General features: G+C 44.0%; 2 protein-coding genes across 4 annotated transcripts; both read right to left on the reverse strand.

The window, feature by feature from the left end:
• Window positions 1-37,973: 37,973 nt before the first annotated feature.
• LOC121997897 (metal transporter Nramp5-like) lies at window positions 37,974-42,685 on the reverse strand. Of its 2 annotated transcripts, XM_042552564.1 has the most exons (14): window positions 42,525-42,685; window positions 42,133-42,294; window positions 41,869-41,947; window positions 41,750-41,790; window positions 41,592-41,670; window positions 41,401-41,505; window positions 41,219-41,328; window positions 40,957-41,138; window positions 40,814-40,883; window positions 40,553-40,726; window positions 40,314-40,421; window positions 40,075-40,206; window positions 39,857-39,952; window positions 37,974-39,781 (listed from the first exon to the last, which is right to left on the reverse strand). In XM_042552564.1, exons 2-14 carry the CDS (start codon window positions 42,277-42,279, stop codon window positions 39,449-39,451), a joined length of 1,656 nt encoding a protein of 551 aa, XP_042408498.1. In that variant the 5' UTR covers window positions 42,280-42,294; window positions 42,525-42,685; the 3' UTR covers window positions 37,974-39,448. The 2 variants fall into 2 exon arrangements, with proteins under 2 accessions (XP_042408498.1, XP_042408499.1); XM_042552565.1 differs by having other exon boundaries at window positions 37,978-39,781; window positions 40,317-40,421; window positions 42,133-42,683.
• A 1,497-nt stretch (window positions 42,686-44,182) lies between these two features.
• LOC121997896 (inactive protein kinase SELMODRAFT_444075-like) lies at window positions 44,183-47,848 on the reverse strand. Of its 2 annotated transcripts, XM_042552563.1 has the most exons (11): window positions 47,287-47,848; window positions 47,067-47,188; window positions 46,875-46,981; window positions 46,095-46,763; window positions 45,771-46,019; window positions 45,511-45,677; window positions 45,349-45,428; window positions 45,126-45,273; window positions 44,808-44,957; window positions 44,417-44,647; window positions 44,183-44,333 (listed from the first exon to the last, which is right to left on the reverse strand). In XM_042552563.1, the coding sequence occupies exons 1-10, from the start codon at window positions 47,593-47,595 to the stop codon at window positions 44,420-44,422; spliced, it is 2,229 nt and encodes a 742-aa protein (XP_042408497.1). In that variant the 5' UTR covers window positions 47,596-47,848; the 3' UTR covers window positions 44,183-44,333; window positions 44,417-44,419. The 2 variants fall into 2 exon arrangements, with proteins under 2 accessions (XP_042408497.1, XP_042408496.1); XM_042552562.1 differs by having other exon boundaries at window positions 44,183-44,647.
• Window positions 47,849-71,669: the final 23,821 nt, after the last annotated feature.

The following is a 71,669-nucleotide window of genomic DNA, read 5'->3' on the forward strand; positions in this document are numbered from 1 at the left end:
TTAAAGATTAGAAAATTTGAAAATCTACTAATTTTTCATAAGATTTTTTTTAAAAGAAAAGTTTTTACAAAAATAACTTTAAGGAAAATTCAAAATTATTTTTCAAAATAAAAACAAGAAATATTTTGAAAATAGCTAGGTTTTTAAGATAACTTTTGAAAACATTTGAAAACCTTTTTTTTTAAATATCTTTTAAAATAATATTTCAAAAAAACTTAAATAGTCATCAAACTGATTTACAAAGTTATCATTTAAAAATACTAAGGGTGATAAAGTTGAAGTGTTTATAAATTTTACAATTTTGAAAATGCTAGTAGTAAAAAAATGAAGTAATTTTAAAAATAATTTTTAAGTTATTGATCCTCCCCCTGAATCTGACATTATTTCAAAATAGACAACTAAAAAATATCCTTAACTGTCTAACCATTAGTTATTTACTAACTATCAGAAAATAGCAGTTTTCACTTGGTTAGTCAGGTTAGTTAATTTATCCAGTTAGTGTTTAACTTATTAGAGTGTATACTGAAAATCTAGTTTTTTGTAAACATTTATATTGAAATAAGAATCACATTTGGTCAAATCTCTACATTTATGCTAAGTGTAGTTGTTCAATTAATTTATATTGTAGATAACATGGTGTGTGGTGTCACACACAGAAGATCATGTTATCAGTTCCTTATAAGTTATAAATAGTAGCTCACGACTAAGATGGATAGGAGCAAACCATTGGAATAGTCGTAGTGTAATTTAGTATTAGTTTATTTTGACTATAAAATTACACTAGTACACTCTAAGTGTATTAAGCAAGATCATTTGAGGTAGTTTCTTTTTATACTGACTATATAAAAGAGCAATACCTCTGTTATTATGGAAGTGTATACTCTTAATCATGATATAATAACAAGCACATATATTTAATACTTATTTCTTTAATTTATCAAAGGGTGTGATTTAGCTCGTTAAATCAATAGACCCGATAAGTTGGGAAATGATATTATTTATATGGTGTGTTGTTGATTATAGAATGAAACTGTGTCCTAGTGATCTAGGTTGATGATGTCCCCTTGAGGAGCTCATAAGGATTGTCATGTAAACCCTGACATGATGATAAGGTTGAGTGATACTACTCTTAGAGCTAGATATTAATTAAGTGAGTTGTCAGTAACTCATTTAATTAGTAAGCATTCAATATCTTAAGCACAAGGAGACTAACACACTCATGATAAGAATGAGCTCATATAATAATATGAGATTGGTGCGGTAGTGTAATAATAACTCTTTAGTAGAATGAGATATTATTGATGAACTTGAGTTGGGTGTTCGGGGAGAACACGGGAAGCTCAAGTTCATCAGGAGACCAAAACCAATTCCTCCTCTCAGTCCCTGTCGTAGCCTCTTATTTATAAAGTCTTATATCCACCTAAACCCAACTTCTTACCCACCTTAAGGTGGTCGGCCAAGCCTAGCTTGGAGCCCAAGCTAGGGCCGGCCAAACCAAGGTTAGATGGGTTCAAGTTGTGGTCGGCCCTAGCTTGGAGCCCAAGCAAGGGTGGTCGACCACATTCACATTGAAAGAGAGTTTTAAAATTATAAATCTTTCCTTTCTACAAAGGATTAAGAGAAAGGTTTGATATCTTTCCTTATTTATAGTTAAAAGGAAGATTTAAATTTTTTGATAAATTTTAAATTTTTCCTTATGTGGAAGCCATGGCTTTAAAAGAGAGTTTTAAAATTATAAATCTTTCCTTTTATAGCTTTCTACAAAAGATTAAGAGAAAGGTTTGATATCTTTCCTTATTTGTAGTTTAAAGGAAGATTTTAAATTTTGATAAAACTTTCTTTTTTGTAACCATCCACATATTTTAAAAGAGAGATTTTAATTTATAAAACTTTCCTTTTATAACCAACCATGAAGGGATTTAAAGAAAGAAATTTTTTTAATTAAAATTTCTTACCGGAAATAAATATGAAAGTTTTAATTTTGTGTTTAAAACTTTCCTTATTTGGAGGACTTGTAGGGGTCAGCCATAAGATGGATTAAAAGAAAATTTTAATTAAATTTTCCTTATTAGCCATAGGCAAGGAAAATAAGGAAGTTTTAATTATGTTTAAACCTTTCCTTATTTGCCAAGACTAAGGAATATAAAAGAGATGGTAGAGATGTCTCACCTCATAACAACACATCTATTATTCCTCTCTTCTCTTCCTTGGTGGTGGTCGGCCCTCATCCTTGCTTCCTCTTCTCCTTTTCTTCTTCTTTGGTGGTCGGCGGTATCAACTCTTGGGGAGATTTTGGTGGCCGGATTTAGCTTGGAGAAGAAGTAGAGAAAGGAGACTTTGTTTCTTAGCATCCCTTGGAGCTTGGTTGGTGGCCGAAGTTCTTCATCTCTAGGAGATTGTCGGTGGCTGAAACTTGCAAGAAGAAGAAGGAGGCTTGGGTGGATTCTCATCTTGGTAGGTCGTTGCCCACAAGACGTCCGAGATAAGAAGAGAAATACGACAGAAGATCGTGAGGTCTATAAACTACAAAAAAGGTATAACTAGTTGTCTTGTTCCACATCATACTAGTTTTCTTTGTATGGATTTTGAAATGCCAAACACAAGAGGCTAACAATTCTAGGTTTTGAATTTATGATTTGATTTTGTGTTTCTTTTATTTTTCGATCTTATGATTCGATTGTTCTTAATGGTTAAACCTAGGGTTACTATAAGGAGATTAAATATTGAATTTTGTTGAAAGGCTTTGTCTAGGAAGTGGTGGATGATCTCATACCCAAGAAGGTTTAGTGTCTCGCCATGTTTAACCTGGAAGCCGATCTCTGAAATAAATATTTAATCAAATTTGTAACATATGTGGATTTGGATTAATAATGTTAAGCATCGTTTGCGATTCAAGTCTAAACCTCTAAGAATAGATAAGTTGAATTTAGAATCAATAATGTTAAGTTTTGTTTGTGATTCCAAATTTAATTTCTAAAGAACACAATAGGTTGTTAGGAATGGTTCGGGACTTGTACAAAGTTTTTGTACAGGGGAACCAGTACGATATTCCGAGTAGCAACCAACAATTGGTATCCGAGATAGGATTTACCTCTGTGTGTTTGGTTTTTAGTTTAATTATGCAAATGTCATACATATTTTAGGCAGGATAATAGTAGGATGTGAAAATAGATTTAACTCTGTGGTTGCAGACATCCTAGATCCAACTATTATGACCCTAATGTGATTGTGTGTGATTGGACCCTCGGGCATATCGAGGGCATTTTATGTATGTGCATGATTGTATGTATTAAATACAGCAGGAGCTGTATTAGTTTTAGGATTTTACGTTATTGTTCGATCTAGACTCTATGTACATTCCTTTGTGGAATATAGGATCGATATATATAAAATTCTATTTTTGTCGTGGATCGTATCCTTACAAGGTGTGGTACTATTTGAGGACTAGAGGCACAGCAAAAAAAGGAGCAAGATAGATGCGACAACAAGACCCGATGGCGGTGGCTAAAAATGGCAGCAATTAGGGTTAGCAGCACACGGAGGATAGTGATGGAAGAGGCCATAATAGTTGAAAAATTACTTTTCCATATTTATTGCTTTTTATTTGTTGTGATGTGTGTGTGCATGTGATGTGTGCTTGCATGTTAAAATTTCTCACCTTAAATAACTAAGTGGAAGAGGAATTTAAATAAATTCCACGGTCTTCATTACTGGTTTGTAAGTGATGCAAATAAACTTGCGTGTTGGCTCTGAGTGCCTTCCTCCACAACGGATGAGTTTGTTTGCAGATCACTAGATCAAACTTCCTAAATAGATGATTATAGGGAATTATTTAGGAGCATGTGATCTTCTCCAACTGAAGGGACACAATCTTATTTAATGGACTAAGTATCAAGTAATGGTACACACTTAGGCATATTTAATAGTATCCTCCTCAACGAAGTCACTGCTATTATTTGTGTGACCGAAGAAAAATCAACTATTAATTTGTCATAAAGCTAGGTGAAACTCACTCTTACAAATGTTTGAATTTGTATACGTCCACACTAACGTGGCATACATAATTAACGGTGTTTGAGGAAATTTTATTTGTCATAAAGTAAGGATGACAAGATAATAAAATTAATAGGTAAGACCCTCCTCTTACAAATGTTTGAATTTGTATACGTCCACACTAACGTGACATACATAATTCATGGTGTTTGAGGTAATTTAAGATTGACAAGATAATTAATGGGTAAGACCCTCCTCTTACAAATGTTTAAATTTGTATACGTCCACACTAACGTGACATGCAAAATTCATGATGTTTTGAGGTGTTGGTAAATTTAAAAATATTATTTGAGGAATCAATATTATTCTAAATTTAGAGTCTTGACCAAAAGTTTATTTTGTGATTCTTAGGATGACTTTCAACCCACTGGCTATTATTCTGAAAGAGAACAAACTTACTGGTCCCAACCACATAGATTGGAAAAAAAACTTGGATATTGTCCTAACTGCTGAAGGCTATAAGTTTGTACTAATAGAGGTCTGCCCTAATGTGCCTAATAGTGATTCTAGTGAAGAGGAGATTGAGTATCATAGGAAATGGGTCAAGGCAGATGAGATGACGCGGAGTTACATTTGGCTTTTATATCAAATGTGCTGCAACATTAGCATCAGACCATGCCTACTGGCCATGACATGATGTACAATCTCAAAGAACTCTTTGGACACTAGAATCGGGCTGATAGGCAAGACTGTATGATCTCTAGGTACTTGACTAAAATCATGAATGAAGAAGCCGAAAGGCAAGTGCTTCATTTGCAAGCAGTCTGGACATTTGTAGGCGGACTGTCCTCGTAGGAAGAGAACAATATAGGTATATCTTATTCTCTAGTAGTTGGAACATGTTTAGTGGTGTTATCTACCGGTACCTGACGTGTAGATATGAGAACCACTGATCATGTCTGCAAATCATTGTAGGGGTTCCAAGAAATCTGACAACTATACGAAAGAGAAATCACTGTTTACATGGGTAATGCTACAGAAGTAGCAGCTGTTGCAGTGGAAGATGTTTATAGTGTTGGTGCAACCTTAGGTCAAGGTTGACCTGGGTGACCCGACTCGAGTTAACCTGACTCGAGGTATATTTTGATGTTTGACAAGAATGGAGAAGTTATATTTTGATGTTTGACAAGAATAGGAACTTGGGGGATTGTGGGTGCAACCTTTGGTCAAGGTTGACCTAGTTGACCCAACTTGAGTTGACCTGATTCGGGAAAAGTCCAAGTATGGAGACTTGGCACGGAAAAGTCCAAGCAGGGAGCTTGGCACGGGAAAAGTCCAAGTATGGAGACTTGGCACGGAAAGGTCCAAGCAGGGAGCTTGGCACGGGAAAAGTCCAAGTATGGAGACTTGGCACGGAAAAGTCCAAGCAGGGAGCTTGGCACGGGAAAAGTCTAAGCAGGGAGCTGGGCACGGGGAAAAGTCCAAGTATGGAAGCTTGGCATGGGAGGTCGGAGAGGGCTCGGTAGCTCGTTCTCTGGACTGGATGGAGTCGGAGAGGGCTCGGTAGCTCGTTCTCCGGACTAGGTCAGAGAGGGCTCGGTAGCTCGTTCTCGGGACTAGGTCAGAGAGGGCTCGGTAGCTCGTTCTCTGGACCAGACATGGAAGTCGGAGAGAGCTCGGTAGCTCGTTCTCGGGACTAGGTCAGAGAGGGCTCGGTAGCTCGTTCTCTCGACCAGACGTGGAAGTCGGAGAGGGCTCGGTAGCTCGTTCTCCGGACTAGGTCAGAGAGGGCTCGGTAGCTCGTTCTCTGAACCTGACGTGGAAGTCGGAGAGGGCTCGGTAGCTCGTTCTCCGGACTAGGTCAGAGAGGGCTCGGTAGCTCGTTCTCTGTACTGGACGTGGAAGTCGGAGAGAGCTCGGTAGCTCGTTCTCCGGACTAGGTTAGAGAGGGCTCGGTAGCTCGTTCTCTAGATCAGGAAGGCTTTAGGGTTTAAGGCTGGGAAATTGGATCGGTCTGCTGACCGATCCAGTGATACTATGGGTATCTGGATCGATCTGCTGACCGATCCAGTGATACACTTATTCTCACTGTGGGTCATCTGATCGGTCTGGTGACCGATCAGTAACCAAACAGATTGGGAGAAGGAATAGGTGGGATCAGTCTGTGGACCGATCCACCTATGGCCTGATCAGTCCACAGACCGATCAGGGCTCGGCAACCAACTCTCTGTGAGAGTTGGGATCGGTCTGGGGACCGATCAGCCTAGGGCCTGATCGGTCCCCTGACCGATTAGATCCGACCTGGATCGATCAGGGTGGAGCCTGATCGGTCCAGGTCTAGCCGTTGAGTCACAACGGCTAGATTTCTGTGTGTCTATGTCTTCTTCTTCACAGGTTCATATAAAACAAGAGGTGGAGGGCCTCTACATAGTGGGTGAACTTTTTCTTCCTCCTTGCGATCTGAGCTTTACTGAGCTCTCCATTACTGAAGCTTCGTGTGAGCTTCCCTCGGCTGTCTCCAACTGATCAGTTGCTGCTGTGGTTGGCATCCGTGAAGTTGCTGCTTCATCAACAGTCGACGAGTAGGCAAGCAAACTAGTGTTTTTACATTCATATTGTTCTTAGCTTCTTGCTGTATTTCTTGTACTCTGATCTTGCTGTTGCAAGAGAAATTGTGGCGAGGTTTCTCCACCCAGAAGGAGTTTTCATTAGCCGGTTTTCTGGGGTCTCATCCACCGACGGATTGATAGGATTTGTCCACCTTACGGACACGCCGAGGAGTAGGAGTATCATCTCCGAACCTCGTTATATCGTCATGTTTGAGGTTTGATCTTCTCCATTTTCGTTTCTACTTTTTATTTCCGCTGCACTAACTCAAATTGTAGGAAGAAATGAGAATTTGGGGTCGGCTATTTACACCCCCCCCCTCTTTAGCCGCGATCCGAAGATCCTAACAAGTGGTATCAGAGCGAGGTCACTCTTCGTCGGATTAACACCCGGGGGAGCACGAGCTAGAGAATGGATCAACTTGGAGAAGACGTCACGATTCCACCCTTCTACGATCGCGACGACTTCGCGTATTGGAAGGTAAGAATGAAGTATTTTCTTATGACTAACCTAGTAAATTGGAATTGTGTACAAGTAGGTTTTATTCCTCCGGTGGATAAAGAAGGAGAACCTCTCGAGAAGAAGTGGACGAAGGAACAAATCCACCAATCCATAATCAACGACGAGGTAACGAAAATCCTTGAATTTTCATTACCTAATGATATCTTGTGTAAGATAGGTGGATACAACGATGCCAAGGAGTTGTGGAACAACTTGGCTAAGTTCCATGAGGAAAGCTCCAATTCAAGTCATGAAGAGGAGTCAAGTGAGCCAAGTAGCTCACATCATGGAGGTATGGAATTAGAAGTTGAGGGCTACTCAACATCTAAGGAAGAAGAGGAGGAGAGTTCTTCTTCAAAACTGGAGCAAGGAGAAGAAGCCTCTACCTCCGGAAGGGATGAAGGAGAGAGCTTATATCCATCCTCAACCCTAGGTAACTCAAGCAACTTAATTTCAAGTAAATTACATATTATGTGCTTTGAGTGTAGGGAATATGGGCATTACAAAAGTAAATATCCAAAGAGGATTAGGAAGACTCCACCGGCACCAAAAGTCAAGGAAGCCGGAGTCCCGATACGCAAGGGCAAGGAGCACGTGGTGTGTTTCCAATGCAAGCAAAGGGGACATTATAGGAGTCAATGTCCAAGGGGGAGGCAACCTCACAAGGACAAGAGACCAAGCACATCTATGGGGGGAGCTAAGGCAAACCCTAAGGTATCCTTTAAGGCACATTCTTGCAATTCTAATAAGACACATGCTAGTAGTTTTATTGCAATTGTCAATAATGATAAGCATGATAACCATAGAAACCGATACATGTGCTTAGGTGCCAAACATGTTAGCCTAGATAAGGACAATACTAGAAATGCCAACCCTAGAATTAACTCATCTAAGGTTAAGGAAAACCTAGATAGGAATCCCAAAACAACTAGACATATGCCTAGGAATACCTCAAAGAAAAATGACAAATTAAAGCTTGAGGTATTAAAGAAGGAAAATCAAGTCTTGAGGTCAAGACTTGACACTTTAGAAAAGGCTCTTAAGAATTTGGAGAAGTCAACTCTAGGGTCTAAGGGTCAAAAATCAAAGCCTAAGGATATGAGAGGTTTGGGTCACAAACCTAAGTCTCAAGTGGTCAAGCCCGCTTATCATAATGTTCCATTCGATTATGGAACAAGACCTAAGGCTAAGAAGAACATCACCAAGGTCACAAGGGGAGTCACCCCTAGAGTTGATCTTGATGAGTCCCAAATGACCAAGGCTTTAAAGCCTAGGAGGGTCATTAGGAGGGTTGCTAGGGAAGTCATCCCTAGTGAATATTTAGTGAACCCAATGAGCTCAAATAGGTATTGGGTTCCTAGGAGCGTGATTCCTTCACGCTAGATGGTTTAGGGTGTGCCAACCTTAATTGGATAGGTAGTTAACCTACTCATGGCAAAACGTGGCATTTTAGGAATTTTCAAGGTGTAATCAAGCCTTGAAAATGAAATTAAAAATTATTCCTAAGGTGATTAGGATGTGCCAACCACATTTGAGGAGTTTTCTAGGGTCAATCTAATTGGCACATAGTGATCTAAAAATCTTTAGTATATGATTTTAGGTCTATTACACTTAGGAATATAGAATTTATGGTAAAATGATCAAAATTATCAAAAATGGCAACTAAGGCTAGAATTAGGTATTTTCTATACCTTTATATGTTATTTGCCATACATTGTTTGCCATATGTCATGCCATGACATCATATTTAACTTATTATCATTTGAAATGTCATGATAATATTTAGGTTAGTTATATATCATGCCTTATTTAAGTTTCATACTTGATGACATGACATCATGACATTGGCACATGTTTCCACTTATGATATTATTTTATGTCATGTCATCATCTCTTGCATTTATGATCAATTAATTTGATTTAAGGATAGAAACACAATTTGATATGGAGATCAAATTGTTGTTTAGAAAATGTATGAGAACTTAGCTTAAGATGACCTAAACCCATATCTCAAATCAAAATTGACTTGGATGTGTTTGATACACCTTAGATGTGTGTGAGATATTAGGATTATGAGTTAGGATCAAGGTGCATAGTTCTTCTACCTAGATGAGCCTAATTCGAATTTGAAGATCATAGGGAAAACTTGTGTACAAGTCATGTACATTTAGCCCTAAGATTGTGGTCCTAAATTGAATGGTTTAAGATCATTTCAAAATTGATTTGAAAAACCTTGATGAAGCTTTTCTAGTGATAGCATTCATCATTGAGCAAGTTGATACAAAGATGGATTAACCTTGAGCTATTTCAAAGTCTTTCGAACTTTGTATCAAGATTAAAAAATGGGAGTTATTTTCATAGGAAACTATTTTTCCATGATAATATATGTTATGAGGAATGTATCCTCAAAATTTTACAATTTTTGAAATTTTCTGTAATTTTTTAGAGGTTTCTGAATTTCGAGAGAAAAATCAGAAATTCTTATCAGAGAATTATGGACCGATCAGAGAAGATTCTGATCGGACCAGGGAAGTCTGGATCGGTCCCTGGATCGATCCAGGGCTGTATGGATCGGTCTGGTGACCGATCCAGTGGAGTTCTGATCGGTCTGGTGACCGATCAGAGCGTGCCAAAATGCTGATTTTCGACTGTTGTCTGAAATTTCAACTATGGAAGTTGGTGCTTTAGATTTCTAAAGGGTTGAAACTCTCCAAGACATTGTTGGTGCAATAGTCAAGGAGGAGTTGACCTTTAGAGGGAGTTTTACCTAATGGTCAAGGGGGAGTTGACTTTTAGGGGGAGTTTTTACTCGTCAAGATTTCTGAGGATGAGTGATATGAGATTATCACTAAGTTGATTGTTGACTTTAGTATCAAGGGGGAAATTAAGGGTTTCAATGAAAGGTATGAGACTTTCATTAGGAAGAAACTCTTGACCTTGATTCACTCCTTTTGATGTGTGTCAAAAAGGGGGAGAATGTCCAGAGAATGTTCAAGGAAGAACATTGGAGTTTGGGGAGAATGTTCAGAGAATGTTCAAGGAAGAACATTGGAGAACTATTGGAAAACCTAAGTTAGGTTATCGGGTTAACCTAGCTTGATTATGGTTTTTGTCAAACATCAAAAAGGGGGAGATTGTTGGTGCAACCTTAGGTCAAGGTTGACCTGGGTGACCCGACTCGAGTTGACCTGACTCGAGATATATTTTGATGTTTGACAAGAATGGAGAAGTTATATTTTGATGTTTGACAAGAATAGGAACTTGGGGGATTGTGGGTGCAACCTTTGGTCAAGGTTGACCTGGTTGACCCGACTTGAGTTGACCTGATTCGAGAAAAGTCCAAGTATGGAGACTTGGCACGGAAAAGTCCAAGCAGGGAGCTTGGCACGGGAAAAGTCCAAGTATGGAGACTTGGCACGGAAAGGTCCAAGCAGGGAGCTTGGCACGGGAAAAGTCCAAGTATGGAGACTTGGCACGGAAAAGTCCAAGCAGGGAGCTTGGCACGGGAAAGTCCAAGCAGGGAGCTTGGCACGGGAAAAGTCCAAGTATGGAAGCTTGGCATGGGAGGTCAGAGAGGGCTCGGTAGCTCGTTCTCTGGACTGGATGGAGTTGGAGAGGGCTCGGTAGCTCGTTCTCCGGACTAGGTCAGAGAGGGCTCGGTAGCTCGTTCTCGGGACTAGGTCAGAGAGGGCTCGGTAGCTCGTTCTCTGGACCAGACATGGAAGTCGGAGAGGGCTCGGTAGCTCGTTCTCGGGACTAGGTCAGAGAGGGCTCGGTAGCTCGTTCTCCGGACCAGACATGGAAGTCGGAGAGGGCTCGGTAGCTCGTTCTCCGGACTAGGTCAGAGAGGGCTCGGTAGCTCGTTCTCTGGACTAGATGTGGAAGTCGAAGAGGGCTCGGTAGCTCGTTCTCTGGACTAGGTTAGAGAGGGCTCGGTAGCTCGTTCTCTAGATCAGGAAGGCTTTAGGGTTTAAGGCTGGGAAATTGGATTGGTCTGCTGACCGATCCAGTGATACTATGGGTATCTGGATCGATTTGCTGACCGATCCAGTGATACACTTATTCTCACTGTGGGTCATCTGATCGGTCTGATGACCGATCAGTAACCAAACAGATTGGGAGAAGGAATAGGTGGGATCGGTCTGTGGACCGATCCACCTATGGCCTGATCGGTCCACAGACCGATCAGGGCTCGGCAACCAACTCTCTGTGAGAGTTGGGATCGGTCTGGGGACCGATCAGAGCTTGATCGATCGCGCCTGATCAGATCCGACTGGATCTTGGTGATGAGCACGATCGGTCCAGTCTATGAGTGGCGGCTAGATTTAATGTGTGTCTTCTTCTTCACGGGTTCATATAAAACAAGAGGTGGAGGGCCTCTACATAGTGGGTGAACTTTTCTTCCTCCTTGCGATGCGAGCTTTTGAGCTCTCCATTCTTGAAGCTTCGTGTGAGCTTCCTCTGCTGCTCAGATCGATTCTGTTGTGGTTGGCATCCGTGAAGTTGCTGCTTCATCAACAGTCGACGAGAAGGCAAGCAAACCAGTGTTTTTACATTCATATTGTTCTTGGCTTCTTGCTGTATTTCTTGTACTCTGATCTTGCTGTTGCAAGAGAAATTGTGGCGAGGTTTCTCCACCTAGAAGGAGTTTTCATTAGCCGGTTTTCTGGGGTCTCATCCACCGACGGATTGATAGGATTCGTCTACCTTACGGACACGCCGAGGAGTAGGAGTATCATCTCCGAACCTCGTTATATCGTCATGTTTGAGGTTTGATCTTCTCCATTTTCATTTCTACTTTTTATTTCCGCTGCGCTAACTCAAATTGTAGGAAGAAACGAGAATTTGGGGTCGGCTATTCACACCCCCCCCTCTCTAGCCGCGATCCGAAGATCCTAACATATAGGAATAAAATATTGGTTTTGCGAAATTGTCTTTACATACCAAGTTTTAGAAAGAACTTGATTTTAGTTTTAAACAATACAAGGATGTATATTCTGTCTATTTATCATAGCAAAGGTGTTATCAAGAAAAATAGGGAAGTTATTTGTTCTGGTACATTAGTTGACAATTTGTATACTCTAAATCCAATAACTCCCATAAAGCAATAAATGGAAATTAATAGCACATCTTCTAATTCTAATAAGAGAAAGGAATCTTCGGAAATGAATCAAACATATCTTTGACATCTAAGGCTTGGTCATATTAACTTGAGTAGGATTCAAAGGCTAATAGCCGATGGACTCTTGGGTTCATTAGTATTGGAAAATTTTTCAACTTGCGAATCTTGCTTGGAAGGTAAAATGACTAAGAGGTCTTTTAACGCCAAGGGGTAAAGAGCCAAAGATGTGTTGGAACTGGTTCATTATGATATGTGTGGTCCTATGACTATCCAGGCGAGAGGTGATTTCGAATATTTCGACGACTGTTCGAGATATGAGTACATTTACTTATTGCACTGCAAGTCTGAGTGCTTTGATAAGTTCAAATAGTACAAGGCTGATGTGGAGAAACGACACGGGAAAAATATCAAACACTACGGTCTGATCGTGGTGGCAAATACCTTTTTGGCGAGTTTAGGAATTACTTATTAGAGGCCGGGATCTTTCTACTTGAGATAAATTATCTTCGTTTTGAGCCTTCTCATAGTCTTTCTTTACAATCTCCCATACATCTTGAGAACCAAACAAGACTTTCATCCTTATACACCATGTCTCGTAATCTTCCTTTGTGAGACGAGGGAAGTGAAAAAAAAAACTTCATTGTTGGCCATCACTTGAGCACTTCAACCTATCTCTAATACCACTTTATTAGAGAATAAAGATGGAGATCTATGTAGAGAGGAAGATAATAGAAAAGAACTCGATAACACTTGTTTCTTAATCTTCTTGAATGATAAAAATATCAAGTACAGGGACATATTTATACAAACAAAGAATCACTTTAAGACATACAATTTTTTTTTAAGAGACTTCTTTTACTAGATATTAAGAATATGCTCTACATACTAAGAATATGCGCTAGAAACATACAAAAGATTAAGTTTATTATTTCAACGGTAAAGTCAGCTCATATAGCGCTAGGTGCAACTTGCTGATGGTGTGCGAGAGCTTGTCCCGGAGGAGCCACGTGACGAGGTGGGCCGGCGGCCCTGTAGATATGGTCGAAGGACGGCTAGGTGAGCTCATGCTTCCACCGCTTACAAATAGCCTAAGTGTAGGAGATGGCGTGGAAAGGGAGGCGGAGAAGGCACTTGAGAGCAAGGGAGTCCGACAGTCCTGGAATTAACTTGGTCTCCATAGTTACGATCAGCCTTTCTCTTCATTCTGCAACCCGAGAGATGGGAAGAAAAATGAGAGTCCAATTAATCTAATTTTTGTTTGAAATAGTTTGTTTCAATTTTTTTTCATATAAATATTACTAAGTTAATATTAATTTGCGGCTGGCTATTTGATTTTTTTTTTATTTCACTGATCTTCTGAATTATCACCTTCAAGTAAATATTACAAAGCAAATATTAATTCTTACCAATTAAAAATAATAATAATAATTAATTAATTAATATTTTAAAACATTAGAAACTAAGTTATTGAAAAATTGATAGATACGAATTTATTAGCAGCAAAACAATGAAAATAACGAGTCAACCCAATAAACTATTTTATTAAAAAAATTAAATATTGAAAAACCAAATCATAATAATTGAAATTATTAAGAGAAATTTAATTTTATCTTTCTTATGAAATTATTTCATCTAGTTACAAAAAGCATTAGACGAAAAATAGAAATTTTTTAATAAATCAATCAAATGTAAAAATATTTGAAAAGATCTCTGAACTCATCTGTGTGTGAGATGTATTTGCTATTTGATATTATTGTACTTCACCTTGAGAATTGACATGTAATTTGATGATTTATTTTTTTAATATAAAGTAATAAAATTTTAATTGTTTTAATAAAATTAAATATTTTTTATTTTTTAAAAAATTAATGATAATAAATTAAATTCTTAACAGATTAAACTTAGTAAAACTTGAGTACTTTTTGAATCGTAATAAATTTATTAATATTTTTCCATGTCATAAATATATAATAACATTAAATTTAGATGTTTGAAGTATATTGGTACATTGTACAGATGATAATTGGTCTATTTAAAAAATAATAATTAGTTGCAAGTTTTTTTAAATTTTTCAATTCCGGTCATTTTTTAAATAAATTTTAAAGATAATTGTAATTTATTTATTATTTGCAAAATTTCAATTTTTTAAAAGGTTATATATATATTTTTTAATAATAAGGGATTGCTTTGTAAGTCCGACCATGACAAACAGCCCTTTAACTATAACAAAAACTTAACTAACCCGTCTCGGGTGGGTTGACTCTTTATGTTTTTTTTTTTTAAAAAAAAAATGGTTTAGTAAGTCTAGGCTCGAGCCTCATAGGAATGGGTTAATCGAACCTTGCTCTATTTTAGAAGTCCTTTGATCATATCATAGATCTTGTCATACCAATGAAATCAAGTGTTGCGTTTAGCTTGATTTGAAATTATATGGTGTCCTTAGCCCGGCTTGAAATCATGTATTACGTTTAATCTGACATGACAATCAAGCGGGCCTATTACACTCGAGTCCAATCTAATTTGATTGGCTCTAATTGCCACCTATATTAAAATTTCTACTATAAATTTATAAACTATTTAGTTATTTTAAATGATTGATTCAAAGGTAATTTTAATACATTTTGATGTAAATTCACAATGATTATGTCCGAAAATTATGGAAATAGCTAGTTAGGGATATGGTTATTGTGTTAACTGGATATAGACTTTACTCTACTCTGTAACATAAGAAACGTTAATACCGAGCTAGGGAAGAGGTCCCCAGTGTTGACCCTCTGACGCTCAAGTCAGTCACCGAAAAGAGAGAAGAAAACAGAGCAACAGTATGTGTAGGCGTGAATAGTATAATTCGTACCTCCGCCGATGCATAGACCCCTCCTTTCTATAGCGTCCCAGCGGGCGACGTGCACACTCCTCAAGGCATGGACATATTCTCCAATTTGTCCTATGAAAGGATTTGTCAGGAAAGTACCTCTAACATCATACATTAACAAGGAATGCATATCCCTGACAAGACAATAGAAGCCTCCATCATACGATTCACCTGTTGACCATGCCTTGTGTCAGTGGCACTATCTCTATCCTTTTATCCGCACTTAATTAGTGGGCCCCCTTTATCACTGCATCAAAAGTCTTCCCCTTAAGTCTACTCAAAGGAGGTTATAAGTCCGATTGACTGGACGAGCAATGCTTTAGTGACCTTCCATCGCTCAGACACTCTTTGTGCTCTGGCTGTCGACCGGCTCATATCTTCTAATCGCCGTTCAGGCTTAGTTTATTAGCTTGCGCCTAAGTGTCGTTCAGCTATAATGAGCGTCGAAGTTTTATTGCTGACTCGGAGATCTCATTCACCAACCGACCATTCCTTTCTCTGCGAAGCCGATCGGGATAGTTGACGACAACACTTGAGGATCTGGATATTAAAAATAAAAAGCCTCAGATCTTGGCTCAGAATATGAAGGTGGCTGCTTTGATCACCGAGCGGGGGAGCAAATCGGCTGAACAAGCCTCAGTGAAGGTCTAGCTCGCCGCCAAGGATGCCAAGCTGGCCTTGTTAAGGACCGAGTCGGAGGCATCCCGATCGGCCTTCAAAAAGTGGAACCGCCACATCAGTGACCCCCTAGAGCCGGTCCCACGGATATGGAGGGAGGTAAATGAAGGTACACAGCTGAAAGTGCATGGCCGGGATGCTAACCCCAGGTAATGACACCCCGAGGATCGAACCCTGGACCTCTCAGCCATCCCGATCGGCCTTCAAGATCTTATTAAGAGGGGCAGGCTGGCCGGTTTGAGGTTTTAAAGCGTGATTATCTCCGCTATGACCCCTTCAACAATCGGCTCACGAACCGAGTGCTCCGCCTATTCAACTTCGACATTGATGGGACCCTCGACCAGTTAAAGGACAACGGCTATCTCCTTACCACAGTGACCAATAAGATCATCAATCGGGAGAGGTTGACCGAGTCGTTGCCAGACGACATGCTAGATTATCTCGAGTGACCTCTCTTCTTTGATTCACAGGCCTTCTTTTGTACTCCCTCTAGATGTTATATATAAAATTTTCTAAGTATTAATGAATGAACGCCCGTCCGACGCTTCTTCTTTTTGTTAGCTTTTGCAAGTGTTAATGAATGCATGGCTGTTCGGCTCAAGTGGGGTTGTATACCACTTAGCGTTTTACAAAAATTTTCTAAGTATAATTCCTTGCCATCCCGATCGTCGATGTAACTGGTCACTGAGATGTCCGAGTGATCACTTCAGCATGGTTGAACGACCTTATTTTAGCGAAAACTACTGCTTCTAGCCGCAGCTCGACTTCTTATCATCTTTATTCTAGGCTTTCATAGTTGTTGATCGGCTTTATTTGTCGTAGGCTTGGGTTTATAGCCGTCGCTCGGTTGTTGATTAGTCGACAAGGGTTTATAGTCGTCGCTTGACTGTTGTTGGCGTAGACTCTAGTTTATAGTCGCCGCTCGGCTATTGATTCATCGACAAGGGTTTATAGTCGCCCGTTGTTGGATCGAGCGCACGTGAGAGGGAGGGGGGATGAATCACGTAGTTTTCAAAAACTTATTTTATCATTTTTTTTTTAAAAAAAACATGAGTACGCAATGAACAACTAAGTAAGAAATTGAACACAAGAAAACAGTCGGTTTTACTTGGTTTGGAGTCTTCGGCGACTCCTACTCTAATACCCAAATTCGGTATACCTATCGATGGGTAATCCACTAAAATGCTTCTTCCGGTACCTTCAGAAGAGAGAATCGAGTATAAGGGAAGTTAGAACAAGTGCAACACCCTGCACTTGTCTTTTGCAATAATTAGTTACAAAGAAATAATTTCGTTACCCACACTTTGATGTGAGAGAGCTCGTGTGTTGGTCTACTGGCTGTGATCGAAAATTCTCGGAGCAGTAGTCAGGCACAACAACTTCGCAATAGAGTCGCAGCAGGAGCCTGGAGCAGTCGGAAGGTCGTTTGGATGCGTAAAAGCTCATATGAGTGTTGTGTTTGAAGCTTTAGGCGAGCATCCTTATAAAGGGCTTGGAGGGTGCCTTCCATAACCATTGAAAGCACTTCCAACACGAGAAGTTTGATCCCGATTGTCCCAGCTCTTATCCGTGACGAGCTCCAAAGTTAATCCTGTGGAAGGCGCCTTCGAGGACGCATTCCATCAGCCTTGAAGGCGCCTTTGGGTACTATTCATCCGAAGGCTTTTTGCTCTTTTGTCCTGCAAAAAAATGTTAGTCCAAACTAAAACATCTAGCATGCAAAACAAAGTTAGAACAGTTATAATAATGAGTAGTAATTAGTTCCTATCCTCCCAGGACTCGGAACAAGTCAAGGTCTCATATTAAGGATCCGAAATGGACCTAACCTAGATTGACGGCTACTGCCCCCTCAACCGGGATGTGTCCTCACTTAGTCACTCTCCTCGAGTGACTTATCTTTACTTACCAATTTGCCAGATATCCAGTCAACCCATCGATCTATTTGGACTTCCTGTTAGATATCCAATCAACCTGTCGACCTATCTGGACTTCTCACCAGATATCTGGTTGGCCCATCAACTTATCTAGACTTCCCGCCAGATATTCGGTCAGCCTGTTGACTTATCTAGACTTTCCGCCAAATATCCGGTCGGCCCATCGACCTATCTGGACTTCGCCAGACTGTTAACTCTTGTACACTAGGTGAAATAGTTAGACAACAAAACACCTAACTTAACTCACTTGTCATTCATCAAAACTTGAGTTAGACCGTTAGTGCAAACTGCACCAACAATCTCTCCCTTTTTGATGCAATGATAACCTGGGTTAAGTTAGGAAAAATATGCAAAATAAGTACAGAAAATGATTTTTAAGAGACACTTTGTTTTGTTCTCTTGATCATTTTAGGGTTAAGTTATTCTTATTTATTTTCTAACTTAAATAATAACCCTCCCCCTTTGACATTCATCAAAAAAACATGAGTAGATAAAGGAGTCAAGTAAAGCAGTTAGTGAAAGTAATGAACTTTGGCAAAAAAAAAAACACTTTTGGGATCACTGGGGGAAAGAGATAAAGAATTTTCAACTCTTTCAAACACAAATTATTTTAAAAACTAGATTGGCAATACAGAGTTTGCTCAGTGAATGAACATTTTACAAAGTATGCTCAATGTTAAAACATTTTTTCAAAATTTCGCTCAATGAAAGAACATTTTACAAAGTATGCTTAGTGTTAAAATATTTTTCAAAATTTTGAAGTTTGATTCTAGATCTTAAAAGTTAACTTTTACGAAAGTGTTAAAGTTTAGATAACTTTTAAGAAACTTTCAAGATAATTTTCAAATATACTATCTGATCCGACGGTAAAAATCCGGAACCCCATAAGGAGTCAACACTGAGGGGAGGTCAAAGGGTCCAGTGGCTCGCCGGAAAAGGGCGAGCCGACCGGATTCAGAAGAAAGGGAAATCTGATAGTAAAAGGCACCCTGGTAGGGACCAGGGGTCCGACGCTCAAATAAAGTAGTGCGAAATGACCGAGCGGAAGGAGGTGCCGCCCGGACGGCGCAAAGAATCAAGGCCGTCCGGACGACGATCATCGCCCACCCGGCGGGCCGGGCACCCCAGTCAGACGGTGGGTAAAAGACGGGGACATCTTCTGACAGCCGTCAAGTCGTATGGCTGTGCCATACTTCTAGTCTGACAACGGGTGGTCCTGCCGTCCCATCAAAGAACATGCTCGGACTGTGGCAGCATGGTGTCAGGTAAGCTCTCTGACAAGTGCATACCGTGGTATGGGTTGCTGACACGTACGCACCTCGGTGGGCGTGCATCAGTTCCTTCTCCGTCCTATATAAAGAGGCTATTACTTCGCCAAAGGTACGCATAATACAAATTTGGCAGCCACTTTCTCCACCACTTACCTGACTTGAGCGTCGGAGGACCGTCGCCGGGGCACCCCTCCCGGCTCGGTTTTGTTGCAGGTTCGCCGGAGCACTCGAGGATCCAGCAGAGAGCGCCACGTGCCCAGCGTCCGCTGACTCTTGGTTCGGACAGGATCAAATTGGCGCCGTCTGTGGGAACGCTCCTGCATTCGAACAAGAACAATGGACGAGGCTGGACGACAACACACGGTGGCGCTTTCAACAGAAGAACTCGACGCTCGAGATGAGGGCCGCCAAACTCATGGAGCAAAACAAAAGCATCAGCCGAGCGGCGGAGCAACAAGCAACATCTGCGTCTGGTGGCCGAGCGGAAGCACCTCCAGCCACCGTCGCATTCCATCGGGCCTTATTTCGCACCCCTGAAGCCATACCAGCCCGAAGAGATAGAGGATCTTCCTCAGATGAAATGCCAAGGCGGGATGACAGGAAGGGGAAAGCTCCCCGAGCGGACTCCTCCCCCGAGCGGATCAATCGCCAATTTTCGGAGGCTATCCTACGAGACCCTCTGCCCAAGCACTATGTGCCTCCGACGATCGGCGAATACAATGGAACAACAGACCCGGATGATCATCTGGGTAAGTTCGATAATACAGCCACGCTCCATCAGTACACAGATGGAGTAAAGTGTAGAGTCTTCCTTACCACCCTCTCGGGATCGGCTCAATGGTGGTTTCGGAGGTTGCCGGACGGATCCATCACGAGCTTCAAGGAATTCCGAACGGCTTTCCTCCACCACTTCGCCAGTAGTCGGCGTTATCAAAAGACAAGTGTCAGCTTATTCGCCATCAAGCAAGAGCCGAGAGAATCACTTCGAGGTTATATTCAGCGATTCAACCAAGTGGCGATGGATATCCCCACGGCCACATCGGAGACGATGATGAATGCCTTCATGCAAGGCCTTGTGGATGGGGACTTCTTCCGGTCGCTCATCCGAAAGCCGCCCCGAGATTATGATCACATGCTACATCGGGCCAACGAATATATAAATGTGGAAGAAGCGCAAGCCGCTCGGAAAAAGGAAACTCCAGCCGAGCGCGCACCTGTTCATGCCGAGCGGAAACAGCACGCCGCTCAGCAGCCACCCAGAGGACCGAGGGCCGAAGCAATTCGATCCCCTCACGCCAGATCGCACGTACAAGAAGTGGCTGCCGCTCGGCCCAAGCCAAAGAAGAGGTGGACCCCTATGTTCTGCACCTTCCACCAGACGGATACGCACAACACGAGGGATTGCCGAAGCCTTCCCTTTGTGTCCAATCCTGTTCCCAGGAAAGCCGAACGACGGTCGCCTCCCATCGACAGGAGACGTAGGACTCATGAAACTGACCGGACCCGCACCGAGGGGCGACATCAGCAGACACCCGATCGGCACCGATCTCCGAGGCAGGAGAATCGCCGGGCCTCCAGAGAACGGTCACGACCGTCCGCTCGGGAGGAGGAAAATAGGAGCAATACTTCCCGGGGCGAGATCAACGTTATTGCTGGTGGGCCGACCGGAGGAGACTCCAACCGAGCCAGAAAGGCGGGCGTCCGGCAGCTGCAGATCCACGCGGTCGGCTGCAGCCAAGAGCGGGCAAGTGGACCGGAAATCACTTTCGGACCCGGGGACTTAGAAGGAGTAGAAGTGCCCCACGACGACGCGCTGCTCATTAAAGCGGTAATAGCAAATTACACCATCCACCGCATATTTGTTGACACAGGGAGCTCGGTCAACATCATATTCAAGAAGGCGTTCGATCAGCTGCAAATTGATCGAGCCGAGCTGCTGCCCATGACGACCCCGCTCTACGGGTTTACGGGCAACGAAGTTCAGCCGGTCGGACAGATGGGAGAAGAGCCGCTCAGGAGGACCAGGACAATAAACTTCGTGGTGGTCGACTCTCCCTCATCCTACAACGTCATTTTGGGACGACCGACGCTCGGCGAATTCCGAGCGGTTGTCTCAACCTTCCACCAGAAGATAAAGTTCCCCGTGGAGGACAAAGTAGGAGAAGTGCGGGGAGATCAGCTAGCAGCTCGGCGGTGCTATATAGAGATGATCCGAGCAGAAGCTTGTTCCGCTCGGAAGGCGCCCCGGATTGAGGTACACGCCATAACCGAGAAACCTCCTGCTTTAATTTATGATGAAAAGGAGGAAGTCCAGATCCATCCGACCCGATCGGAGGCCACGACTTTTATCGCCTCTGATCTGGGGGAAGAACAGAAGGAGAAGCTGATTCAATGCCTCCAACGAAATCATGATGTCTTCGTCTGGTCGACACATGAGTTACCTGGAATTTCGCCGAGCCTAGTGCAGCATGAATTGCATGTCCGACAGTGAAGCAGAGAAAAAGGGACTTCAGCGCCGAGCAGAATGCAATTATCCGGGCGGAGGTGGAAAAACTTCTGAAGGCCAGCCACATACGCGAGGTGCAGTTCCCGAGCTGGCTGGCCAACATAGTCTTGGTCTCCAAGCCGGGCGGCAAGTGGAGGGTCTGCATCGACTTTCGAGATTTAAACAAGGCATGCCCCAAGGATTTTTATCCTCTGCCCCGGATAGATCAGCTGGTGGACTCTACGGCCGGCTGCGAATTAATTTGCATGCTTGACGCCTACCAAGGATATCATCAAGTGCCGCTCGCCCGGGAAGATCAAGAAAAAGTAAGCTTCGTAACGGCCGACGGCACATATTGTTACAATGTGATGCACCTATCAACGCTTGATGAACAAGGTGTTCAAGGAGCAGATCGGGCGGAATCTGGAAGTTTATGTGGACGACATTCTTATCAAATCCGTCCGAGCGGCCGATCTTTTCAAGGATATGGAAGAAACCTTTCGAACGCTGCGTAAATATGGAGTCAAGCTAAATCCCCAAAAGTGCCTGTTCGGAGCCAAAGGAGGGCGTTTCTTGGGGTACATAGTGACCGAGCGGGGAATCGAAGCAAATCCCAGCAAGGTTAAAGCACTGCAAGACATGCCGCCCCCAAGAAATATAAGAGAAGTGCAAAGGTTGACCGGTCGGATAACTGCTTTATCCAGATTCATCTCCAGAACCGCCGACCGGAGCCTGCCATTCTTCAAGATCCTGCGCAAGGCCACTAAGTTCCAGTGGGATGAAGAATGTGACCGAGCATTTGAAGAGTTGAAGACATATCTTAATTCTCTGCCAGTGTTAGCCAAGCCGGTCGGGGGTGAGTCACTTTATATGTATCTGTCGTCAACTGAGCATGCTGTAGGCTCAGCACTTGTGAGGGCGAACGGCGAAGAACAGCCGGTGTATTTTCTAAGCCACATTTTAAAAGATGCTGAATCTCGTTACACTGGGCTCGAGAAGTTGGCCTTTGCTTTGGTTCTAGCCGCTCGGCGCCTGCGACCGTATTTCTTGGCTCACACCATTATTGTCCGGACGAACAGTCCACTCGGAAGAGTGCTGTTGAATCCAGAAGCGTCCGGACAGCTTATCAAGTGGACGACAGAATTAAGTGAATTTGACATCCAATATCAGCCCCGCTCGGCGATTAAAGCCCAATCCTTGGCTGATTTTGTGACCAAAGTGCAAAGGCCAGAGCCGGAAGCTATGTGGAGAATATATGTGGATGGATCCTCCACTCGGCTCGGAAGTGGGATCGGAATATTACTACTCTCACCTCAGGAAGAAAAGATGCACCTATCCGTCCGGCTAGATTACAAAGCTACTAACAATGAAGCAGAGTATGAGGCCCTCATAGCCGGATTGCAGGCAGCACGGCATGTGGGAGCAGGTCGGGTGACACTCTATTCTGATTCACAGTTGGCCGCTCAGCAACTTTCCGGCACCTTTGAAATCAACTGTGTTCGGCTCAAACTCTACGCCGAGGCCTTGAAAAACTCGAGCTACTTTCCGAGAGGTGCTTATTCGGAAGATCCCACGAACGGAGAACCAGGCGGCCGATGAGTTAGCCAAACTCATGAGCTCAATAACGCTGGTCGCCATCCAGTAAAAAAACTGCTGGTGGCGCATGTCGACCGGATGCAAGGCCTCGCGTTTCAAGTGACTGGAGGACACCTATTATAGAATTCCTCCGTTAGGCACCACACCATCCGATGAATATGCAGCTCCTCGGAAGAAGAGCCGGTCGGTTTACACTCATCGGAGATCAGCTTTACAAGAAAGCTTTCTCGCCTGCTGAAATGTGTAAGCTCGGAGGACTCAGCTTACATCCTCCGGGAAGTACATCAAGGATCATGCGGGTCATCCGGGTGGACGCTCATTGGCCAAGAAGATCCTCTTGGCCGGATACTTTGGCCAACTTTACAAACAGATGCCGGACCAGTATCTACATGCCTTTCATGCCGTAGTATCACAACTTCTCCCACCGACCGCAGAGGAGATGAAGGCATCAACCATCTCATGTCCGTTCGATCAATGGGGAATGGATATTGTGGGTCCATTTCCGATGGCGACCGGCGAGGAAATTCTTACTAGTGGCGGTAGACTATTTCTCCAAGTGGGTGGAGGCCGAGCCGCTGGCAAAGATTACTGAACAAATGGTTAAAAAATTCATCTGGCAACACATCATTTGTCGGTTCGGCATCCCTCGCCGACTAGTGTCCGACAATGGGCGGCAGTTCACAGGGAAGATGTTAGAGGATTGGTGCAAAAGCTACGGCATTGAGCAACATTTCACGTCCGTGGCCTATCCTCAGAGCAACGGTCAAAAATTCTCCGTATTCTGCGCGCTCGGCTCGACCATTTGGGAGGGAGTTGGCCGGATGAAGTGCCGAGCGTCTTGTGGGCCATCCGAACGACGCCGAAAGAAGGGACGGAGTCACCGTTCCATTTGGTATATGGCGGTGAGGTTGTCATACCGGTCGAAGTCGGCGTTGAGTCACCGGATCCGAGCTATGATGATGACAACGCCGAACGAAGAAACATGGAGTGGACTTGGTAGAAGAGGAGAGGGCAAAGGCGTCCGTTACTGATGGCATACCGTCAACGGATGAAGCAAAACTACAACCGGCACGTAATTCCCAGATCGTTCCAAGTCGGCGATCTTGTCTCGAAGAAAGTCAAGCCGCGGCGACGCCGGCAAGCTTGAAGCTCCATGGGGCCCTTTCAAAATCATCGAAAGGCTCCGCTCGCGTATTATCCGGAGGACGAGGACGGACGGCTAGATAGGCCGTGGAGCGCGAACCACCTCCAGCCTTACCGGGCGGGGTGAAAGGTGTATCACTGTAAATCACCCTGTGTATTTCATTTTTCGACTAAATACTTGAAATGCAGAGATGAAAAGCCAAAAGAGCGAATATCAGGCATTATCATCGTGACCCGAAGGCCCCTGAGCCGATCGACCGGGAGGTTTATATCCGAGCCGGGAGCTCGAACCCGAAGGCCCCCGAGCCGATCGGCCGGGAGGTTTATATCCGAGCCGGGAGCTCGAACCCGAAGGCCCCCGAGCCGATCGGCCGGGAGGTTTATATCCGAGCCGGGAGCTCGAACCCGAAGGCCCCCGAGCCGATCGGCCGGGAGGGCCCCCGAGCCGATCGGCCGGGAGGTTTATATCCGAGCCGGGAGCTCGAACCCGAAGGCCCCCGAGCCGATCGGCCGGGAGGTTTTATATACGAGCCAAGCGCTCGATGCGAAGGCCTGAGCCGCTCGGCCAGGTACATTTTAGCCGAGACTACCTCGGGGAGGATTATTTACGAGCCAAGCGCTCGATGTGAAGGCCTGAGCCGCTCGGCCAGGTACATTTTAGCCGAGACTACCTCGGGGAGGATTATTTACGAGCCAAGCGCTCGATGTGAAGGCCTGAGCCGGTCGGCCGGGTATATGGTTTTCCGAGCCAAGCGCTCGACAACGAATGCCCCGAGCCGCTCGGCCGGAGGTATACGGATCAAATTGGCGCCAAGCGCTCTAAAAACGGAAGCCCCGTACCATTCGGAAGGGGGTATATTATCCGAGCCAAGATACTTGACGAAGTGGACCCTGAGCCGTTCGGCCAGGGGGTAATTATCCAAGCTAGACTTGAAAGGATGGCCAAGGTCGCTCGACCTGGTAAGGAGTTAGCCTTAAAAAGGCCGTCTAGCCCAGACGTTAAACCGTAGAGCCGCGCCGACCGGCTATAAAAACCGAGCGGAAAACCGACGAGCACCGTCGTTAAAAATCGAGAGCCGCGCCGACCGGCTATAAATATCCGCGCCGTCGAGCTCCGACGATAAATATCGAGAGACGAGCCGGCGTCTATAAATAATCCGAGCGGACGAACCGACGAGCACCGTCGTTAAAGATCGAGAGCCGCGCCGATCGGCTATAAATATCCGCGCCGTCGAGCTCCGACGATAAATATCGAGAGACGAGCCGGCGTCTATAAATAATCCGAGCGGACGAACCGACGAGCACCGTCGTTAAAAATCGAGAGCCGCGCCGATCGGCTATAAATATCCGCGCCGTCGAGCTCCGACGATAAATATCGAGAGACACTTAAAGTTGGGGCGAGGGAAAAATTTCTTGCTAAAATAGAAAGGAGCAGAAGATTATCTAATATGCAAGCCAAAAAAGTCATTACATAGATAAGCGGGGCCGAACGGCGGGAATTCAAAAAAAGTATACAGAAACGCTCCTCACACATCGAAATCAAAAAGAGCGTCGGGGATGGCGTCCATCACGCTCGCCAGATCCTCGGGGGGGATAGTCAGCTCGGTAGACAGGTGACCTTTGGTCTTCAGATAGCCCACCGCCGCCTTGATGGCCTCCTCGAACGTGAGGGATATCTTGTCGGTAAACTTCTCTCCGAAGCCTTCCGAGCGGAGGAACGCCTTCCTCACTTCGTCCGAGCGGGCCGACTCCCCCTCTTGATACTCCTTGAGCGCGGCATGGGCAGCGTCGCTAGCAGCTTGGAGATCCTTCAAGTCTCCATCGAATCTTTGGAGATCAGACGAGCGGCTCTCTTTTTCGGTGGCCAGCAGAGCATCCAAGTCCTTGATGCGTTGCTCCAGTCCCCGGATCTCCACCTTCATGTGGTCCATATCGTTGATGGCCTGTTGCTTCCGAGTGGTCGCCGTCTGGATCTCCTTGTCTCGCTGCTTAATCATTGTTTCAAGCCGAACGACCTTGCTCGCCAGATCAGAGGCTCGTTTCCGTTCGGCTTCTAGCGATTTCTTGGCCTTCTCCAGAGCGGCCATCGACTGCCTGGCGTCCCCCGCTGTTTTTTGTTTCTTCAGTTCCTCCTCCAACTCGGCCAACCGATCGCTAATGGCGATCTGCTCCACCCAGTTCTGCTAGCAAACACGAACAGGGTAAAAACTTCAAATAAGAGAGGGAAGGGCTATACCCCGGTGGCTGATTGAAGGTTGCTGTCGCCGAGCTGCCCGGGAGTCAACTTAGCTATCCGACTCCGAGCATCTATCCAAGCTTGTGCGAGAGGGCCCGTCAGGAAACACCGGCCGATCGACGGCAGCCATGTACGCCTCTGAAGGGAGGCGCAGAACGGTTTTAAGTAAATTCTGGCCGCTCGGCCCGCTCTGAGATGGCCCGCCAGCAGAAGAGGTGGGTAGCTCACCTAAACGCTTGAGACGTCGTCGAGTCCTCGAAGGGCTGGACGGCGGCACTTCCAAGCTGGCCCTCGGAGAATCCTGAGGGGTCGGAGTACTCTCGAGAGAAACTGTTCCGGACAGCACCGGCGCATCTGCACCCCGCTCAGGTTGTGGCTCATCAAGTGTAGAGACAGGTGCGGATTCCGGTCGCCGGCGTTTCCGAGCGCGCAGCGGCACATCATCGGCCGAACGGCCCTCCACTTCGGCTTCACTCACAGGTTCTATATTGCCCGTGGCCTCATCAGGAGGGGCAGGGGCGTCCGAGGCTTCTGGGACCGTTGGCGTCCCCTCACCTTCTTCGCCGGTCGGATCAGCCGGAGCAATGCCCCGTTAGGCGGCCTCCTAGCTCGTCACCGCCTCAATCCGAGCGGCCTTCAGTTTGAGCTTCTCGGTGGCTCTGGCCCGCCACATGATCTCAGCTGCAGAAGCAGAGAATAAATCAGTTAGAACAAAATAAAGAGGAAGATAAGGAAGCTTACTCATGCTACAAGGCAGATCGGCCGGTGTAGAAGACAAGCCGAATAAATGCATTACTCCTGGGAGAAGCATCTTGTCAATGTGGTAGCGCTGACCGACTAGCTGTTCGGCTGCATGGAGATAGTCTGCGTCACCTCTAAACTTGCCGAGCTCCGGTTGCGCAGGCATAGCCGTCTGCCACTTGGTGCGGAAAGTGGGCCGCTCGGGAAAGCGTATATAGAAAAAATGCTCCTTCCAGTGTTTGTTGGAGCTCGGCATATTATCGAAAAGGACGAAGTCTATCCTAGATTGGAAAACAAAGGTGCCCCACTCGGCTTGCTTGGGATAGTAGAAGTAGTGGAAGATTTTTGGGGTTAAGGGAATGCCGTTCAGTTTGAACAAAACTACCACTCTGCTCAGCAACCTAATAGAATTAGGAACTACTTGGCCGAGCGGAATGCGGAAATAGTTGCAAACTTCTAAAAAAAACTTGTGAGGAGGAAAACGTAGTCCGACCAGGAATTGATCCCGGAAGAAGACAATAGTGCCGGGCGGAGGATCGTTAGGCCGATCGGAAGGCGTGGCTAACACTATTTCGTGGTCGGTCGGTAGGTCATATGCTCGAGTGAGGCGCATGGCGTCTTCCTCGTCGAACCGACTTTCCATGTTCGAGTACCAAAGACCCGGAGCACCGCCGGTTGGCTGCGAGGTACTGGTCATGATCGAAAGGCCAGAATGCGGGATAGAAGAGGATGGTTCAAGCAATGGAAGAAAATCGGCTGAAAAGGATGATTAACAGAAAGAAGAATGCGTCTGAAGCGAGAAAAAGGCTCTTACAGGCGAGGAAGATGACCGGAAGAAGCCGTGTGATCGTCGGAAAGTCTGAGAACAAAGTCGCCGGCGAGAGGGAGAATGACAGGAGTTTGGGAACGAAGAAGACGAAATGCGGCGGAAACGAAGTCAAGGGTCTTATATCGCCGCCCGGAAACGATCTCCACCGTCCGATCCAGGTCGTCGATATCGAGGTTGTCATCGGATCGTCCGTTTCAAACGGCGGCTGTCCCATCGGAAGTGACGTAACCGCCATACTCTGACAAATGCACGGTCGCCACGTGTCAGCCGGTTACTAGCCGCATTTAATGAGCTCCCCTTACCGTGCGCAGAGCATGTGAGGGGTAGTGTGGGAGAACAACGAACATCGATTCCCAGAAAATATAAGGCATGGACAAAGTATCGCCGGACAGACAGATATCGCCGCACGGATGAGCATCTTTATGCCTGGCCGAGCGGCCTAAGGCAATGATCATTGTTCGACAGATCGGCAGTCCAGTCAGTCGGACTTTGCCTCCTTCGACTAGACTCGGGAGGAAGGCAAGTGATCCGGCGGTAAAAATCCGGAACCCCATAAGGAGTCAACACTGAGGGGAGGTCAAAGGGTCCAGTGGCTCGCCGGAAAAGGGCGAGCCGACCGGATTCAGAAGAAAGGGAAATCTGATAGTAAAAGGCACCCTGGTAGGGACCAGGGGTCCGACGCTCAAATAAAGCAGTGCGAAATGACCGAGCGGAAGGAGGTGCCGCCCGGACGGCGCCGCCCGCCCGGCGGGCCGGGCACCCCAGTCAGACGGTGGGTAAAAGACGGGGACATCTGCTGACAGCCGTCAAGTCGTATGGTTGTGCCATACTTCTAGTCTGACAACGGGTGGTCTCGCCGTCCCATCAAAGAACATGCTCGGACTGTGGCAGCATGGTGTCAGGTAAGCTCTCTGACAAGTGCATACCGTGGTATGGGTTGCTGACACGTACGCACCTCGGTGGGCGTGCATCAGTTCCTTCTCCGTCCTATATAAAGAGGCTATTACTTCGCCAAAGGTACGCATAATACAAATTTGGCAGCCACTTTCTCCACCACTTATCTGACTTGAGCGTCGGAGGACCGTCGCTGGGGCACCCCTCCCGGCTCGGTTTTGTTGCAGGTTCGCCGGAGCACTCGAGGATCCAGCAGAGAGCGCCACGTGCCCAGCGTCCGCTGACTCTTGGTTCGGACAGGATCACTATCTTTTCAAAAAAAAAAAATAGTGTAATAATGGTTTGGAAAGTACTTTGCAAAATTACTTTGAAGAATTTCATAATAAGGAAATTCAAAGTATAATTTGAAAATATTTTCAAAATTTCTAAGAAGTATTTTCATCTATAGTTTTAAAAGGTTTGGCAAGAAAAATTATTCAAAATCTTTCCAAGGTATCAAAGATTTTAGCAAGCTAAAGATTTTTAAAAAAATTTTAAAGTAACTTTGAGGTTTAAAGTTTTAAAGTTTTAAAGTTTCATAAAGTTTTGAAGTAATGCGAAACCTTAAAATAAGAATTTTCAACATAGTTTTAAGTTCAAAAATAGAGTTTGAAATTGTTTTTCAAATACCTCCCCGGACCTGATATTATTTGAAAAATATAAACATCTAGAACCTATCCTTACATGTCTAATCGGTAGTTATTAACTAACTATCAGAAGATAGTAGTGTTTACTTGGTTAGTCGAGTTAAGTAATTTTATTCAGTTAGTATTTGACTAAAATGAATTACTTAACTTGATCACTGTTCTGTTTGGTATTCTATGCCCAAACTTGTGTTAATGCATTAATACAAGCATCTTAAGTCCAGGCAAAGGGCCTACACATCTCACACCATTTTAAGTTTTGGAATACACAATCAAGGGAGTCCTAATATGTTTGTGAGATGCTAAAGTCCTAGATCTATAAGAACATGCTTTCTATGGATCTGATCTAGACTAAGGCTGAAATTAAAAAATTTCAAAGGTCTAAGGAAATGGGAATTTTAAGAAAAAAAAAATCCTTAGGATTTTTAAATTATTTTAAAGGAAAAATAGCAGTCCTATTCTATGAAACACATTCCTAGTTGATCAAGCAACTGAGGTACAAAGTGGAAAATAACATATGTTCAAATATTTATAGAATCCAAAACATGCACTATTTAGTAAATAAAGTCAAAGTTGATCATCAGCTAGAGGTGGAGGCTGCTCAGGTGCTTGCACAATCAGTAGGATCTACTGAAAACTAGTGGTAATCTCCTCCCGAAGAGTAGAGAAGTCAGTAGTCATCTCTCAATAAATAGTGCTAAATCCATCCAAGACTGATTGTCATAGCTGTGCGGAGGACTCCTCAAGTCAAGCCAGTCGGTTCTCAACAGATAGGTAGGTCGAGGGTTGGGTCGAGGTCGAGGGCTGGGTCAGAGTTAGAGGATATCTGAAGAGCTCCTTGGTCGTGAATGCTGGCATCTCCTCGCTGGGAAACTCGTCCTGGTCCTCGCTTGATACATCTGGTTGTGGTTCCACTCTCCAGGCTAGTCCCCCCTGAGCAGTGACGTCTATATATACTAATGCAAACTAACGCTGACCAATCTCGTCATATGCGCTAAGGGGAGTGGTCATACCCTGAGTCATGTCTACCCCTATGACTGAGAATATATATGTCAGAATGTGACAATATGACATGTGAATCCGTAACCTAGTGGCAAGACTAGATGCATGAATAATATTGTGGAATATGTGTAATGCAATGTCAATGTCCAGGCGCTAGCATAGTGCATATAGAAAAAATGAATGAGATGGCCGTATCATCGCAAGATCACGAGATGTGATCGACAGAATGCAAGTAGTCAAGACTCGATATAAGATATAGTCCTGGACCCTAAGAGAGAGTGACCTGAAGTCAATCACTGTAGGTAGTCTCTCCTCAAACAAAAAAAAAAAAATACATATAGATAGTATCTAATGTAATGTGAGAGTAGGGTTCATCAAATGGTAGGTCCCTACTAGGGTAGCATAGAAATGAGCATGCAGATCTCTTAATGCCTAAGCTATTATATAATAGTGTAGGGAAAAACCTGAAGTCCTTTCCACCAACTCTGGTGGAATAGATCAGGTCATCTAACTTAACTAAATTGTTGTAAAATTGGGAACATAGATCTAAATTTACTGAATGACTACTGTAAACTAGTCTATCCAATTGATAATAATCTATAATCTCTATAATAGGAACATAGTACTAGGTGAAGAAAGTCCTACTTAGATATCTAGATTTCAATACAACATATGTGTGTTTCAGAAAATCTAATCTAAGCTACTCAGAGGGAAACCTAGTATCAGTACATGAGACATTACTAGGTTTAGGAGTAACATGTCGACATTTCCTAAAAACATATATAAGAGAAAATCAACAAAGAAAATGTATACTGAACCAAATAGATTGAGTTAATATATACCTAGGAGGCATTCTTGAATTAAAGTTGGAGATGAAAAAGTTTGAGAGATCACGGGAGATAGCCGTTGGAAGGCGGCTCAACGTGTCTATTTTTGCGAATAGAGTATCGTTCTGTTCGGTAGAAAAGGCTTGGTTGAAGGCACCTTCAGTGTTGATTGAAGGTGTCTTCCAAGTTTATGGAGGGCACCTTCAAACAAATGAATGCGCCTTCCATCGATTAGGACGGGATTTTCCCACCCTTCCGAGAGTGCCTCCAATTGACATGGAGGCGCCTGCGGTTTTCTTTTTAAAGTTGATTTTGATTTAATTTAGTTTAGTTTTTTTAGTTTATTGTTGATCTATTTAATTTTGATTTGATTTAATTTAATTTGATTTAATTTAAATTAATTTTATTTAATTGAATTTTAAATTTTATTTAATTTTAATTTTAATTTTATTTAATTTTGATTTGATTTAATTTGATTTAATTTAATTTGATTTGATTTAATTTGATTTAATTTAATTTTTAATTTGATTTAATTAATTTTTAATTTTATTTAATTTGATTTGATTTGATTTAATTTAATTTTGATTTGATTTAATTTAATTTTTAATTTAACTTAATTTTATTTAATTTAATTTTTAATTTTATTTGATTTAATTTAACTTTGATTTAATTTAACTTTGATTTAATTTAATTTTATTTGATTTAATTTAATTTATAATTTGATTTGATTTAATTTGATTTTATTTAATTTTATTTGATTTAATTTAACTTTTAATTTCTTAGTTATCTCACCTAGTCTAAGTTTTCAGAAAAAGGAATCCTATAATTTTGTGGGATGAGTCAAATTAATTTTTAGGGTTTGGTTTAACTTTGTGTTAGATTCAAGTTTAACTTTAAGTTCAATAAATAGACATTCTTCGGATAAACTTCTGGGCTATGGTGAGTCACTTGGACATCATTAGAGTAACCATATATTCAAGGTTTTCCAAATAATCTTATTCACTAAACTTAAAAAAAAAACTCTGTCTAACCAATTATGATTCATAAGGGGTAGGTTTAGTTAGTTCTACTAAGTCAAATGCACCAGTTCAAATTCATTTCTTCTTAGACATGCATAGATAGAGTTTCCCTAACCTATTATCATCCAAAACTTCACCAGTACAATTGATCAAGTTAAACTTTGTCCCTTTTGACTAATCATAATTATCCAACCGAGTAAATTATTCTTTTGGAGGTGCTATCTAATTTGGAGTCTCCCCCTGAATTATTTGACTGATTTTTAAGTTTTGGGTTTGTGTCGATTACTTTTATAATTATAGTGAACTTGATGGTAATTTAAGTTATTTGATTTGAATTTATTTTGTTTGTTTAAGTTTAGCTTTATTTTACCTTTTAGATTTAGGTTTGATTTGCTTAATTTTATTTTGGAATTTAGCTTTTTATTTTGGCTTGGTTTTGAATTATTAGTTTTAGTTGGATTTGGTTTTAGATAGTAGATTTCATTTTTCGGCACATAAAATTGATTGAGTCCTACTTGCATGGTTAGACATGCTTTCAGAACCCAAGCTTTGATTTGATTTTTATTTTGATTTACTAAGGATATAAAGGTTTTGTTGGTTAAGCTAGACTTGTAACCGAGTCCGGTCTTGTTGTACATAGCTCTTTGTGATCCAAGTATCATGTCAAGATACTTGGATCTTGTTGTAAATTTCTCTAATAATTGTTTTAGTTCAAGTACTTCACTTATCAACCTGGATTTGTCCTCCTCAAGTTTTGCAACTTGAGTCGGGATTTCAGATTGAATCGATTTAGTTGTTGAGTTTAGTTGTTCATTAAGTGATTTATTTTCTTTTGTTAGTTCGTTTATTTGATTTTCATAAATAGTTAATTTCCTATTTAAGCATGCAATGATTTTAAAAAACTTTTTGCTTAAACTGAAATGTACCTCATTAGAACCTTCGGAAACGAGTGCGGACTCATGACTTCACTCAGGTTCAGGCTCGTCTTCCGATTCGCTCTCCAATTCTGGTCCATACGCCATCAGTGCAATGTAGTTCGCGTGCTTTGGTTCTTCACCGTCCAATTCCTCTACGGACGATTCTTCCCAAGTCACCTTAAGGGCTCTCTTCTTCTTCAGACTCGGGCAGTCGTTCTTGTAGTGTCCCTTCTTGTTGCATCGAAAGCATGTCACCTTCTTGTTGTTAGAGTTGGAGGTGGAGTTGATCTTCTGCAGGTCTTTGTTGGTGAAGTTCTTCTTTCTCCCGGTGAACATTTTTCTTACCAAGTTCACCAGGTATTCTTCATCATCTGAGTCTGGGTCAAACTCCACTTTAGGTTCCGGCTTAGTTCTATATTTTCCTTTCAACGTTTCTACAATAAGACAAATATCTTTCTCGATTTTGGTGTTAGTATGTTCGTGTAGCTCTAATTCACAAAAATGTTCATCTAATTTTAACTTAGACAAATTCCTCGAAATCTTGTAGACATCCACAATGGAGGTTCACAGTGCATTTCAAGGAAATGCGTTTAGAGCGTATCTTATAAGATCCCAGTTCTCCATCTGGTGGCCGATTGTGTGGAGTCCGTGGAGGATATCTTTTATCCTCGCATGCAACTGACTGGTAGTCTCACCTTCCTGCATTTTTATATTAAATAATTATTTAAATATAAATCTCTTTCCATTACCTTTGCGTCGTTGGTTCCCTCATGTAGTTCTATGAGTTTGTCTCATAGCTTTTTGGTGTTTTTGTGTGGGTCGACATGGTTCAGTTTCTCCTTTATTAACTTGCACTAAATTGTGTTGAGGCCTTTGAAGTCAATCTGGGCCTTCTTTATTTCTGGATTCTAATTTTCCGGGTCCATTGGAATTCGATGTTGTGGTCGACTGGAGCCTTGTATCCTTTGGTGACACTGAACCATTGGTCGAAATCGATCTTCAAGTACACCTCCATCCGCTTCTTCCAGTATGGGAAGTCATCTCCATTGAAGAATGGGGGACGAACAGTGTTGTACCCTTCGTTTTGGGTCATTCTAGAGTTGTAGATAGAAAATTAAAGAGAGGTACCAAGACTTGGTCTTGGATTAACAGAGTTTGAGGGAAAAAAGAGAGCTCGATGAACTATGAACGAGAAATCGTTATTTAAAGAGTAAGTTCAAATAGAAAAAGGAAGACTAAAATTCAGAAAAAAAAAAATAATCCCCCTAGCTTGATTGGTGGTTGCACTAGTTCAGAGCAAAACCTGCTTTGATACCACTTGTTGGATCGAGACGTATGTGATTGGGGAGTGAATCACATGATTTTTTAAAACTTGTTTTATCATTTTAAAAAAAAACATAAGTATGCAGCGGAAAAACATGAACAGTCGGAAGGTCGTTTGGATACGTAGAAGCTCGTATGAGTGTTGTGTTTGAAGCTTTGGGCGAGCATCCTTATAAAGGGCTTGGAGGACACCTTCCATAACCATTGAAGGCACCTCCAACCCGAGAAGTCTGATCCCGATCATCCCGGCTCTTATCTACGACAAGGTCCAAAGTTAATCCTGTGGAAGGCGCCTTCCAAAGCCTCTGAAGGCACCTTCGAGAGCGCCTTCCATCAGTCTTGAAGGTGCCTTCGGGTACTGTTCATCCGAAGACTTTTTACTCTTTTGTCCTGTAAAAAGATGTTAATCCAAAACTAAAATATCTATACTGTAAAACAAAGTTAGCACATTTATCATAATGAGTAGTAATTAGTTCCTGTCCTCCAAGGACTCGGAACTAGTTAACTTCTCAGATTATGGATCTGAAATGGACCTAACCTGAACTTAAGTCTGTTGTCCCCTCAACCGCGACGCACCCTCACTTAGTCACTCTCCTCTAGTGACTTACCTTACTTACCAGTTTGTCATATATCCGGCCAGCCCGTCGACCTATCTAGACTTCCTGTCAGATATCCGGTCATCCTGTCGACCTATCTGGACTTCTCACCAAATATCCGATCGGCCTGTCGACTTATTGATAACTATCATCTTTATGCATTATTTTTTGCTCTTATACTTAATATTTTCACCTTCTTGCATGCTTATTATTGTGTTTATATCATGAATTGCGAGTAGAAACTTATTTTAGACTTTATTATAAATTTCCTATAATTGTGGAATTAATTCTCATATTTTTAATATGATTTTGTAGGAAATCAAAAGAGTCGTCAATTAGGGTCGAATTGGATCAAATTGGACTTGATTTGGAAGCCAAATGAGGGAGATCAAGTAGAATTAATATGAGTCGTTGATCCAGATCAAGAGAGATCTTCTTCCTTCATTAAGATCTAAGTCATCCAACCCTCCATCCAGATTTGAAGCGACATGGACCATTGGATCCAAGCAAAAAGGCAACTAGATCCGCACCACTCATCTCTTCATCAACTAGATCAAATGGATCCATCTTTATCAAATCGGACGGCCCAGATTAAAGGAGGAGAAAATCATTCCCTTTCCTTTATTCTTCGCACGACACAGTACCCGGATTCCTCGCGCGGCTTCTCCTCGAGCTAGGGCTCGCGACGCCACCGCCCTTCCACTTCTTCTCCTTCACCAACGGCCGGCGGCCACCTCTGCCCATACACCGCCGCCGGCCGGCCATCCCTAACCCAACCTTCTCTCCATCTTCTCGATCTCTTTCTCACGGAAGAAACCCAACGCCTCAAGCTCACGAAACGCAGCCAAGCTTCGGGCATTTTCTTCCACACCTTCGACCATCTACGAGCTTCTCCGATCAGTCACCATTGGCCTCAATTCATCCTCTTCGTTCCGGCAAGTTCTAGCAGCAGCTCTTCTCCAAATTTAGCCGGTCGGATCTTCATAGCAACCTTTCACATTCCGAACAGCAACATCTTCTCCAGATTTAGTCAGCACAGCAGCCCTTCAAGTCCGAGCAGCACTTCTTCTTCATCCGATTTTGGACAGCTTTTGTTTGTTGCTTTCTCGTATCCATATGTTGACTTGTGTGGTTGATTGTTGGATGCTTGTACTAAGTTGTTCTCTCATGTTTTAGTGCACGTACTCATGTCATTTTGATTCATGCTCGTAAGATGTTTGACAAAATGTTTCTTACAACAGTAGGTGTAAATTCGTGCACTTTATTCTGCTTAATTCTTGTTTATCTTGTCTCTTTCAATTGCTCTAAGTTCTATTCTTTATTTAGATGCAATTAGGTTAGATTAGATTTATTTAATGCTCTAGATTTAATTCAATGCTTACTTTATGTCATCTTTAATCTCGTTGCAATCATAGTTTAAGTTAGACTAGGTTTTTTTATTTGCATCATCTTTCATTTACTACGTTAGATTCATTTAATACTTTGCTCTTTCATTCCTTAGTTTGGTTCCGTTAATGGTGAAATCGTAGTGTAGAGTGACAATACACTATGAGATTACTATTAATGGATAGATAGAATGTCTTTCATTAATTAGGATTAGATTTCATACTCGCATTGCTCTTTTGTTCCTTAGCTTTAAATTTCATACTTGTTTGTTATTTCATATCGTAGTTCAAAATTCAAAACCCAAACCCCCCGTTTCATATCAAAAATCCAAAAGTCATAACTAATCCTGAAGTTATCATCCTATCGTTACATTCTTTGGGAGACGACTCGAGTCAGCTCTATACTATTTTAGTGTAGAGGGGTTCGGTAACTTTAATTGTAATTTGATAAGCTCCCGTAACACGACACTCGAGCTCACATCACCTATCTGGACTTCTTGCCAGATATCCAATTGGCCCGTCGACTTATCCAGACTTCTCGCTAGATATCCGGTCAGTCTGCCGACCTATCTAGACTTCGTCAAACTGTTAACTCTTATACAGTAGGTGAAATGGTTAGACAACCAAACACCTAACTTAACTCACTTGTCATTCATCAAAACCTGAGTTAGACCGTTAGTGCAAACTGCACCAACAGCCGCTCGACTGTTGACGTAGATCAAGGTTTATAGTCGCCGCTCGATTGTTGACGTAGACAAGGGTTTATAGTCGTCGCTCGACTGTTGACGTAGACAAGGGTTTATAGTCACCACTCGACTATTGACATAGAAAATGGTTTATAGTCATCGCTCGACTGTTGACGTAGATAAGGGTTTATAGTCATCGCTCGGCTGTTGACGTAGAAAAGGGTTTATAGTCATCGCTCGACTGCTAACGTAGACAATGGTTTATAGTCGTGCTCGACTGTTCTTGGTGTAGACTCGGGTTTATAGCCGCCGCTCGGCTATTCTTGGCGTAGACTTGGGTTTATAGCCGTCGCTCGACTGTTGAAGGTGTAGACAGGGGTTTATAGTCGTCGCTCGACTGTTAAAGGCGTAGACAAGGGTTTATAGTCACCGCTTGACTGTTGACATAGACAGTGGTTTATAGTTATTGCTCAACTGTTGACGTAGACAAGGGTTTATAATCGTCGTTCAACTATTGACGTAGACAAAGGTTTATAGTCGCCGCTCGACTTTTAACTTGGCTGATCGACGCAAGAGTCTAGGACACTCGTGAATTTTATTCATTATTCACCTACATTTACAGGTCATACGTTGATATAATTTTATCTGGATTTAACCACGTACCTCTCACTCGGCGTTATAGGGTTGGAGATGGTTCGCGCTCCAAGACCATTCAAGCCTTCTCCCGTCCTCTTCCTGTAGGTAGTAGGCTCCGAGCGGAGCTTCTGAATGACTCTATAGGGTCCTCCCCATGGGGCTTCAAGCTTGGTGACGTCGCCGACCGATTTCACTCTTTTCCACACAGGGTTGTCAACCTAGAATGACCTTGGGATCACCCTCCAGTTGCAGTTCTGCCTCATAAGCCGCCTATACACTATGAGCCGGATGGCGGCCTTATCCCAGGCTTCGTCCACCAGGTCGAGTTCCATGAGTCTCCACTCGACGTTCCCATCGTCGTAGAGCTATACCCGATCAGACTCTACTCCTACTTCCACTGGAACCACTGCTTCACCTCCATAGACCAGATGGAACGATGTGACGCTGGTCACCTCTCTTGGTGTGGTGCGATGGGCCACAAAATGCTAAGAAATTCATCGACCCAGCTGCCTCCAGCGTAGTAGAGTCGAGCCCGTAACCCTCTGAGGATTTCATCCTCAGGGAAGGGGTCCCCGAATGGATACATGCTCTGCTCAGTCTCTATATCTGGTTTGATGACCTACTGCTAATGTCGCGAGCTCATGTACTTGGCACTCGGCCAACGCCTGTTGCTGTTGTTGCTCCACCATTTTTGTTGCTCGAGATTGTATCAACCTATCCAGCTCCTCCTTTGTTAAAGTCACTGTGGTGAATCGTCCATCATCCTCCATCTTACTTATCGGATGCATGCTACGTTCCCACAGACGACGCCAATATGATCTTGTACGAAAACTGCGGAGATGACTGACTGGGGATGTGGCTGCTGCGTTGACTGGATGTAGATCTCGCTCCGCTCTGCAACACAAGAAACGTCATTGCCGAGCCAGGGAAGGGGTCTTTGGCATTGACACTCTGACACTCAACTCAGTCACTGGAAAGAGGGAAGAACGGAGCAACAGTAAGTGCAGGCGTAAATAGTGAATAATACGTACCTCTGTCGGTGCATGAACTCCCCTTTACAAGCGACATGCACACTCCTCGAGGCATGAGCATGTTCTCTTATTTATCCTATACCTACCATACCTTAACAGGGCATGTATATCCCTAACAAGACAGTATAAGCTTCCGTTGTACGATCCGCCTGTTGACCATATCTTATATCAACAGTACTATCTCCATCTTTTGACCCGTACTTAGTGGACTCCCCTTTATCACTGTATCACACCACAATCTAAAGAATCTAAAAGTAAAAAATACAAATATACATTGCATGAGTTTGGAGCGATGTTTAGGCTACAAGTAAGTCTCCTTAAATCTAAGAGTCATATGGTAATCCACAAAACACCAATTTTCAAGAGGGAGTCATGTCAAGAGATAAGGGAAAGTACACAGTGGAATATCATATCTTCCATCCAAGTAAATGGGAACCTTATCTAATCATGGAGGGGGATATCTACACAATCCTCTCTGACGGGTGCAACTTCAGATCTACTCATTCCATCAACTTGAAATGAACCACCACTCTCTATGTTAACATGTGAAGAATCCAATGAGTCGACGAATGTAACTTCAGTCTCCTTCCTGAAGGTTAAGTAGATGACAGTAAGAGTGTACACTGCCATGAGAGGGAAAACAATGATACTGATGAGAACATTAGCAACTGTTGGTAGACTGCTATCAATAAGCCAACTGACAAAGCTCGTGCTTAAGAAGTAGATGTTGATTGCTACTAGAAGCCAACCAAGAATCCATGACACCACAATGATCTACACAACCAATATATATAGTCATTTACTCTATTAATTATCTCTTGCAAATATAAATTATCTGAGTAAACTTACATATATTGAGCTTTTATGAGGTCCCATTTTTGTTTGACTGCTGCTGAATTTGAGAAGAGGTAAGAGTGCAAATGGCAACTCAAATGATAGTACCATCTGCATTACATAAATGAGAATTTTGATACTTAAGAAATGTTGTGTAAAAAATCTTGTTCTCGCACTTATATTGCTTCTGAATACTAAGATTATGAAACTTGGAGAAGGAATATCAATAGTACCGATGAGATTATGATGAGTCGTCCAGCTCCTGAGGAACCACTGATGATGGAGACGATGAGACTTGGAGTGATTGCGATTGATCGAGTCATGAGATTCCTCAACCATTTTTTCATCTTCATGTTTAGAAAACCCTGCAAGGGAATTCGGAATTGGGTAAAGACAGATTACGAATCTTCTTCAAGCAGGGTGAAACATATCATACATTTTTGTATAATCTTTATGTTTCCTATCAAATTACCACCTGCATGATGTATTGCCCAGCGTATGTACCAGTTATTGCAGAGCTCTGTCCAGAGGCTAATAATGCAATGGCATAAACAGTTGAACTAGACTTTCCAAGGACATCCTGTAAAAAAAAAATGGAGCAGTAATGAAATTAACACACTTCTTCTACAAATGGTGGAAAAGTTAGTCATTCACAAGATAGTAAAACCTCTGAAGGTTTAGTCATCATGTTTCTTGAGAATGAAGACAAACCTTCAACAGAAATGATGCAGAATGAAGTGTAAGATCATCGCATCTATCAGAGTCCTGCTGAGACAAGTCGTTAGCAGCACAAACAGTGCCAGAGACAGCAACAATGCTGATGTTGATGAGCAATGCTATTGATAATGCAAATCCACTCTCCACGAGAAAGTATCTGCAAGCATCCTTTTCAAAAGACAAAGATAGTCTTAAATGTAAGATTTAATTCTGGCGATCCATGAGACGCGTAACTAGTCAGGTTAAGCATTGTACATTGACTCCTTTGATCGACGGTGGTGTCTTCCTGGATAACACCAAAGCTGAATGCAAGAACAAATTGTGCCTACAAAGACAGTTCATTTGTCAGTTCGAATAGGTACAATGTGTCGATCCATACTGACTTGAATGCTACTTACGGCATGATAAGAGCTCCCAAGAGTGCTATAGCATCTCCAGTGGCACCACTGCCCTTCAGACTAGGCACAAAGAGCCCCTTGACCACCTCATTTGCAGGGGGGCTCACATAGCTCAGCTCTCCAATGTAGCAAGCAGCCATGACAAGCACTAAAATAGTTATTAGTCTTTCAAGCTTCTGAACCTGCTCGTTTTTTTGAGAGAGGTCATTCTATATCCATTCCTTGTGGAACAATAAGATTTCAGCAGGTTGAAAGTAATTACCCCATATTTCTGAAGTCCAAGCAATAATAGTGTGCTCAATCCTGTGATTAGAACCCCAGCCCACAATGGAACATGAAACAGTATATTGAGAGCAAAGGCTGTTCCTATCACTGGGACAAATCTTCCAATTGGTTATTTGGGTGAATTGTTTGTTAAAAACAAAGATAGAAGCTGAATCCAACCTTCAGGGATGTCAGAAGCAATCACAGCTGCTTCTGCAAGCAACCATAGACAAAAGTTGACATGATTTGGGTACTCCACTTTGCACAGTTCAGCTAAGTGCTTTCCTGTTTCAAGCTTCGTTGTTTGACAATGTTGAACACATTGGATTCTAATCGATCTTGTTAATTTGAAAAGTTAATGATTTTGAGACCTGTTACGACTCCAAGATTTGCGGCTAAAGATTGAATTATCAAAGCAAATAACAGCCCGATCAGTATGACCCATAGAAGCTGTTTGTATGAAGAATCACCAAAGTGAGTTGTTCTAACTCATGGAATCATTCCTTTCATTAAAAAAAAAAAAGATTACCTGGTATTTGTGATCAGCTCCTGCTTGCAGGTCAGTTTCCACTTCAACAAAAATGAGAAGGTTTATATCACACCCACAAAGTTGCAGATATACGATAAAAGAGAGAGAGAGAGAGTTACAGTTTCCAGGGTCAATATAAGCCATAGAGACGAGAAATCCAGGTCCAACATAGGCCATGAACCTTTTCCATGTTGGCTTCTGCTTAGAAAGAAAGAAACATAGAAAACCAGATTTGTTACAGAGAGAATACCATTAGCAAAAGAGTGATTGGATGATATTAGAGATATGGAAAACTATATTATTTTCAGAGAGAATAACACTAAGGAAAAGAATGATTGGATTATATTAGAACATTAAGCAAAAGAGTGATTCGATTATTTTACCTGGGGTGAGGCACTATCTTGGAAACATGTGTTGTCTTCCTTCTTTTCATCATTTCCTTCTTCGTTAGCTTTGATCTTTGGTTTAGTTTCTTCAAGAGAAGATGCATTTTGAATTCCTCTTCCTTGAATGCCATTTGTTTTCTCCATTTTTATTTAGCCTGCCTGCAGGACTTTTGCTAACTCGAAATCACTTATTCTGCTTATTTATAGCCTTAAGGGCAAATTATACGGGAGCAGGTAGCATGCCAAGTTACAAGGATCCTCAACCAGATCATGGAGTGTGTTTTAGTGACATCTAAAGTTGCATGGAAAATGTACAGTGAAAAAGAGAAAAGAGATGCAGTGGATTCAAAATCACTTGCCTAAATCCACAAACATATTTTGTGGCGTACCCTGTGAAAGCCACTAACACAAGAGTTAAGTATTCGATGTTGGAAATCCACTGTCTGCATTGTGCCAAATCCACTGAGGAATTTTCTAAAGGAGGAAGCCAAAGTTACATTATTAAATCTTGCCCAATCTTTCTTTTAGTTTCGACTTTTGTTCTTGCAGATTCTAGTTTTCTTTTGTAACCTGTCTAGAAATCTTGCTCCCAATAGCTTCGTTAGCATGCTCAAACAGATCCTTTGGGAAGGGTGTCATTTCGATCGCAAGATAATAATACAATATTTAACATGAGAATTGCACCACTCAAGAGGCATAATTTTCTTCCAAAAGGAAAAAATTATTGCATGGACATAAATCAGAAGTGTGGAATGATGTGACCCTAGAGCATATCTAATCTTCTCTTTCGTTTTCTATCATTTCATCTCTTACATATTTTAAATCTCTGTCAAAAAATATGATTTGAGCTTAAACTATAGCCTTGGAAGAAGGGGCTGCATGTTGACTATGGAAGAATGACATGCATTATATTCTTTGGCGTGGTAGTTGAATCAACGGTGATTACATTCCACGAGCGAACTCTAGAAGCAAGAGCTTCCAATAAAAGAATGAAAATAATAGAGAAAGAAAAATGTCAGTGAAAAATAATTTATAAAAGTGCATGTGAATTGTTTTTATTGTGATTGTTTTCTTTTCTTTTGACAGAAGGTAAAAGACGAAAACTTTTATATATATATATATATATATATATATATATATATATATATATATACCTCCGTTTTTTATGGCGCTAAATTGAATATATTTAATTCCTCTCCTTGCCTACTAATTTTTCTTATCCACGTGATATCTACGATGGGAATTATATATTGAAAAAAAATCATCTAACAATAAATTTTAGATCTTGTAATTGCCTTCTTTTATACGCCAGCTGACCTAATTAATTATAGTTTACGTCATCATGCTTAATTTATTCAAACAAAGCAATAAACAAATTTCAAGAATTTCACAACTCTTTAGTATTGTCAAAGAGATTTAATTCCTATAGGGTTAGAGAATAGTAATTTTAGTATAATAGGATAAGGGGTTAATGCCTCACGGATATATTCTTAGGGGGAAAAAATCAAGATGAACGTAATCATGAGAAATTTAATTTTTCTTATTTTTCAGATAAATACTTATTTCATGTTGCTTAAACTAGTATTTTAAAAAACTTTAATCATACTCGTATAATGTTGTTTAACTTAAAGCAAAGTTACTTGGGTATATTTGATGGATTGGTAAGGATATTTTGATACTTTTTAGAAAATTTTCTCTTAATTATTAATTTTTATAGCTTGAGATCAGATTAAACCTTACCTTAACCAACGGTTGTCAAGTTGTTAAACATTAGTGTTTTTATATATTATCACAAATTTTATTGAATTGTATCCTTTATCAAATTAAAAAAAAATAATTGTGACAGAACTGAAAAAATGTTCATAATTATTTATAAAATGTTCTTCATGACAAATAACCACAGTGGTTCCTTTTTTGTGTTCCAAGACAGCTTTCAACCAACAGTTCGATGTTGATTATGTAACTTAAATTCAGCTAAAAGAAACATGCTTTAGCATCTGTTTCATCATATTCAAACTGCAGTTGGCCATTCAACGACAAAACGCAATTTAGAGAATTGATGAATCACAATTCAATCAATTAGAGGGCAATGTGCAAGAAACAATCAACTCCATGGAGAAAACCTAAATCGTACCTTCGGGAAAAAAAAAAAAAAAAGAACCTCTTCCAGATGCTTGACAACAGTTTCTCCTACTTTGCTGTATAATCAAGGAAACAATGTAAAAACAAGGAATTAAGAAATAAGAACACACTATACACGAGTGACCACCACACTTTATACATGTTAGTCCGAACGGCTCCATGTCCATTGTAAGTAGTTTTCCACAGAAGTGCTTGCAGTACTGCTAACTGAGTTCGTGCCATTGTCAACATCAAGCAGCGCTAGAGTAAGATGGGATCGAATGTCAGATTCGAGGTTGAATATTTCATCACCTTCCACATCAAAATGAGAACTGACTTCGGCTCTTGCACATTCAACAACTTCATTGTCTCCCTGGAGCAGTTTCAGAACCTGGAATGAAGTTTGCAACGAAAAGCTAAGTTGCAATATAATTCATGGAGCATTATCCCTTTGTGAGTTCTACTAAGAAAATCCTTTACAAGTCCAAATAACTTTAAATAAATACGCACACAAATGTATTATGACTCTGATCAGGAAAAAAACATCTTACAAGTGATATTTGAGGTCGTGCACTGTGATGCCGCCTTACACAAAGGGAAGCAGCTAGGATCATCCTTTCCACTTGAGTACTATCGAATTCATTTTTTAAGCAAGGATCTATTATCTTCTTAACATCTCCATCTTGTAAGATTGGCTTTGCCTGTGATTATAAAGAGTAATATACATGAAAGCCGTGAATTACATCCAACAAGTTTATCAAAGTTAAGATTTAAATATCTCGAGATATCAGGTTATTTAATAAAACATCCAGCTGACTGCCTTTTTTGACTTGGATACATTACAAATAGCAACAACAATCAAACCTTACCCACAAGACAAGGCTCTCTTGGCCTTTGGGACAACCTGCACTGATGGGCTTCCTCCCTGTAAGGAGCTCAAGAAGCACAACTCCATATGCATAGACATCAATTTTTTCATCAACTTTCCCAAACAAAATGTATTCAGGAGCTAAGTACCTGTCATTGAAAGTGCTAGATTAGAATGCCGAACTTACAATCTCAAAAATAAATGAATGGACAGAGAAACCATGCCCAAAAGTTCCTGCAACATCATCACAGATTGGTTGTGATGTTGAAGCTGATGACCATTTTGCCAATCCAAAATCTGATAACTGAAATGTATTCAGGAGAACATGTGTTACGCATATGGAATTAGAGATACTGAAGAAGACTGATAGAGTTAATATACAACACCTGTGGCTCAAAATCGTCAGAGAGAAGGATGTTTGAGGACTTCACATCCCGATGAATCACACGTTCAGTACTACCACCTCCATGTAAATAATCAAGTGCCTCTGCAACACCTACTGCTACCTTGTATCTTTCAGCCCAACTGAGGACATGCTTGTTTGCATTCTCACCTAAGGAACAATTTGTTCGGCTACATATTACTCGGACAAGGAAAAGAAAATAAAAGATGAAAACTAGCAAAATCATGAGTGCAAATAGCTTACCATGAAGGAGATCCTCTAAGCTACCTTGTGATACATAGTCATAGACCAATATCAGTATATTATTCTCAAAGCAAAACCCAAGTAGTGAGATAATGTTCTTGTGATTCAGAGAGGTGATGATCTCAATCTCTGAAATAAACTCTTTCAATGCATCTTCAGATGGTTTCAAAAGCTTTACAGCCAATTCTTTTCCATCTGAAAGATGGCCTTTGTACACAATGCTACTACCACCCTTTCCAATCAAATTCTCTGCATTGATTATTGAATTAAGGTGAATTCAGATGATCACAAGCTACTGTGCATCACAAACCAAGTGAAGCAAACCTTGAGAAAAATCGGATGTCGCTTGCACAAGATCCTCGTGGCTGAATAGTCTACAAACAGATGAATATTTCTCTTGAAGCGTCTGCAACTCCTCATGCAACCTACCTTCAGCGTCCGTGACAAGACAAACGGGTGGTGGTGAATCACCTTGAACTCGAACAATTTCTCCATTTTCTCCTTCAAATTTGACTCTCGCATCTCCATCTAACTTCTTTGACTTACAATCGGGATGCACAGAAGTCTGTCGGCTTGGTAACCTCTTTGCCCATTGGAAGGTTAAGACCGACCTTTTAAGCAAAGACCAACCATGCCAGGCTTCCGGTAAATCTTTAGCCACAGCTGTCATAGAGTTGCTTGGAGGGACTTCAGATTTCTTTAATGGAACTAAGGCCGATTGTCCTCCGTTCTTCAACTCATTTGAAGAAGCAGCGTCATTTTCAGGTGCGCAAATTGAACAACTATTTCTAGGTGATACACCGACAGTGGATAGACTGTTCTTATCACGAGTTCTACAGCCATTCAACTGATCTTTTAGAATAGAAGCAGTGTCCGAGTCTTTTTCAATCAGCCTCCTCTGCCCTACCATCGGCAAGAGACAGAACAATTCGTAGCTCTCATCACGGTTAATCATACTTGGTTTACCCGACTTTCTCTGAGACTTGCTGTTATCTGTTCACAGTATTAAAATCCAAAGACTACAGAAAACAAAAGTGAAATCAAAGAGCAGAGAGCATCAAAGAGCAGAGAGCAAGACTGCAAGAGTCCTAGCAAAAGACCAACCTGCTGCTTCTCTCTGGAAAACAATCTTCCCCTCGTTCAATGCAACCACAGAGCAATTGCTTTGCAGCCTTTTGGCACAAAATTTAGCAACAGAGATGGAAGGAGACCTAGCAGAGGACAAGGCAACTCAAGTGAGAGAATATTAAGAAAAAAAAATGCAACAGTGAACTGCTAGAAAGCACTGTGACTCACCTCGCGGCGTGGCTGTTCTTGTTGACCCCAAGAACGAGCATCGACGCAGAAAAAGATATCGCTTCGCTCACCAAAACCTTTCGAATGGACGAGCCCTTGCAAATTTTCAGTTTTAGGTCGATCTGCCAAAGAAATGGGTCGGAAACGCAAGGTAAAGGGAGAAAATCCCAGCTTTGAGAGCAAGACTAAGATTTCGAGAACACAGATTGCAGAAGCGAACCTGCTTAAGATTGCAGAAGCCCTCGTAGGCCGTGAGCATGCCGTCCAGATCCTTGGCGATCGAGAACACAGCGGCGGGTCGATCGCCAGGATCTTGGGAAGAGTGCAGGACGTGGAGAGCCACAACACGGTCGCCGGTGGCGGCAGCCTTGACGAGCGCCCACGTGAGGAGTTCTCGGCTCTGCGGGTCCGTCCTAACACCGACCACCACCGTCTTCCCCGCTACGCCTCCATCATCCTCTTCCATCTTATGCTCAAAGGTCTCATCTTTCTTCCTCATCTTCCTCTTCCCAGCTTCTTCTATGGTCATCTTCGTGGTCTATATCTTCGGCGACCTCTTCCTCTCCTCTGCCAGTGATCTACAGCTCGACACCACCGGGGATCTCCGTTCGCCACTTTCCTCGACCTCAGCGTGGAGTGCAAGGAGAGTGGGAGCCGGCAAAATCCCAACTCTTTCGCCAGGAATCCTTGATGTCGATGAGACCCTCCATTGTTTTACCTGCCCTCTCGTCCTCTGGTTCGTGAATCATTACCCGCACAGAAAAGATACCAAATTAGCAGGGATTTAAAGCAGTTATTATACCTCATTAGAACAATAATAGCAGTAAGATTAATTAATAAATAATAATAATAATAAATTTTATTAAATAACGGTCCGCCGTTGTTGTAATTCCTGAAATATCCAAAGGACAAAGACGCTCAATTTTTACTAAAATTATATCATCTTAAAACCAAATTCTATTCATAAATAATACAATTTTAGTCAAAATTATTAAAAAAGAAACATTACAAAGTATTTTAGATAATAAATGATTTTTTTAATACAAGCGCTCTTTTAATCTGGGAATATTTTATTTATTTATTTTTCTCCCGCAAATTATATGCATATAACCATGAAATGTTAATATATATATATATATATATATATATATATATAAAAGACTTTTGAATCTTACAATTTAATTTTATTAAATGTTATATTAATATTGGAATAAAAATATTTAAGTTGTATCATATTAATTAATTATCTTGAATAATAATGAATCATTAATGGGAATCTAATAGTGGTTGTAATAAAAACAATCATGAAAAGTATGAGTGTGATTATGATAATAATATTAAATTATGATTAATCCTTTTTTTTATTATGTCCATCAATGATAAATCTCAAAAAACAACATTAATTTTACTAACCTTTTATAATTTTGATACGATAGCTGAAAAATAAAGTCTAAGTATTTGAAATATTTAAATGTTCATTTTTGTGTCAATGAATACACTAATGAATTAAACAACATTAATAATTAAACCTACAAAAACAAAGAGTTTACATTATTTACTTTGATGTGCAATCCACAAAATCAAGCCCTACCAAAAAACAAAAAAAGAAGATACTAGAAAAATGCTAAAATAAAATCAAAACTACTAACTATTTTGTTTTTGTCTTTAAAAGGAATCATTACTTGAAAGTGTTGCACTGATAGTGGTTGTTGGACTATTAGTAACTTAAAAGACCAAATTTTGTTCTCTCTTGTAGATAAAAACAAAATTTTGTTTCTCTTGTTGAAAAACTTGTCAATATCTTTCTTGTTCGCTATAAGTTTCTTGTTTTTTAGCTATAGAATTTTGTATAGTTAAATATGATTTTCATCAAAATGAAATGCAAGATTTTCTTATCTCCCAAGTCATTGATAAGATCAACTTTTAATAACATCACGTAGATAATGACATTGGTATTAAATTAAAGAAACTCATTATTATGTCTACATTAAATTTAAAATTAATTGGAAATGCTAAAAATGAAAGATATCACGAGCATATCCCCTTTTTTTTATATAAAAAAGTAAATTAATTAAAAGAAGGCACGTGGCTTAATCTCTTGTTTGCCATTTTAATTATTAAATAAATGCTTTTATTGATTTAATTGGGACATTATTTAGGGAAAGTTTATGTGGCACGTGAAGTTTACCCATAAACAAGTTGAAAGTGATATAAGGTGGGCCTTAAATTTTCAATAATTAACTTAAAGTCTTAAACTATGACATGCCAACTTTTGGGTGCCACTTCTTCTGGTCTTTATATATATATATTAATTTATTTTTATTTTTATATTAATATTTGCCTTTATTAGAAAATGATATTCCTTTTTGATCATGTCCGAGCACTGAGTCGACGGACGCTGGGGATGTAACACGCTCCGCTGTCTCCGACTGGTGGTATAGATCTCCGGCGAACCTGCAAAGAAGTCGAGCCGGGAGGGGTTTCCCGGCGACGGCCCTCCGACGCTCAAGTCAGGCAACGAGAGAAGCAGCGTAACTGTGGCTACAGTAAGGATTTTCGCATATTCGTCGACGTCTGGGGGTCCTTATATAGAACCCCGGGGAGGCGTGGGCACGCTTCTCTATGCGTGCACGCTTCCCCAAACATACCTTAACTAGCCCCTGTCAGAAAAGTACCTCTGGCGTCATTCCGCAATCGTCCAGCATATCCCGGATGTGACGGTGGAAGCTTCCACCATATGATCCTGTGTACGGCTCGGCCGCCAACCCTGCTGTCTGTCGGCGGCAGACGTCTCGAGGATGATGTTATCCCCTGTCTCCTTTGTCCTCTTGCGCTTATTGTCTGTTCCGGGGCCGAGCGGTTCGGCCGCTCGGCGCGAATATCATTTCTGCCTCGGTCGTATGCTCGGATGAGATTGCTCCTGCCTGTCTCTGTTGCCTTGTGCCCCGGCCGAACGGACATCCCGCTCGGCCGTGAAATCTTTTTACCTTGAGCGTCGGAAACCCGACCCCTAGTCGGGTTGTGTTTCATTCGGCTCGGCCCTGCAATGTCCGGTCGGTCGGCCTGCAATGTCAGGTCGGTCGGCCTGCAATGTCAGGTCGGTCGGCCTGCAATGTCCGGTCGGTCATGTCTCAGGGTTGAATCCCTTGACCTTTGACCTCCACGTGCCGTTGACCTTCCGCCCACAAGGATCCCCCGTCCTTATCACCGGATCACATGCCTCCCCTTCAAGTCTAGTCAAAGGAGGCGCTAAGTCCGACTGACTGGACATCCGGTCGGCCTGAGTGATACCACCCTACCACTCGGAAATGTTCCTCCTCACAGCCGCTCGGCCTCTTCTAAGCGATGGCTTTGTTGCCGTGGCGACGGTCATCGCTGACGCTCTCCAAATCTCCTCGGGATTCATGCAAATCCTCTCCATTAAGACCGAGCACGCGCGCTATGCGCCGTAATGGCGCTCATTAAATGAGCCCCTATGACATGGTGCCACGTGGCGCCTCTGCTGGCATCATCGTACGGCTCGGCGATGTGTCCGATGGGACATCGGCGGTTTGAAATGAACGGCCCGATGGGGGCCTCGGTTCCTGTGACCTGCATCCGACTGTCGAGGTCGATCGGGCCCGACCTTATAAAGCCGTCACCTTCCTCCTCCGCCACACCTTTGCCTTCGCGTGTCCCGCCGCCTTCCTTCGGTGCTTCAGCGTTCCAGCGACTCCGCCTCACTGTTTTCCAACGATTCCCCGCCGTCTTCCTTCGATCCCCAGCTTCTACATAAGGTTCCTTCGCCTTTCCTCTCTGGTTTCCTCGTCCTTTTTTGTCGAGTTCTCGTCTTCTGGTCGCTGTCCCTTCCATCGTCTCCTTGCTGTGTGTCATTTTCTATTCTCTTGGCTTTTGCTTTCTTGCCCGATCGGCTAATGGCCAGTTCTTCCCGACTCGCAGACCTCACTTTGGGTCCCTGGTATACTACCATGGAGTCTCGCTTCGATCGACGTGACGCTGAGGCTTTGCTTGATGGTTTTGACATTCCGTCCGACTTTGAACTTATTCTACCTTCGCCAACCGCTCGGCCTCACAAATCGCCTAGCGGAGCCATCTGTTTTTCCGCGACCAATTCACAGCCGGTCTGCGATTTCCTCTTCACCCCTTCTTCGCCGAAGTTTGCAATTTCTTTGGTCTTCCGCTCGCCCAATTAGTTCCCAACACTTTTCGCCTTTTGTGTGGAGTGGTGGTATTGTTCAAGATACACCGCATTCCTCTCCGCCCGAAATTTTTTTATTATTTTTATTATCCCAAGCAGTCCGAACTGGGTACCTATCTGTTCCAGGCTCGGCCCGGCCTAGTCTTCTTTGATAAACTCCCCTCCTCCAATAAACACTGGAAGGAGTATTACTTTTATCTTCGTCTCCCCCAGCGGGCTCCCTTCCGAACCAAATGGCAGGTCGGACCGCCTACTTCTCCAGAGCTTAAAAGGTTTAAGACCTGACCGGACTATCTCCAGGCCCCGAACATGCTTGTCGGTCTGAAGCTCGATATCAACAAGCTTCTGCCTGAAGGCGTGCTGTATATATTCGGCCTGAGTCCGAGCCGCACTCCCCTCCCGAGCAACTTCGGTAAGAATTTCACTTGCTTATGTACTTTGAGTGCTAACTGATTTTCTTCTTTTTCCTTTGCAGCGAATATCGTCATGGAGTTCGTGATGCTCGGGATTTTGAAGAGGAAAGCTGAGGCGCTTGAGGCGGCCGCCGCCAAGGAGATGGAGCAACTGGGCATCACTCCGGTCGGCTCTCACGAGGGTGAGAGCGAGACAAACGCGGAGGAGTCAGCCGCTCAGGCCTCCCCCGTAGAGGTGACGGGGGGCGCTACGTCAAACAGGGAGCCAGTCGTTCAAGAAGAAGGCTCCGATCGGGAAGGCGAGCGCCCACTCAAACAAAAAAGGCGCCGGACGGAGACACCGTTGCGCTTGGCTACTTCTGCTACTCATGTATCCGAGCGGGCGGGGTCCGACTCTCAAGGGAAAACTCCAATGGTGGAGGCATTATCCTCCGATCGGACTCCGTCTCAACTAAACTCACCTTCCCACCCTATTGAGGTTGTGCCGGTCAGCACTCTTCCACCTGCCTCCCGCCGGGTCCAGCGCTTGGCCATTTTGTCCAAGTTCTCCGCCCCAGCCTCTGCTCCCTCTGCATCGGCTCACACGACTCCCGGCCGGAGCCGCACCATCAGGGCCACCCTACACCTTCCCACCGAGGAGCTTTTTCCCGAGTCTAATCGGCCGACCGCGCCCGAGCATATGATCACCATGAAGGGGCCCCTCGCCGAGATGTGGGCCGATGCTCGGGCCCGTGTTGCGTTGATCCCGCTCGCCAACCTCGCCAACAGCCAAATGCAGCATGCCACTGGGGTGAGTGTGTTTTCTTCTGAAGTCCTTTATGCCATCTTTCCGATCGACTATTAATAGTCCTGTTTATGTCAGAGATGGGTGAAGGAGATCGCGGTCGCCAATCGACTGGCCATGATGGACGAAGAGCTAAAGAAGCTGAAGAGTTCAGGTGGTCCGTCCTCCCAGGGCCCCTCATATGCCGAGCTGCAGAAAGAGCTCAAGAAGACCCAAGATTTGTTGGAGGCGGAGCGAAAGAAGACGGCCGACCAGGCCTATACTCTGGTTGAACTCGAAAGACAGGTCAAGACACTTGGCCGGAAAATAAGCCTAGCCACCAATCGGAAGAAGACGACCATCGCCGATCTGGAGAAGAAAAACGTCGAGGCGCGGGGCCTGGAGCAACGAGTCAAAGAGTTGATGAAGCAGCTGAACGGCGAGAAGGCGAGCCGCTCGGGGGAGGCGATCAAACATAAGGACGAACTGAAGACCTTGCAGGAGTCTCTTGAAGCTTCCTTCAAGGAATATCAAGAGGTCGAGCCAAGCCGGGTCGCAGCCCTGAACTTGCAACACATCCGCTCGAACGAATTTTCTGAGAAGGTTTGCGAGCGGATGTATACTGCCTTTGAGTTAGACATTTCTGCCACGACGGACTATCTGAAGTCCAAGGGTCAGCTTCCCGACTCCACAACCATCCCGGCCGAAGACTACGTGGCGCTCCTTTCCTCCATCCCGAAGACCGTTTATGATTTCCTTGAGTAGTGTTTTTTGTAATCCTTCCGACCGGCTCTAAGGGCCTGAATTTTAATGAAGATATGTCGTCCTTCTGTTAGCTTACTCTTTTTTCGTTAAATCGTTCGTACCTGTGTTTTTCGATCGGAGCACGAATTACCGCCGTTCGCGTCCTTCACTTTTCCTTCTCGTTAAATCGTCTCTCGTCCTGCCTTCCTAGCTTTCCAAAGGAATTTTTCATGAAGTATTTTCGATAACTGGGTCGCTCGTCTGAACACACCCACCTCTTTAAATGGAGTTCCCGTTAGATTGTTCGTGAAGTACCTTTTGTAACTTGACCTTTTGTAACTTGGTCAATCGTCTACTCGGCTCATAGGCTGACCTTTTTAGTATCTTCTTACCGATCGACCCGAACGGAAGTATGCTATTATTTTCTTCTTGTCCCTAAGAACAAGGCATGCCGATTGCTGGTGATTATCACCGAGCCGAAGCCTGCTGGACATATTCCGGCCGGAGGGTTTATAGTCGCCGGTTTGACTCTAAGATTTAACGTCGCTGCTCGACGGTCTTCAAGCCGGGGGGTTTATAGTCGCTGGTTCGACTCTAAGATTTAACGTCGCTGCTCGATGGTCTTCAAGCCGGGGGGTTTATAGTCGCCGGTTCGACTTTAAGATTTAACGTCGCTACTCGATGGTCTTCAGGCCGGAGGGTTTATAGTCGCCGGTTCGACTCTAAGATTTAACGTCGCTGCTCGACGGTCTTCAGGCCGGAGGGTTTATAGTCGCCGGTTCGACTTTAAGATTTAACGTCGCTGTTCGACGGTCTTCAAGCCGGGGGGTTTATAGTCGTCGGTTCGACTCTAAGATTTAACGTCGCTGCTCGACGGTCTTCAGGCCGAAGGGTTTATAGTCGCTGGTTCGACTCTAAGGTTTAACCTCGCTGCTCGACGGTCTTCAATAATGAGCTTATAGCTCGGATAATATACGCCCGGCGGAACGGCACGGGGTCTTCAACATCGAGCATGTGGCTCGGATAATATACGCCCGGCCGAACGACACGAGGTCTTCGCGCATCGAGCTTGTGGCTCGGATAATATTCACCCGGCCGAACGACACGGGGTCTCGGCCATGCCATCATGCAGCTACCCGCTTGGTGCACAATGCTCATGTCTTTGCTTTGTTCTTATAGCTTTCATTTCTGCAACCAAATGATACGTCCAAACGAAATATTCATGAAATATATTACATCGGCGCACCTTTCATCCCGCCCGATAGGGCTAGAGATGGTTTGCGCTCCATGGTCTCTCTAGCCGCCGTCCGTCCTCATCCTCCAAGTAGTAGGCTCTCGATCGGAGCTTCTTGACGACTTTGAAGGGTCCTGCCCAGGGAGCCTCCAGCTTGCCTACGTCCCCGACCGGCTTCACTTTTTTCCAGACCAAGTTGCCCACCTGGAATGCTTGGGGAATCACGCGGCGGTTGTAGTTCTGCTCCATTCTCTGCCTGTAGGCCATCAGCCGAACGGACGCTTTGGCTCGCTCCTCGTCGATCAAGTCCAATTCTAGCTGTCTCCGCTCGGAATTATCTTCGTCGTAGTTCTGGATCCGGACGGACTCTACGCCGACTTCGACTGGGACGACCGCCTTGCCTCCATACACCAGGTGGAACGGTGTTACTCCCGTTCCCTCCTTAGGGGTCGTGCGGATGACCCATAGGACTCCCGGCAGCTCGTCCACCCAGCTTCCTCCCATGTGGTCGAGCCGAGCCCGTAGAATTCGGAGTATCTCCCGGTTGGCTACTTCGGCTTGACCATTGCTTTGGGGATATGCCACAGACGTGAAGTGTTGCTCAATGCCATATCCCTTGCACCATTTCTCGAGCTGCTTTCCGACGAACTGCCGCCCATTGTCCGACACGAGCCGACGCAAAATGCCGAACCGACAGATGATGTGTTGCCAGATGAATTTCTTGACCATCTGCTCAGTTATCTTAGCCAATGGCTCAGCCTCCACCCACTTGGAGAAGTAATCGGCGGCCACCAGTAAAAACTTCCGTTGTCCGGTCGCCATAGGGAAAGGTCCTACAATGTCCATGCCCCACTGGTCGAACGGGCAAGACACTGTGGACGCTTTCATTTCCTCCGTCGGCTTATGCGAGAAACTGTGGTACTTCTGACAGGAAAGACACGTTGCGACGGTACGAGCGGCGTCCTCGTGTAGAGTTGGCCAGAAGTATCCGACCAGCAGGATCTTCCTAGCCAAGGAGCGACCGCCCGGATGACCTCCGCAAGATCCTTGGTGTACCTCCTGGAGAATGTACTCGGCGTCTTCCAAGCTGACACACTTCAGCAGAGGTCGGGAGAACGCCTTTTTGTAAAGCTGATTTCCGATGAGCGTGAACCGACCAGCTCTCCTCCTCAGCAGTTGGGCTTCATCCCGATCGGATGGCGTGGTACCCGAGCGCAGAAACTCCGTGATGGTTGTTCTCCAATCGCTCGGGAATGTGAGGCCTTCCATCCAGTCCATGTGCGCTACCAAAGATACTTGCTCAATTGGTTGTTGGATGACGACCGACAATATCGAGCTTGCGAGTTTGGCAAACTCATCTGCCGCTTAGTTCTCCGCTCGGGGTATCTTCTGGACCACTACCTCGGTGAAGCTGGTCTTGAGTTTTTCAAAGGCCTCCGTGTACAATCTGAGTCTAGCATTGTTTATCTCAAAAGCGCCCATGAGTTGTTGAGCGGCTAGCTGGGAATCCGAGTGGATCACCACCCGACTGGCTCCAACATGCCGTGCGGCCTACAATCCGACTATGAGGGCTTCGTACTCTGCCTCATTATTTGTGGCCTTATAATCTAGCCGGACAGACAAATGCATCTGCTCTCCTTGAGGCGAAAGTAGCAGGATCCCGATTCTGCTTCCGAGCCGAGTGGAAGATCCGTCCACATATACTTTCCAGGTAGTTTCAGGCTCGGGCTTTTGCACTTCCTGTAAGGAATAGGTGGCTGGCTAGAAGGGGGTTTGGATAACTAGGTCACCCCCAACTTCTTTTCTTCTCTACAAAAGATTAGTGCACACGCGGAAATCCAACTAACTAATGAAAACAATAAAGAAATAATACCAAATCGCTAACAAGCTCGATGTAACGTGGTTCGGAGATTGCTTGCTCCTACTCCACGGCGTGTCCTTGAGGTGGACGAGCCCTTGATCCTTCGGTGGATCAATCCCCGGCAATCTCCGGCTAGATCTTTCTCCTTCTCGGTAGAGCAAACCTCTCACAAAGGGTCTCTTCCTCTTTACAATGATGAACTTAAGTTTAGGAGGAAGAGAGTAGGCTTGGAAGCTTTTGAGCAATGACAAGGAGTTATTCAATAAGCATGAGTAGTTCCTTCAAGCCCCAAAGCTTCCCTTAAATAAGAGTAGAGAGTTGATGATCATATCAACTCATCTCGGCACCAGTCGACTGGCAAAACCATCAGTCGACTGGTGTTACCGTTAGAGGTAGCCAACGGCTACTTTCCAGCACCAACGGTCATTTACCAGTCGACTGCTAAAACTAGCAGTCGATTGGTGCAGTCGACTGCTAAAACTTGCAGTCGACTGATCCACACCGACCGAACGAACAGAACTATTCTGTTCGCACCCAGTCGACTGCACCAGTCGACTGCGCAGTCGCAGTCAACTGCTACAGTACTGCTACAGTAAACCCTAAACCTTATGCTTTTACTCCGAGTACAATCTCTCGTGCACTCGTACCCTCACCCTTACGACTCTTTTAACACTTCCTTTGCAGCTTTAACAGAACCTTCAAGCATACTTTCTTTGGCTCTCATCCCTCGGATGCATTCAAGCCTACGGCTCGTCCCCAATGTCATCCTTCGCGTATGCCTCGAAATTGCTTCCCTCGGCCCTTGTCCTCGCTGCCTTGTCCACGGTCCCTCGGATGCTTCATCCTTCACCGGACCCAAAGCCATCAACCTGAGTCGCATGTGTATCTTGCGAACCTGCACAACTCAAATACACATATCAGATATAAAGGTGAACCTAACTTAAACTCTTTGACACACACATCAAAACTATGATCGTACCGATCAAAACCTAGGTCGATTGCACAAACAATCTCCCTCTTTTTGATGTGTGGTAATATGTTTAAGTTAGGCATAAATATCAACATGAAAATTAGAAGCAATATGTAAACATGAAGCATAATACCCAAGCTCCCCCCTTAACATATGCTCTCAACCATAATTTTCAAGTTTTGCACATAGTTAGGTTTTTAACTTAAACCTTTGCATTTCTCCCCCTTTGACACCATCAAAAATTGTACCAAACATGTATACATACTATGGTATCAATATGGACTTAAATATACCCAAAACCAGCTCTTGAAGGTGCTGGAAAACAGCTACCAGTCGACTGCTATCTGTCGCAGTCGACTGGCACAAACCAACCCGAATTTCAGCATTTTATAGCCAACTTCAGAAATGTATAGAAAATCCTAAAAAATCGAAAAATCATGAAATTTTGAACACATATTTCTTATAATGTTCTTTAACAAGGAAAAATATGTTTCCATGAAAATTCATCATATTTTTGAAGTTTTAATAAAAACTCAAACACCTTGAAAAATACTCAAGTTTGTATCAACTTAAACCCTAGTTTTGAATTCATATGTTTCAAAATAAGTACCCACTGTAAATAAAACATAGAATTATTTTTCAAAACATTTGAAATGTCCAACTATGATCTATGGGCAAGATGTCCATTAATTAAACATTTGCTTTCCCCATAGTTGGCCTATGATCACTAAAAATTGATACATCTCATAACTCATCAAGATGCTATAAGCATAAGTGAATTATTTGTATCATCCTATCATCTCACATTTAAGGTTAGAAAATAATGCAAATCATTGTCAGATGAAGATAACTCCTACTTAGCCCCCTTGATCATGAATTTCTATCAAGGCTAAGTGCTCCCCCTTAAGGTCTCAAGTCAGCCATTTTTCAAGGATTTGAACTATGATTTTAATGGTTGACTAATCTAAAATCCTCTAACCCTTGAGGATTGATTTTGGCACCCAATAGAAATTCTTTCTAATTGGGTTAACCAAATATTCCTTGGGGATCCATTTTCTATCTATAGTCTTGGTTTTTGATTGGCCCCTAGCAAGTAGACAATGATAGGTCTTTTCATTATTCGGTTCATTGTATCCTAATCCATTTTTCTTAAAACTTGCCCTTTGGCTCCCAATGATCATGTTTAGGGTTTTAGAGCCAATTTCAAATTTTCTAAGGGCATTAGTAAGGTATTCTACCTTTTCCCTTAATTTCTTATTTTCTTCTTCTAAACATGAATCATTTGAATTTGTAGAAGAAACATGCATATCATTATCCTTAATAGTCATGAATTCTAATTTTTCCTTAAGCATGCAAATATCATTTTTCAAGGATTTGTTCTTTCTTTTTGCCTTAAACAAATCATCATTTGTGCTTGAAATAATTTTAATTAAGACATGAGGAGGAAGATTATGTACCTCACTTATCGAGACGTCCGAATCCGATGTTTGACCTCCCCCTTCACTTGAGCTCCCGTCTTCATCTTCACTTGAGCTCTTTCCCTCTTCATTTTCAGATGAGGTGGATGCTATATCATCAATTCCCATTAGCGCAAAATTGACTACATGGTGCTCTTCTTCCTCCGATGATGATGAAGGATCATCCCATGTTGCTTTTAGGTTTTGAGCCTTCTTCCCCTTTTCTTTTGTCTTCTTCTCCTCCCTCTTCTTCCCTTCCTTCTTCTTCAAGAGAGGACAATCATCTCTTATGTGTCCTTCTCCTTGACAATTATAGCAAATGATCTTCCTTGTCCTACTTTTGCTTCTAGTACTTTTCCTAGCACGAGATTTGTTAGAAGAAAAAGATTTAAATGCTTTTCTCATCTTCCTTACCATATATGCCTCTTAATCGCTATCCATTGAGGCACTTGATTCTTCGGAGTCGGAAGATGGTGTTGATGAAGATTTCTTCTTCTTTCCCTTTCCCTTGTTTGTCACAAGGGCTACTCCTCTTGATCTATGAGCTTCTCCTTCTAATCCTTCAACTCTTGTTTCATGAAGCTCCATTGTTGAGAAGAGTTCATCTAGAGAGGATTTCTCTAGGTCCTTTGATATGTAGTATGAATCCACAATGGAGCTCCAAGTTGTGGTTCTTGGGAAAGCATTTAGGGCTTTCATCATCATGTCTCGATTTGAAAGTGTCTCACCTACACTTGTTAGCACATTAATAATTTCTTTAATTCTAGAATGTAAAATTGATACATTTTCTCCTTTCTCAAGCTTGATATTGTTGAGTTGAGTTCGAAGGAGGTCTCTTTTTTCCAATTTTGCTTCCGATGTCCCTTCATGAAGCTCCACTAGCTTTTCCCACAAGTCTTTGGCACTTGTATAGTTTCCAATTCTTGTTACTTCTTGTTGTGGAAGAACATGTAGTAGGTGATGCATTGCCTTGGAATTTGCTAGATGCTCTTCTTTTTGTCTTTTGGTCCATCTTGTTATGTCGATTGTCTCATTGCGTTCATCCTTGGGTTCTTCAAAACCACTTCTCATGATTAGCATAATGTCAAAATCGATATTGAAAAATACCTCCATTTTCTTCTTCCACCATGAGAAGTCCCCTTCGAATTTCGGTGGATGAATGTTTGAGCCGGTCATTTTGATGAAGTGCTCTTCTTGGCGATTAGTCCGTTGAAGGGCGTCCTCACTCTGATACCACTTGTAAGGAATAGGTGGCCGGCTAGAAGGGGAGTTGGATAGCTAGGTCACCCCCAACTTCTTTTCTTCTCTACAAAAGATTAGTGCACACGCGGAAATCCAACTAACTAATAAAAACAATAAAGAAAGAATACCAAATCGCTAACAAGCTCGATGTAACGTGGTTCGGAGATTGCTTGCTCCTACTCCACGGGGTGTCCTTGAGGTGGACGAGCCCTTGATCTTTCGGTGGATCATTCCCCGGCAATCTCCGACTAGAGCTTTCTCCTTCTCGGTGGAGCAAACCTCTCACAAAGGATCTCTTCCTCTTTACAATGATGAACTTAGGTTTAGGAGGAAGAGAGTAGGCTTGGAAGCTTTTGAGCAATGACAAGGAGTTATTCAATAAGCATGAGTAGTTCCTTCAAGCCCCAAAGCTTCCCTTAAATAAGAGTAGAGAGTTGATGATCATATCAACTCATCTCGGCACCAGTCGACTGGCAAAACCATCAGTCGACTGGTGTTACCGTTAGAGGTAGCCAACGGCTACTTTCCAGCACCAACGGTCATTTACCAGTCGACTGCTAAAACTAGCAGTCGATTGGTGCAGTCGACTGCTAAAACTTGCAGTCGACTGATCCACACCGACTGAACAAACAGAACCATTCTGTTCGCGCCCAGTCGACTGCGCAGTCGACTGCACCAGTCGACTGCTAAAAATGTAGTCGATTGCTACAGTACTGCTACAGTAACGCTACAGTACTGCTACAGTAAACCCTAAACCTTATGCGTTTACTCCGAGTACAATCTCTCGTGCACTCGTACTTTCACCCTTACGACTCTTTTGACGCTTCCTTTGCAGCTTTAACAGAACCTTCAAGCATACTTTCTTTGGCTCTCGTCCCTCGGATGCATTCAAGCCTGCGGCTCGTCCCCAATGTCATCCTTCGCATATGCCTCAAAATTGCTTCCCTCGGCCCTTGTCCTCGCTGCCTTGTCCACGGTCCCTCGGATGCTTCATCCTTCACCGGACCCGAAGTCATCAACCTGAGTCGCATGTGTATCCTGCGAACCTGCACAACTCAAATACACATATCAGATACAAGGGTGAACATAACTTAAACTCTTTGACACACACATCAAAACTATGATCATACCAATCAAAACCTAAGTCGATTGCACCAACACTTCCGTCACAAAATCTGTTAAGGACTGTGCCTTGATCGCCAAGCGGGGTTGAAATTGGATGTCGAATTCACTGAGCTCCGTCGTCTATTTGATGAGCCATCCGAATGCTTCAGGGTTTAGGAGTACCCTTCCCAACGGGCTATTCGTCATCACAATAATGGTGTGCGCTAAAAAGTAAGGGCGCAACCTCCGAGCGGCAAGGACCCAGGCGAAGGCCAACTTCTCGAGACCGGTAAGGGCACAATTTTGAGGCATCCTTCATGTATGCCTCAAAATTACTTCCCTCGGCCCTTGTCCTCGCTGCCTTGTCCCGGTCCCTCGGATGCTTCATCCTTCACCGGACCCGAAGCCATCAACCTGAGTCGCATGTGTATCCTGCGAACCTGCACAACTCAAATACACATATCAGATACAAGGGTGAACATAACTTAAACTCTTTGACACACACATCAAAACTATGATCGTACCAATCAAAACCTAGGTCGATTGCACCAACACTTCCGTCACAAAATCTGCTAAGGACTGTGCCTTGATCGCCGAGCGGGGTTGAAATTGGATGTCGAATTCGCTGAGCTCCGTCGTCTACTTGATCAGCCATCCGGATGCTTCAGGGTTTAGGAGTACCCTTCCCAATGGGCTATTCGTCATCACAATAATGGTGTGCGCTAAAAAGTAAGGGCGCAACCTCCGAGCGGCAAGGACCAAGGCGAAGGCCAACTTCTCGAGACCGGTATAGCGAGACTTAGCATCCTTTAAGATATGGCTTAAAAAGTACACCGGCTATTCTTCGCCGCTCGGCCTTACTAGTGTTGAGCCCACAACATGCTCAGTTGAAGATAAATAAATGCGGAGTGGCTCCCCTACGGTCGGCTTCGCCAACACGGGTAAGGAATTCAGGTAAGTCTTCAGTTCCTCGAATGCCCGATCGCACTCCTCGTCCCATTGAAACTTGGTAGCCTTACGCAGAATCTTGAAGAACGGCAGGCTCCGGTCGGCGGTCTTAGAGATAAACCTTGACAGCGCCGTTATCCGATAGGTGAGACGCTGAACTTCTCGAAGATTTTTGGGAGGCGACATATCTTGCAATGCCTTTATCTTGCTGGGATTCGCCTCTATGCCTCGCTCGGTCACGATGTAACCCAGGAAGCGTCCGTCTTTTGCTCCGAACAGGCACTTCTGAGGATTAAGCTTGACTCCGTATCTTCTTAATGTTTGGAAGGTCTCCTCCATATCCGCATAGAGAGCGGCCGCCCGGAAGGACTTGATAAGTATGTCGTCTGCGTACACTTCCAGGTTGCGTCCGATCTGCTCCCTGAAGACCTTGTTCATCAGACGCTGATAGGTGGCTCCTGCATTCTTCAGCCCGAACGGCATTACATTTTAGCAGTAGGTGTCGTCTGCCATGACGAAGCTGACCTTCTCCTAGTCTTCTCGGGCGAGCGGCACTTGATGGTAGCCTTGGTATGCATCCAGCATGCATATCAGCTCGCACCCGGCCGTGGAGTCCACCAGTTGATCGATCCGGGGCAGGGGTAGAAGTCCTTCGGGCATGCCTTGTTCAAGTCCCGGAAGTCGATGCAGACTCTCCACTTGTTGCCCGGCTTGGAGACAAGGACCACATTTGCGAGCCAACTCGGGAATTGCACTTCCCTTATGTGGCTGGCCTCCAGAAGCTTTTCTACCTCTGCCCGGATAATTACATTCTGCTCAGCGCTGAAGTCTCTCTTCCTTTGCTTCACTGGCCGAGCGTCCGGCCAGACGTGAAGCTCGTGCTACGCTTGGCGAGACCCCTGGCAGCTCAAGGTTCGACCAAGCGAAGACGTCGCAGTTTCGGATGCTATAAAGGTGGTGGCCTCCGGCCGGGAAGAGTCAATCTGCACCTCCTCCTTTTCTTCGTAAACCAAAGAAGGTGGTTTTTCAGTTATAGTATTTACCTCGACTCGCGGCACTTTCCGAGCGGACTTGGCTTCGGCTCGGACCATCTCCACATAGCATCTTCGAGCCGCCAGTTGGTCTCCCCGCACCTCCCCTACTTGATCTTCCACCGGGAACTTGATCTTCTGGCAGAAGGTAGAGACGACTGCCCGGAACTCGTTAAGCGTCGGTCGTCCCAAGATAACGTTGTACGCAGAAGGAGCATCAACCACGATGAAGGTGGTGGTCCTTGTCCTTCTGAGCGGCTCCTCGCCCAACGAGATAGTTAGCCGGACCTGGCCGACCGGCAAGACTTCATTCCCAGTGAACCCGTAGAGGGGGGTCGTCATTGGCAGTAGTTCAGCTCGGTCGATTTGCAGTTGGTCGAAGGCCTTCTTGAATATTATATTAACCGAGCTGCTTGTGTTAATGAAAATACGGTGAATAGTATAGTTGGCTATTACCGCTCGAATGATCAGGGCGTCATCGTGTGGGACTTCAACTCCTTCGAGGTCCTTGGGCCCGAAGCTGATCTCGGGTCCACTCGCCCTTTCCTAGATGCAGCCGACCGCATGGATCCTCAGTTGCCTCGCGTGTGCCTTTCTGGCTCTATTGGAGTCTCCACCGGTTGGGCCTCCGGCGATGATGTTGATCTCGCCCCGAGATGCGTTGCCCCTATTTTCCTCCTCCCGAGTGGAAGGTCAGGGGTGTTCATGCGACGCCCGATGGTGGGCTCCGGGCTGTTGATGATGCTGCCGCTCGGGGGATCTCCTTTCTATCCTTTGAACGGGGCTCCGTTGTCGATGTTGCCGATCTGGTGAGGGTGATTGGCGGCGGTAGCTCCTTAGCGCAGGATGAGCGATGGGGGGGGGGAGGCTTCGACAGTCGCGGGTGTTGTGAGTAGCTGACTGATGGAGTGAACAAAACATTGGGATCCATACCTTCCCCTTGGGCTTGGGTCGATCAGCCGCAACTTGCTGGACGGCGTGCGGGCGAGTGTGCTAATGAGGACGGGCGGTTTCGGCTCGCAGTCTTCTGGGGGGCTGGTGACTGACGGGCTGCTTACGCTCGGCGGAAGCTAGTTGGTCCGTCTGGGCTTCCTTTCTTCTTGCCGCCTGGGCCTCCTCCATATTAATGTATTCGTTGGCCTTATGCAACATATGGTCGTAGTCCCGGGGAGGCTTCCGGATGAGCGAGCGGAAGAAGTCATCGTCCACGAGCCCTTGCGTGAACGCGTTCATCATTGTTTCCGAGGTGACCGTTGGAATGTCCATGGCCACCTGGTTGAGGCGTTGGATGTACGCTCGGAGCGGCTCCCTTGCGCCTTGCTTGATGGCGAACAGATTGACGCTGGTTTTCTGGTGGCGCCTGCTGCTCGCAAAATGATGGAGGAACGCCGTTCGGAATTCTTTGAAACTTGTGATAGATCCGTCCGGCAGCCTCCGGAACCATCGATGTGCCGATCCCGAAAGAGTGGTGAGGAACACTCGGCACTTCACATCATCCGTGTACTGATGCAGAGTGGCAGTGCTGTCGAACTTACCCAGATGGTCGTCTGGGTCGGTTGTTCCATTGTATTCCCCGATCGCAGGGGGCGCATAATGCTTCGGTAGTGGATCACGTAAGATGGCATTTGAAAACTGCCGGTTGATCCGCTCGGGTGACGCGTCCGTTCGGTGCGCTTTTCCTTTTCTGACGCCCCGGACGGGTGCTTCGTCCGATGAAGATCCCTTGTCTTGATTAGTTTGCGCTACCTCCGAGGGCGTCTGGAACAGAGCCCGATGAAAAGGTATCGGGGCGGGCGGCGCCCCCATCTGGGTGCCGGCTGGTCCCTTATTTTGCCCCTATATTGAGAGCTGATCCTGCCTGTCTTCGGGTGGCGCTCGGCCCCCCGAGGCTGATGTCGCCTGCTGCGCTGCCCGCTCGGCCTGAGCTTTCTGCTGCTGCTCCACGATTTTTGCTGCTTGCGCCTGGACGAGTGCTTCGAGCTCCTCGGGAGAGAGCGGTACCAGAAGTTGATGTCCAGCTTCTTCCATCTTCTAGGCTCGGATTCAGGTGCGTTCCCACAGACGACGCCAATTTGATCCTGTCCGAGCGCTGAGTCGACGGACGCTGGGGATGTGGCACGCTCCGCTGTTTCCGACTGGTGGTGTAGATCTCCGGCGAACCTGCAAAGAAGCCGAGCTGGGAGGGGTTTCCCGGCGATGACCCTCCGACGCTCAAGTCAGGCAACGAGAGAAGCAGCGTAACTGTGGCTACAGTAAGGATTTTCGCATACCTTCATCGACGTCTGGGAGTCCTTATATAGGACCCCGGGGAGGCATGGGCACGCTTCTCTATGCGTGCACGCTTCCCTAAATATACCTTAACTAGCCCTTGTCAGAAAAGTACCTCTGGCACCATTCCGCAATCGTCCGAGCATATCCCGGATGTGACGGTGGAAGCTTCCACCGTATGATCCTGTGTACGGCTCGGCCGCCAACCCAGCTGTCTGTCGGCGGCAGACGTCTCGAGGATGATGTTATCCCTTGTCTCCTTTGTCCTCTTACGCTTCTTGTCTGTTTCGGGGCCGAGCGATTCGGCCGCTCGACGGGCATATCACTTCTGCCTCGGTCGTATGCTCGGATGAGATTGCTCCTGCCTATCTCTGTTGCCTTGTGCCCCGGCCGAACGAACATCTCGCTCGGCCCTGAAACTTTTTTACCTTGAGCATCAGAAACCCGATCCCTAGTCGGGTTGTGTTTCATTCGGCTCGGCCCTGCAATGTCCGGTCGGTCAGCCTGCAATGTCAGGTCAGTCGGCCTGCAATGTCCGGTCGATCATGTCTCAGGGTTGAATCCCTTGACCTTTGACCTCCACATACCATTGACCTTTCGCCCATAATGATCCCCGTCCTTATCACCAGATTACCTTTATTTATCATTAAAAATAAAATATAAGAACCGTGTGTAAGAGTGAGAAAAAGGAGATAGATTAAATTGAATTTCTGAATCAATTGAATTTGGGGTTAATTTATAATTTATTTTTAAAAATATTATTTTTTTTATTTATTCGATTCTGTTAAATTGATTAAATCAAAACAGATATCGGTGATATTATTAACCGACAAATAAGAAGAGTTCCATTAATTCAATTAAATTAATCAATTTTATACCAGTTGAGTTTTGAAGTTTAATTTATTTTAAAAAAAACTTGATTTACACAGTTTGGATTTAATTGTTTAAAAAATTTTGATTTAATTCTATTTCTATCGATTTGAACGGATTGCTCGCCGCATGATATTAAAATTTAAGAAGAAATTTTGACTTTGAAGATTTCTTTCTTGACGGGCTTCACCTGCACCCATTTAAGGCCCACTCATTCTTTTACTTCTGTTTTTTTCCCATCGAGAAATCTCTTCCTCCGTCGTCTCTGCTTCGTCATGATAAATATCAAAGCATGCTTCAACAAAGTGTTGAAAAGTGCCAGGGGCAATTAGATAATAAAAAAAATTTAAGATTTGAATCTCACTTACAGTATATTATAGGAATATTGGCGATAAGTCTCTATTAGTGCTTCATAATTTATGCTTATAGCTAGTGAAAAATTTTAATGAAGTCGGATCAATTATCCTCAGAATTAGTCGGTTCGAAAAATTGAATACTTAGTATCAATTAAAAAAATACATGAGTAAAATAATAATTATATGCTTTCTTTATCTATTATGAGTTGATTTACTCTTAATTTGTTTTAGTTGATATCAGATATCCAACTGATTAATTCTAGGATGATATCTCGGTCTCATAAAAATTTTTCATTGGCCGATGATCTATTAACCTAACATTCTTAAGGTCAACCACTCATAACAAAAATTTATATTAAAAAATATATATAGAGGAACAAGAAAAAATATAAATGTGAAAAAAATATTCTTTTCTATTAATCTCATATAAAACCTTATATAATTATTACAACAAGATAAATAAGAAAAATAATAAGTTGGTAATCTTTTCCAAATATCATATTTCAGCATATTCCAACATCTCTTTTAAATAGCATATTTCAACACTCCACTCAAGTTAGAGCATGAATATTTCAAGCCTAAATGTTTTTGAAATGTTAGTCGTGCCAATAACATGTGACAGATTTGCAAGATAAATATTTGAAATGCACAACTTGCATAAATGAGGTTGAAAGAGTGACTTTCCAAGTGATTTAGTAATGATATTCATAATTTAAGCATTTGATGCCATAAAGATAGTAGAAATTTAACCCAATTGAATTATTTTCATAACCACATGATAATCCATTTACATATGTTTTGTTGGCTCATAGAAGATTAGATTTGCCACAATATGTAGTGTTACTTTGTTATTACAATGCAATATGGAAGGATACAAATTATTAATTGTAAGTCTTGTAAAAGATATCTCAACCAGTTTAACTCACATGTACTACACCTCTGCAAAAGAATGAGAAATGATTGTTAGTTTCTTAGTTTTCCAAGAAACAAGAAAGGAACCATGGAAAACACAATATCCAAACACTAATTTCCTTGTAATAGGACAACTTCCCCAATCAACATCACAATAATCAACATAAGGTCATTTTTACCTGAAAGAAAAGATATCTTATCTTGATATTCACTTTAAATATCTTAGAACTCGAACAGTTGCATCAAGATGTGGTTTGTGTGGATGATGCATCAACTGACTAAGAAGATGCATTAATAAGTGATATATGGACGTGTAATTTTTAAGTAAATAAATTTTCCAACAAGTCTTTTATATCGTGAAGGATCTTTAAAGATTTCTCCATCGGTTGGTGTGAGTTTAAAATTTTGTTTCATAGTACATGATGTGGATAAGGATTGAGGGACAGAGAAGAAATTAGAAAGAAAAAGGAAGGCAATTTAGTTTTTTAGCTGGTTAGGGTTTTGGGAGAAAAAGAGAGACACTGTAGCATGCAGAGAGGGGTTTTTTGGTTTTTTTTTTGTGGGGGCCACGGGGAGCTTTCCTCCTCTCACGCTCCTCGACCGGCGCTAGCGATAGCCGTCGGTCGCTCCCCTCTTCTTCTCCTCTATTCTCCCTCGCCTTCGGTTATCACCTCCTCTTCACGATGCCGCTGTCGGACAGACGGGCCACTGCACTTCTCCCTTCTCCTTGCGACTCCGGCCACAACATCTCCTTTTGCTTCTTCCTCTCCCTGCTTCTGTTGTCGCCGGTCAGACCGACACCAACGCTCATGCGGGTTTCTTCTTCCGCTGCTAAGAGGAATCGAGGGAGGAGCTCGCATTTTCCTTCCTCGCTGCCACCATAGCCGCGAGGGATGCCGCCGCCGCCACCCCCATTTAGCGCTGCCTTACCGGAAGGTCTCGCTGCCGCCAGGTCCTTCTCGCGCCACCTCGGCCTTTCCTCTTCTTTTTCTCTCTCGCACAGCCACCTCCCACCATTGTCGGCTTAGACGCACGCTGCCAGAGCCCTCATTTTTTCCCTCCCTCACGCTGCCACGCGCCGACAGCCCATCGCCCTCCTCTTCCTCTCTTCCCGCTGCCACCGTAGTCGTTGGAGTCACTGTCGACACTCAAATCTGTGGGTCTGGTTCTCTGGCTCTCGATCCATATTGTTGTATGTTTTCGCCATCGATTGGGCTTCCGGGCCACTATCGCCATTATGCTCCGATCTGACCTGTCTCTAGCTTTTGAGCTGCGCCTGTGTTTTAAACTGTGTGTTTTGTGTCTAGTGTTCTTGTTGTTGTTATTTCCCGACCTACGTGCCGAGATCTTATCCCGGCTTACGTGCCGCTATTAGTATCCCGGCCTGCGTGCCGCTATTATTTCCTGACCTGCAGCTTGTTTTCCAGATCCAGACCGCATTCGGCTCTGTGCTTCCAGACCCAGCTCCATATTTGACTCCCGTTCGTCTACTCTTCCAGGTCCCAACAACTCGAGCCGCGCCCCATCCGAGGGCGCCCCTGGGCCAGGGTACGTTTTCCGTACTCATCTCTCATTTATTTCATTATTATATTATTAACCTATTACTTATATGTTCGTTGGATCTGTCTCGAGCCTGGGGTACCAGGGACCGGGGGGGGGCCCGGTCGCTGGCTGCAGGTAGCGTTGACCAGAGGACTTCTGAAGACTTGGTCAACACAGAAGCCATCTCAGCACACCCCCTTCCGGGACATCGCGACTCGGTCAACATTCCATCCACCTTATCCCACGGTCCGTTTGACTCAGATTCCGGACAGGATCAATTTGACATCGTCTGTGGGAATCTCCTTCACCTGTTCTGGAACGTGAAGATGGACGACGTTGGGAGGTTCTCTGCCATTATCAAAGTCTCGGAGGATCCTGACGAACGTATTATCTTCTACACTCACTCCACGGGTATTCGGGAGTCGAGGAATTAAGTTGGAGCATCAGTTGGTCGACATGTTAGCTTTTCCATTATATTTTTTTCCCTGACTCCACGGGTATTTGGGAGTCAAGGGATCGAGACCAACCCTCAAACGATTGGCGTGACTCCTCGATCAGGTACGCAACGGGCTCTGCTCTCTTTTTACGATTATAGGATCTGCTATACTGCCCTGATAAGAGAGTAAGATCCTAGTTCCTTGATCAAAGACTAGAGTCTTCGATTTTTGACCGGACACTAGGGGCACAACTCCCCGCTCATACACTTGGGACACAACTCCCCGCTCATACACTCGGGACACAGCTCCCCGTTCATGCACTAGGGACACAGCTCCCCGATCATTGACTCGCAGTACGACTTCCAATCAGGATCTAGGAGCCTCGCTCTTTGATTACAGGCTAGGGGCCTTACTCTCCGATCAGGAACCAAGGGCTCAGCTCCCCGATCATGTGTGCTAAAGGCTCTACACCCTTCACCATGAGGCTATGCTTCCTCTTACTGCTACATGCTTTGTACCCTACACCATGGGGGTCTGGATCCTTTTACTACTATAGGCGCTTCACTCTATTATTACTATATGCTCTATATTCTCCACTTGTTTTGCATTCTTTTACATTTACAGGCTCTTCTCCCTCTACCCACGGTGCTCTGATTCCTTTTAATGCGACGAGTTTTGCTCCCTTATATGACTATGGGCTTCACTTCTTTGACAGTCGGGGCTCAGATTATTCTCTCCCTAACTCCGTGGACATTTGGGAGTCATGGGATCGACACTATTTCTCTTCTTGACTTCACGGGTATTTTGGAGTTGAGGGATCGAGACAGATCCTCAGTCGGTCGACACTGCTCCACGGTCAGGTATGATAAAGGTTCTCCTCCCTCATATTGCTATGGGCTCCGCTTCTATGGGCTTCAAGGCTTATCCTCCCCTGGTTGGGGTCGAGTTATCGCCACTGGTCTTGGACCAGAGTATCACCACCGGTCTCGGATCGAAGTATCGCTAACGATCTCTCAGTCGAGCTTCCAGACCAATTCCTGGTCTGGTCTCTAGATCAAGTCTTGGTCAGACCTCCAGAGCATTTCTTGGTCAGGCCTCCAGAGCATTCCCTGGTCAGTCCTCCAGATCAAGTCTTAGTCAGACCTCCAGAGCATTTCTTGGTCCCAGATCAAGTCTTGGTCAGACCTCCAGATCAAGTCTTGGTCAGACTTCCAGAGCATTTCTTGGTCAGGCCTCCAGAGCATTCGCTGCTCAGGCCTCCAGATCAAGTCTTGGTCAGGCTTCCAGAGCATTCTCTGGTCAGGCGTCCAGATCATTTCCTCGTCAGGCCTCCAAAACGCCTCTCGGTCGGATCCCAGAGTCTCGCCTTAGTGCGAGTTATAAGTGAGTCTGCTCTCATGCCCAACGACCTCTCAGTCGGGTCCCAGACTCTCGCCTTAGCGCAAGTTATAAGTGAGCATTCTCTCACGCCTCCAGACTCTTGCCTCAGTGCAAGTTATAAGTGAGCATGCTCTCATGCCTCCAGACTCTTGCCCCAGTGCGAGTTATAAGTGAGCATGCTCTCATGCCCAACGACCTCCCGATCGGTGTCCCAGACTCTCGCCTCAGTGCGAGTTATAAGTGAGCATGCTCTCACGCCCTACGACCTCTCGGTCGGCGCTCATTGCTCACTTGCCGCTCTGCCCAGCACTCATTGTTCGCGACTCACTTGCCGCTCTGCTCGGCACTCATCCTTAGCGTTTCGCTCACCGCAGTTACTCGGTCAGCACTCATCGCTCACTCACAGCTCTGCCTAGCACTCGTCAAACTCACTTTACTCGTCGCTTAGCCTGACACTCATCATGCACGTTTCGCTCACTGCTGTTGCTCGGTTGGCACTTACCGCTCGCTTGTCGCTTTGCTCGGCACTCATCACATTCGCTCCACTTGCCGCTCTGCCCGACACTCATCGTTCGCAACTTACTTGCTGCTCTGCCCGGCACCCACCGTTCGCGTCTCAATCACTGCTAGGCCCGACACTCACCGCTCCTGCCTCACTTGCTGCTTTGCCCAAAATTCGTCCCTCGCATCTCCCTCATCGCTTTGCCCCCATCTGGCACTCGGTCGACATTTTCTCGATCGCGCTCACAGCTCTGCTCGCCCATCATTCTCTTTATTGCTCGGTCACGATTTATTGACGCTCGGTCAATATTTTTCTCGGTCGCACTCACGACTCTTGTCGGCCATCATTCTCTTTATTACTCGGTCACAATT

The sequence above is a fragment of the Zingiber officinale genome, chromosome 6A, assembly GCF_018446385.1.
Source record: "Zingiber officinale cultivar Zhangliang chromosome 6A, Zo_v1.1, whole genome shotgun sequence".
NCBI classification, from domain to species: Eukaryota; Viridiplantae; Streptophyta; class Magnoliopsida; order Zingiberales; family Zingiberaceae; genus Zingiber; species Zingiber officinale.

Coding starts and splice junctions, on each gene's coding strand:
- LOC121997897 (XM_042552564.1), bottom strand. CDS start 42,279: ATGGAGAAAACAAATGGCATTCAAGGAAGAGGAATTCAAAATGCATCT. Junction 41,506..41,591: donor AAATCTTGGAGTCGTAACAG/GTCTCAAAATCA, acceptor AGCTTGAAACAG/GAAAGCACTTAGCTGAACTG. Junction 41,139..41,218: donor TTGGACTTCAGAAATATGGG/GTAATTACTTTC, acceptor AAAAACGAGCAG/GTTCAGAAGCTTGAAAGACT.
- LOC121997896 (XM_042552563.1), bottom strand. CDS start 47,595: ATGACCATAGAAGAAGCTGGGAAGAGGAAGATGAGGAAGAAAGATGAG. Junction 47,189..47,286: donor GCTTCTGCAATCTTAAGCAG/GTTCGCTTCTGC, acceptor TTTCTTTGGCAG/ATCGACCTAAAACTGAAAAT. Junction 46,020..46,094: donor GACATCCGATTTTTCTCAAG/GTTTGCTTCACT, acceptor TAATCAATGCAG/AGAATTTGATTGGAAAGGGT.